The sequence below is a fragment of the Neofelis nebulosa genome, chromosome 3 (assembly GCF_028018385.1).
Source record: "Neofelis nebulosa isolate mNeoNeb1 chromosome 3, mNeoNeb1.pri, whole genome shotgun sequence".
In the NCBI taxonomy this organism is placed as follows: Eukaryota; Metazoa; Chordata; class Mammalia; order Carnivora; family Felidae; genus Neofelis; species Neofelis nebulosa.
Window position 1 is genome coordinate 55,326,155 of NC_080784.1, and position 72,089 is coordinate 55,398,243.

The following is a 72,089-nucleotide window of genomic DNA, read 5'->3' on the forward strand; positions in this document are numbered from 1 at the left end:
CTGCTTTGGATTCTGTGTCTCCCTCTCTCTCTGACCCTCCCATGCTCATGCTCTGTCTGTCTCTGTCTCAAAAATACACAAACATTAAGAAGAGGAAATTTGAATAGGCAGGGAGACACCAGGGGCATGTGCACAGAGCAAAGATCAGGTGAGGCCACAGGGAGAAGGCAGCCATCTGGGAGCCAAGGGAGAGGTCTCAGGAGAAACCAGACCTTCCAACACCTTGATCTTGGACTTCCAGCTTCCAGAACCGTGAAAAATAAATTTCTGTTGTTTAAGCCACAGCGTCTGTGGTATTTTGTTATGGTGGCCCCAGCAGATGGATACACTGTGAAAGTTTGAAATTAATTACCTGTATTCTGGAGCTGAAAACCTATGCTTCTCATCACGGTTTTTCCATTTTTAACAAAGTCTTTATATCTAAATCCAGGAAGAAATATGAACATTAAGGAAGAACTTAATACTAATAATTCATGGGTCACCAAATATGTGCCAGGCACTGTTCTAGGTGCTTCATGGTATGTCAACCTATTCTGCACTGAACAGCTCAGGAAGCAGGACTACAGAGGTTGAGCGATCAGCTCCAGATCGTACAATTAGCAGAGAGGAAAAGACCGCATTTGAATGTACACCTGCCTGAGACAGCAGAGTCGTAAAGAGAGCAAAGGCTCTGGAGCTCCATGGCTCGGTTTGAACCCAGGTTTGCTGCTAAAAGTCAGAGTGTGAACTTTGGGACAGGTCACTTGTCCTCCACGAGCCTCAGTTTCTTCATCTGTAAAACGGCGATAATAACATTGATCTTGTAGGCTTGGCAAAAGGATGAAATGAGAGAACACACAAAAGAACAAGAACATAGTATATATTCAAAGCTCCCCTCTTCTAGCTCGTGCAGGCGGAGTCAAAATGAGAATCCTTGACCCTAATCTTTGCAGAAACTGCCTTATTTCAGCAGTGCTTTTTGGTTTTAGTAAAGAAAAGAATCTACTTCTATATTGATTTATATGTGAGCATTTAAAAATTACTAAGCTGATACCTATCAGGTGACTGATTTGCCTCTCTCTTTAAGCTGGGCCTGTGACTAGTTGTATCTTGGGATGTCTGCGTTCACCCCAGGCAGGGGATGTAGGAAAATCAAGTTAAGACTGGCTTGTCTTAACAGGTCAGAACTGAACCAACAAAGACTAGTGTGTGTATGAAAATATATATATTTGATTGGGAATTCTGACTTGAATTTAAATCTATTTTTAACTTGTATTTCTTAAATCACGATTTAATCACGGCTAAAACTACTGCTCTGCTGTGATTACCTCGAAAGGAAAAATTTAATTAAAAACCAAAAGGGACGCCTGGGTGGCTCAGTCAGTTAAGCATCGACTTCGGCTCAGGTCATGATCTCACAGTTCGTGAGTTCAGGACCCTCGTTGGGCTCTGTGCTGACAGCTCAGCCTGGAGCCTGCTTCAGATTCTGTGCCTCCCTCAATCGTTCTCTGCCCCTCCCCCCCTCATGCTCTGTCTCTCTCTCTCTCAAGAAGAAATAAAACATTAAAAAATGCTTTAAAATAATAAATAAATAAATAAATAAATAAAAGCAAAAAGAAAAAAGAAAAAAGTACCACTCAGTACCACGTCTTGACTCAAAAACACTTCCTTCAATTTTCTAGGTAGATGACCTTGGCCAAATTCCCTAATGTCCTTAAACTCATTTTCCTCATCTGTAAAATGGCCGCAATGATTCACTGTTTGTTCGTAAATGATAAATGCAGTGATACACACACACACACACACACAAACACACACACACATATATGTGTGCTTCGAGAAAAAGGCATTTTCACAGCATTTGCTATGTGCCAGTCACTGGCCTGAGCACTCTACCTGAATTTATTTAACTCAGTTTAGTCTTTACAACAACCTTATGAAGTAGGTATTATTTCATCCTCATTTAACGGATGAAGAAGCTGAGATTCAGAGAGTGAAGTAACTTATTCAAGGTCACAAAGCTAGTAGGTAGTACTGAGAAAAGCCACCCCTTTTAATTTGACTGTTATTGAATTTCATTTTATCTGTTTTCATTTAAACAGAACTTTGTTCAAAATTACTAAATAAGGGGCGCCTGGGTGGCTCAGTCAGTTAAGCATCCGACTTCGGGTCGGGTCATGATCTCGCGGTTCACAAGTTCAAGCCCCACGTCGGGCTCTGCAGCTAGCTCAGAGCCTGGATCCTGCTTCGGATTCTGTGACTCCCTGTCTCTCTCTGCCCCTCCCCTGCTTATGCTCTGTCTCTCTCTGTCTCTCAAAAAATAAATAAATAAACTTAGGGGCGCCTGGGTGGCTCAGTCGGTTAAGCGTCCGACTTCGGCTCAGGTCATGATCTCGCGGTCCGTGAGTTCGAGCCCCACGTCGGGCTCTGGGCTGACAGCTCAGAGCCTGGAGCCTGTTTCGGATTCTGTGTCTCCCTCTCTCTGACCCTCCCCCGTTCATGCTCTGTCTCTCTGTCTCTCAAAAAATAAATAAACTTAAAAAAGTATTAAATAAAATATAACCTATTAATAAGAATACTTCACAAAATTATGTGATGGTTTGTTTCAGATTTAACTTAGTTTTACCTAGGAATTATTTTCTTAAGTGTACAAACTATATTGATGATAAAATTGTATAGCTAATGTAAATGAAACTAAATACTGCTATCACATAGAAGCTGAGAAATATATATTAGAAACCACAGGGGTGTGCTTACTGGGTATAGAATATACTATATATAATGTCCTGTAGACATATTTTTTAAAGTTTATTTGTTTATTTTGAAGGGGGGTGGAGAAAGTGAGTGGGGGAAGGGCAGAGAGAAAGGGAGAGAGAGAGAGAGAGAGAGAGAGAGAGAGAAAACCTCAAGCAGGCTCTGCACTGTCAGCGCAGAGTCCGATGCAGGGCTCGAACTCACAAACCATGAGCTCGTGAACCAAGCTGAAATCAAGAGTTGGACACTTAACCAACTGAGCCACCTGGGCACCCCTCCTGTAGATAGTTTTAAGTCAAAATGTACATTTAATATAAAATATCAAAACACTCCGCTTCAAAAATTACCATACCAATGTACTTTTTTCCATTCTTACTTTTACGTTATACAAAAAGGTAATCATAATATACAGGAAATCTCACCATCTAGTTCAAATTTTCCATCTTCTGTCAAACACATCTTTCATATTTATCTGTACTTTTCTTCACCCCACATGTGCAAGCACACACTTTGGGTGGCCTTGTACTGGATGCTGGAGATATCCAGAGAAAAGGACCCTGAGCTGGACACATAGATGGTAAGCTCATCAGAAGGATATGATTGGTGTTTCCACTGTAGAGTTTTCATAGATGAATTGGAAGACAAGAAAAGAAAGTGGGTGGGGAAGTATCCTCAGGCAAGCAGACAGAGAATGGCAAAGACCTGGGGCTTGGAAAGTGGAGTAGGTTTGAAATGATTTTGCTTCCTAGACTATAAAGAGGAACTCCAAGAAAGATGTGGGCGTGGAATGCCCCACCTCCTATGCAGTGTCCTAGAGTCTGGATATTTTAAGGACATTAAAAGCAAGAATGTCCAAACGTGACTGGATCTATATTTTAGAACTTTTACTGGGAAGAGTGTGGAAACTGAATTGGATTTAAGAAATTTGTGGGCAAAGTAATTCAGGATGTTAACAGCTACTGTGATCACAGGAGAAAGTATAAGAAAGTATGTGATCACTGAACAAAGACAGTGACAATGGAAACTGAGAAGAAAGGTAGTTAAAGGTGCTAACTTTGCTCTAGATCCCAGTCCTTCCTATGTGCTATAAACAAACAAAAAACTGTTTCTCACATTTTTTTCTATCTCTTGTATATTATTTATTAACAATCCAGAAGTAATTAGTTAAAACAGATATTTATTGTATTACTGTGTACCAGGCATTAGAATAGTGCTTTATAAGTAATACCTAATTTAATTTTCACCAAAGTCTTATAGGAACTGCTACTTTACTAAGAAAAAGTCTGAGGCACAGAAGGTAAAGCAACGTGCCCACGGTCACCCTGCTGGTCAGTAGCAGAGGCAAGATCCAAACCCATTTTGTCTGAACCCAAAGCTGACACTCTTATGTCTCACCCACCCACCTCCAGGCTGTTTCCGGTTCCTCGTACTCTCATGGACTCCTCGCCTCATAAGCTGAATCAGTCCTCCTGTCCCTCCTTAAAGGACAAACTTATTTTCCCTCTAATCTTTCCAACTGCTGTCCAATCTATTTCTTTCCATGTAATGTCTTGAACTCCTGCAATACCTATCTTCTTGCCAGCCATTTTCTTCTTAAATCTCAGCCCTTTGGTTTCTGTGCCTTGTAAATTTACTCACACTAATTATTGTTTTGAAAAATTCAAAGCATTTCTCCATCCTCCTTTTCATTGTGCTCTTTAGGATACTTTGTGTAATTAACTGCTCCTTTCTTCTTGAAGCTCTTTTCCCCCATATGTGCTGGCCTTCCCAACATGGTCCAATGTCACTGTTGCAGTTCCTTCTCTGTTTCTTTTGTCAGTTCTTTTCTGTTGAAGAACTTGTTCTTCTATCCTCTGTGCATGCTACTTGAGGTTTTTATTTCCTTTTTTTTTTTTTTTTGTCCTCTGCTGTTCTCTCTCAGTATGATCTCTCAACTTACTCTTCATATTATGACTCTTTTAATTATTGTGATGGAATGTAAGTCTCTCTCTCCCTTCATTTCTCAATATTTTTTGAAGATCTAATTTCAAACTAACTTGGAGGTCTTTCTTCCGAGGCTTACTGATATGTATTTTACAGGGCCTCCCCAGCTTCCCTAAACACCTTCACTGCTGACCGGGTCACCTTCCCCCATATCTCCTGTAAGCAGCAAAGTACACAAAGGATTCATTCTGCTCTTAGTTTAAAACCTTTTTCCTGACTTTCATCTCCCTGGTGCTTAGATTTCTTTGTTCATAAAGACAAACGCCAACCTGGTATTATGCTTACAGGATTAAAACTGAAGGGGCGCCTGGGTGGCTCAGTCATTAAGTGTCCAACTTCAGCTGAGGTCATGATCTCGCAGTTTGTGGGTTTGAGCCCTGCTTCGGGCTCTGTGCTGACAGCTCAGAGCCTGGAACCTGCTTTGGATTCTGTGTCTCCCTCTCTCTCTGTTCCTCCCTGGCTTGTGCTCTGTCTCCTTCTCTCTCTCTCAAAAATAAATAAACATTACAAAAATAATTTTAAATAAAATTGAAACCTGTAGGTGATAACAAGGGGGGGAAAAAGTGACTAGGTCAGAAGAATAGCCATGGCGAAAAATAGCCATGGCTGAATCCATCTTGGATACACAGCCGGCACTCAGGCTCCTGAAAGAAAACTTTCTGTCCCATACTTGCAACTCAGAGCCTCCACAGCTAGTATGATTCAACGAGTAAGCATTCCATTGAACCAACAGTTCACCAGGCTAAAAGCGACTCTGGAAGTCCTGGGCAAGTAAATGATTACCATTCTGTGGAGCCCTCTCAAGATGACACACGGTTGACACTGATCTGAAACAGAAGTGCCAAACCTTAAAGTCCCAGCCTTGAAGTGATATGATTTAGGGGTCTTCGGTCAGAGCGCAGTTCGATTATCTCTAATGTCTGTACAAGACTGTCAACCGCACAACTAAGTTAAAAAAAGAAAGAAAGAAAGAGAGAGATAGAGAAAGAAAGAAAGAAAGAAAGAAAGAAAGAAAGAAAACAATGGTGCTAGTTACCTCTGCACCCCACCCCCATCCGCACCCCAATCGCCATGAGATGGGAATTCAGACATAAACTTGGATACAAACAGCAACACCCCTAAAATTTCGCTTCGTTTGCTTGTTTTTGTTTCTGATTCGGGGGAGTGGGGGGGTAGCAGACAGAGGAGGCCCTGAGGGTTGGAGGGGGACACCAAGCTCCCAAACCCCTCCCTCCTCCGCTCTCCTTTTATCCGGGGGGGTGGGGGGGGGTCTTCGGCGCACTGAATGAAGGTAATCTTTTTTAGAAACAACTTCTCTGTTTTCCCTGTCAGCGCCCTGCCAGCCACAGGCTCTGACCCGGGCAGCGAGTCAGGAAGGCAAAGATCGCGAAGCCTGGCGCCCCGGAGCGCTCAGCGCCAGGTGACACAGCCGTGGGCTCCCCGGCGCGGGCTTGACAGTTTCATCCCCGCCCACTCGCAGGAGAGCGCCCCGCCGGGCTGCACGCGCGCGCGCAGGGGGCCATAAAAGCTGCGGCGGCGCGGAGACGCCGAGCTCGCCCACCGCCCGGAGCAGCGGCCGCGTCATGCATGTGAACGGCAAAGTGGCGCTGGTGACCGGCGCGGCGCAGGGCATCGGCAGGGCCTTTGCGGAGGCGCTCCTGCACAAGGGCGCCAAGGTAAGCGTTGGCGCCCGCCCCCCCCCCCCCCCCCCCCCGGGAAACGTGTCTTCCCACCCGGAGACTCGCCCACCGGTCAGAGGACTCCTGGCGAGCTCGGGGCGGGAGGGGCGGGGGGTTGCTGCGCCCCAGGTTGCCCACCTTTGCCACTTTCAAAAGCTGCTGAGGCTGACGGTCTGGAGCAGACCTCGAAGGCGGTGGGGAGAGACCCCGAATTTTAATTGCGGAGTTTGAGGTCCAAGAAGGGGGAGCGTCCCGGTGTGTATTTACTGTTCGTCCGGCTGTTTGTTTCACAAGCTGCGCAGAACCTCGATTCCTCTGCTCTTTATAGGTAGCGCTGGTCGACTGGAACCTTGAAGCAGGTGTAAAGTGTAAAGCTGCCCTGGATGAGCAGTTTGAACCGCAGAAGACTCTGTTCATCCAGTGCGATGTGGCTGACCAGGAACAATTGAGAGGTAAGAGAGGGGAATCAGTCCATCAGCACGGAACATGCCTTGAACAAGCAACAACCTGAAGGCAGCCCGGGCCGGAGCGCCAGCTTGGGTGCAGGCATATGCAAGGCTACCTCCTGGAGAGCAGCTATTTAATAAGCTCCAAGGCTACCTCCTGGAGAGCAGCTATTTAATAAGCTCCGAAAGATAGCTTGGACTGTTATGTTTCCTGCCGACATCCCCATAGCCATGAAAACTAAGAGGGGGAAAACCAAGACTGTTTGAGAAATCTTTTATTTTATTTTTTTTTTAATTTTGGCAGCACGTAATGTAATCAAAATTCCTTTGTGTATTCAAAGACCGTGCTGCTACAGGGATTATTAAATGATTGAAATTGCAGATGGAACTTGGAAAGCTGAAGTAGGCTAAGGGACTGTGGCAAACAACTTCTTCCAGAATGCTGGAAGATGCAGAGTTCAATGACAACCAAATGTGGCAATGTTTCCTTTTAAACATACTAGAATGCAAGATCAAGGATCATCATCGCAGACGTGCTAGATGCAATCAACTAAATGTTCTCTCTGGGTTTTCCCCTATGAAATGGTACTTTAAAAATAATAATAGTTCTACTGCAGTGTTAGAATCACAGAAGAAAAGTTTCTATCAGACTTTCCTCAATGCTTTCCTGTTTCCGTCTACTCCCTTAAAATAGACCCATCTACTTGTGAGAGATCAAGGACAGTATTGGCACGGAGACTAAACAGGATTGGTCATATGGAGGTTTGGTAGATCTGCATGGAAAATATACATTTTTTTTTTCTGGAAAAAAAAAACCCAGAAAAATAAAATATACATATTTCACAAAGTTTTATTGGAAGACTCAGTAAATGCGGGGCACATCTTTAATGAAGGGGCCAGAAATTTTCCATAAAAGTCATGCTAGTACTCCTGTTCTTAAAGAACACTGGATATGTGAATTTCTTTGAAAGTGTTGGGCTATTCTGTAGGAGAGTAAAGGTGGAGTGGTACATTAGAGGCAGGTTTTCCCCTGCTGTTAAAGGAAATTGTTTTATAGGAAATTATGTAATTAAATCTGAAAATGCTAAGACTTACAATATGACTTACAAGCTTAAGTAGAAGAGATCTGTGAACACAGTGCAATTGAACATATTTTGCAAGAGGGTAAAGTTTTGTTGATTGTGCATGATATTTTGGATCAAGGATAAAGTCATGCCAGACCCCAACATCCATGCTGATGAAATAGGAAACAGTATAGATCATCTGAAAGCTGTTTCTGCCTGAATTTATGTAGTTTCACATGTGACATTTAACCTTAATTGTTTTGCTTCCCAGTATTTAAAATTAGTATCTTGGCTGTAAACACATTCCTTAAGGATTGTGGAGGAAGAAATTCAGATACAGGAGTGACCAGGAGAAAGCATGTTGATCATGAGAAATCCACACATTGTCTGGACATCAGCATTTATTTGCATTTAAGGAAGACATGGCCTTGACTCTTCCAATTTCAGGATTTAATTCTGTGTACGAGTTTTGAAACTGTTTAGGTGGCGGCCGAGGGAGACTTCATTAAAATCATAAAAATACAGAGGTGAAAACTGTCTTAGAGATGATCTAGACAGAATTCATTTTGCAAATGAAAAAAATAGTGTGGAGAATTTAGGTAAATTACAGAGTGCCTCAGCTTATAAATGTCAGCAAGAGCTTAATCGTAAGCCCCGTGAGCCCCAAATTCAGTGGTAGATCGGAAAGAGAATGATGTATTATCTACTGATATGGGCAGAGTGTAAGGTATGCAGTAGAGACCAGGAGGAGGGAAGAAAAATTAAAGAAGCAGTTAGACTTACATACTTAACAACCGAAATCCTATAAGATGAATGTGGGGTTTTGAATTTTTTTTTCCTAACGTTTATTTATTTTTGAGACAGAGAGAGACAGAGCATGAACGGGGGAGGGTCAGAGAGAGGGAGACACAGAATCTGAAACAGGCTCCAGGCTCTGAGCTGTCAGCACAGAGCCCGACGCGGGGCTCGAACTCACGGACCGCGAGATCATGACCTGAGCCGAAATTGGCCGCCCAACAGACCGAGCCACCCAGGTGCCCCGAATGTGGGATTTTGAAGAGTAGAACATGCTTAGGATAGATGCAAAAATAGATAGATAGATAGATAGATAGATAGATAGATAGATAGATATTCCTTAGATGTTTTCTGCTGGAGGACCTTTTCCAGAATCAATTTGACATTTTAAGCAATTTAAAAATTCCATGAAAAAGTAAACAGCTTTTATTTTGTTGTTTTCTATTCCAGTATGGTAAAGTACTGTAAATAATGGCCTTTGTGATATTTCTGGCAATTAGCTTGCATAGTGATTTACCCACTTGGGAACTGATGAGCCCGTGTCCCCCTCAGTATGTCTCACGGTTGTTAGTAATTCTAGATTTCATTTCAATCAAAATAAAGTTTCTGTGACTTTACTTTTTTCAAGGAACCCATATACTGACCTCAAGACCAGAGAAGACATTTCTGTCCTATGGAAGAACAACCCCAATTGTTATCTGTAGTCTCAAGTAATAGAACTAGAACCAATGGTAAAAGGCCCAAGGAATCAGTTTAAATCTATAGAAGTATGTCAAAAACTGCTTTGATGATAAAGCCAAGTATGAACTGGCTAAGGAGGGTTTGCAAGGACTGGATATGTGGTTTGACAATGCCATGAATGACTTTCATGCCTTAGCATCTATGTGGGCTTTTACCCTGGTTGAACATAGCTTTTATACAAACTAGGAATACAAAACAGCAATAATAGTGAGAAAGAGAAAAGAATGAATGGTACATAATTCAAGTTGCAGTACCCAAATCAACTGAATGAAGTATATACACTTTTACTTCCTGGGCTATTAAAACTCCCTGAAATGGCCATAATGGATCTGAATACACAAGAAGACTTATGTTTAATATTACACTTTATAAAGATAATACAGCTTATTGAGAAAGGATGTTTGTCATAGTCTAAGCCAGAAAGCTTCAATAATGTCTTAAAGACAGACTGATACTGGCTGCCCAGATGGATTTGTAAGAGCTCTTAGTTTAGGATGCTCAGTTGTCTAAAATTTACTTCATTAAATTAAGAACTTCAGTGTACGTACAGGTCATCTACAGACCTTATTAAAGTTAAGATTCCGATTCAGTAGGTCTGTGGTGGTCACAGATTGTGGATTTATAACAAGTTCCCAGGTAATGCTGATTGATGTTCCTGGCTCACAAACCGTACTTCGAGAAGCAAGGCATTAAGTCACTATCTAAGAGTGTAATTTTCGTTATAAGAGTGAATACATGAAAATTGATTTCAGGGCACAGGGTAGGACTGAAATGTATATATGGAAAACAAGAACATATCTATATAATGTCTTCTTTTTTGGAGGTGCCTGGGTGGCTCAGTCAGTTGAGCGTCTGACTTCAGCTCAGGTCACGATCTCACAGTCTGTGAGTTCGAGCCCCGCGTCGGGCTCTGGGCTGATGGCTCAGAGCCTGGAGCCTGCTTCTGATTCTGTGTCTCCCTCTCTCTCTGCCCCTTCCCCGTTCATGCTCTGTCTCTCTCTGTCTCAAAAATAAATAAATGTTAAAAAAAAAATTTATAATGTCTTTTTTTTAATTAGATACTTTCAGAAAAGTTGTAGACCACTTTGGAAGATTGGACATTTTGGTCAATAACGCTGGAGTGAATAATGAGAAAAACTGGGAAAAAACTGTGCAAATTAATTTGGTAAGCTATCTTAGCCATGTTTTTACTGCCTGAACTTATTTTTAAAAAATGATGCTTTTAAAGGAAAAAAAGGTTCTTACATTCATGAAATCAATACAAAAACCTACAACGTAGAAAAAGGGAAGTTACAGAAAGCTAGGAAAAAAAGCATTTCCTTTTACAAATAGGAAGATATTTGAGACTTCTAATTATGCAGATAAATCTGTCTTAAAATCTTCAAAGGAAATATAAGAAAAAAAAACCCCACATAGTTTATTGCGTAACTTAGTAGTTGGCAAACTATGACCCACAGGCTCACCTAGCCTGTCACCTGTTTTTGTATGACCTGCAAGCTAAAAATGAGTCTTATATTTTTTAATGGTTGAAAAAATGTAAAAAGAAGAATATGAAGTACATAAATATACGAAATTCAGATATCAGTATCTATATAGTTTTATTTGAACACAGCTACAGTCATCCATCTGCATATTGGCTGTGGCTACTTTTTGCTACAACAGCAGAGTTGAATAGTGTGACAATGACCTTGTGGTGCACATTGACTAAACTATTTACCATCTGGCCCATTACAGAAAAAAAAAAATCTGTTAACCGTGGCTTAACTTACTTAAAAACTAAATCATTTTTAAAAATGTTTTATGTTTATTTATTTTTTAAAGAGAGAGAGAGAGAGAAAGTGCAAGCAGGGGAGGGGCCCAGAGAGAGGGAGACACAGAATTGGGAGCAGGCTCCAGGCCCTGAGCTGTCAGCACAGAGCTGACGTAGGGCTCGAACCCACAAACTGGGAGATCATGACCTGAGCCGAGGTTGGAGGCCCAACCGACTGAGCCACCAGGGTGCCCCTGAAAACTAAATCTTAATTTAATTCCAGAAATTTAACAGAAAATAAGGCTAAAGGGACAGTGAGACTTTGTAATTATTAAGATTTTTATCTTGAAAGTCGGTATGTGTGTACGTGTGCGTGTAATTTCTACAATGTTTGATGATCGTTTAGGTCTTGCTTAAATTACAAAAACGTCGAATAAAGAAATAAGATTTGTTTTATCCACTGTATTACAAGGTTGTTGGGTATCTCATTTTATAAACACACTTGACATAAGGTATTGGGATTTAGTAAAACTTAAACCTTAGGCAAACAAGTTGTCGGAGCTAAGCTGTAGGGGGGGGGTCATCCCGCCCTTGGTAAGGCCATTCGACTAGTTTTGCAAAGCAAGGATGTGTAAAGTACAGAGAGGCCACTAAGTGTGTTTAAGCATACAAGGAGTGGCCCCCTCCTTCATGATACCCTCCCGGGAGATGATAAACACCTTAAAAACAGGAACTGAGTTATGTTTTTGCTTTCTCTCTTTCCTTTCCTTCTTTCTTTCTTAGTAATCAACACAATATCTTGAAGATAGTGCTTAGTCAGTAAATGTTTGACTTGAATCTACATTCCCAGGAATGATTGCTTAACAGTAGTAACGTGGTGGGAGTAATGAGAATTATACTACCTCACAAAAGAGAGGAATGCATGAACACTCTGATAAGGATACAGAGTTGTTCCCCAAACTTGACAGATGCCTAAAGTCCTTTAACCAAGAGTGAGAGGTACTGTTTTAAAATACAAACAGGGGTGCCTACGTGGCTCAGTCGGTTGAATGTCAGACTCATGACTTCAGCGTAGGTCATGATCTCATGGTCTCAAGATCGAGACCCTCCTCCCCAAGCTGGGTGTGGAGCCTACTTAAGATTCTCTCTCTCTCTCTCTCTCTCTCTCTCTCTCTGTCTCTCTCTCTCTCTGCCCCTCCCCCATACTCTTTCTCTCAATCTCTCTCTCTGCCCCTCCCCCATATACTTTCTCTCAATCTCTCTCTCTCTCTAAAAAAAGAAAACTAAAGTACAAACACTCTCCTAATTCTTTTTAAAATTTGTCACAGGTGTTCCTAGATATCATGAGATTTCAAAAGAACTTTAAAATGTTATTTGTCAAGTTTCCCCCATATCTTTCTGGGATATATGTGTATGTTTAGAGACCTGTCAACTTTTATGTTATATTTGTCTCTTGCTGACAATATACTGTGAGCTCTTATTTTTAAAGCCATATGTGAGCATATCTGCATTGTATATTTGTGAATTTAAGCCACTTTTATTTTTTATCCTTCTTTTGGAACTTATTTCTTACATTTTAGTTCATATTTTAAATTTACTAAGTTTTCTTTTTGTTTTTGATCTTTTTCCATTCCTTTCTTAAATTCCACTGGATACCTCTAATTTTTTTTTTTCGCTGTTAAGAATATTTTATTAATCTTTGGTGGTTGCCCCTGACTTATTATGAACCATACTTCATTATATACTTTGGTTGCCAGATTTAAAAAAAAAAAAAAAATGAATGTACAACCATTTGAGAACTGCAGGAATAGTTAAGAATACATTTTTATAAACTTGATGGCACTTTCCAAAACCACATAACGTGGCAAGAATTTCTTTGAACTGAGTTCTGCTGGTGAAAAAGCACAAATCCCACAGCCATTTTCTCCCTGAAGCATCACTACTGATATTTTTAATAATTTCATCAGTGCTGTCTACAGATATTTTATAGATAAAGTTCACTAGGGTATAAAATTCCATATTGGTTGTATTCATAATGGACAGCTACTGTGTCTCTTCTCTGAGAAATCAGCTGTCAGAAAGCAGTGTGCAATGATTAGAGCCAATATAAAGAACATGAAAATAGTGAAGAGATTATCTTAAATAATAGGATTCAAATTGTCTATCTTCATCTGACTGAGAGGGAGTGTTTGCTCTAATGTAGCCTGGGTGAATAAACACTTGCTGCATGCTAGAAAGTTCTTACATTATCTGCAAATAGAAAATTCTGGAAGACCAGGAGAATTTTATTTGGCTCCTTTGTCTACAACTCACTCTCCTGGATCCTTGCTCATTGAAATTATCTGGCGTTTATTTTTCGTTGGCCTCTGCTGACATAGGCCACTCCTTAGCTTAACTCCAGGAACTAATATTTGTTTAATTTTACATCGAGAGAGCAAGATATAACCTTTGTTACCTATATATAACTCGAAAACATGTTACTTCCCTTCCTACCTTCAACACCCATTTCAAGAGTAGATTAGAATCTGACCAATCATTATCCTTCCAACTTGATTATCTCTGTTAGTATAATGCAAATATTTGTGTTAGGTTTACATAACATATATTTTTTTTAGACTCTGAATGTAATTTGCCTCCTTTTACAAGATCCCGTGTGTGCTTTTGCATTTTTCTGTGCTCCTGTCCCTGTCAAGAGAAGAACCCTTTAGTTAAAGAACCTTACCACATATCACTCCCTCTTCTGGAATCTTGTACAACATTATTATACCATTCTTCGAAAGGCTTACAAATTTAAAATTTTTATTAGAATTATTTTTTATACCCATGCACTATATGCCAGTATACTCTGAGCTCTTTCAGGGCACAAAATTTGTGTTTTGTGTACAGAGTAGGGGTTCAGTGAATGCTTATTGGATAAATAAACTGTCATTCGATGACATTTTGCATACAGGGGTATTCATTTTTGTGTTTTAATACACTGTTGGGATTATTTCCTGATATATTAGCGTTGCCAGGCTGTATCATCTGTCCTCCCACTTTTCACTCCTTACCACTTACCCCTTCCTTATCCCTAACTCCACAGATCTCACCACTCTCCCCACACAAGAGGTACATTAAACCTCTTCCCAGTCGTTTGTTCCCACAAGGCTAGTCTGTGCCTCCTCCGTCATCTGGAGCCAACTGTGCTGTCTTTATTTCGAACTGCTCAGAGCTAAGAATGTTCAGGAAAGAATGAATCTTTTCATAACTATCAAAGGTTACTCTGGCAATTGGGTGGAAGTAGACTTGACTTTGAGAACTGGTAAAGCCATGCTGTGATGTATTCCTTTTACTCTTTGACCCTTTAATACACCTGACTAACTTCTTCCCGTTCAGGTGGGATTTCATAACCTAATTTGGACACGTGACTAATGTATATTGAATCCCTTAGTGTACTCAAATAAAAACTAAACAAAATAGATAGCTTATTGCTATTGATTATTTTTGTCAGACGTACACGGGTTGACTAAAGATTTGCACTGGAAAGGTCAGTCAAGACTGGATTCAGTCAAAAGTAGATTCCAGCCCTGAATTTAGAATGCATGAGCTTTTATTTCATTTCTGCGGTCTTGGGTTTCACGGTTGTAAGAGGATGGGGATAATTTCCTTGCCACGAAGGATGGTTAAACTTAAATAAACCAGAACTTGCACGAAGTATCCAGCACAGTGCCTGAACATAGTATTCACTCACTAAATCATATTTCTCTTCCAGATTGTAAAAACTTACATTGTTTTCATTGGCACAGTCTGATTTCTATATGAGGTTGATTTCTCTGCCCTTCTCTACCTCTAAGGAAGAGTTGAGGAGGTAGATAGGAATGTTGTCAAATGTACTCCCTTTTCTTGGTTCCCAAGGATGTTAATTACAAATTAAATTAGTAACTTCTTTCTGTTATTGCTACTCAATAATATCTAAAGGTCTAGTTGAGCTCTAATGGTTAGGCAAAACTTGCTAAATTTTAAGTAGTTCTACAAGGGGAAATATAATATTTACTGCATAAATGAGTAAAAATGGGAAAAGACTGGACACAGAAACAAAAGATAAAAAAAGGATTTCAGGAAAAAAAATGGTCATCTATTTTAGTATTTCTTGAGAATTGGGCTGGTGAAAAGACAAGAAACCTGAAAGGCAATGTTTCATGATTTAGATGACAGAATTTTTAAAATTAGAGGTAGAATGTAGCACAAGAACCGTAAACTAAAAGGGACCCCAGATCGGAGGAAGGGAAGGGAAATGATAGATTCGGAAATTTCAGTAGCGAATGCACAGGCACACTTGTATTATGTATATGTTATAGAAATATATATGTAATACATAACATTGTATGTTATATATAATACATTATGTATCTATAAACTAAGAAGACATAATGTCTGATAAGAAGAGTTAAACAAGTAAGCTACTACCATTTATCCATTTATCTTTGTTACAGGGGAATTTACGAGTGGTTTTAACTTATAGAGTGCTTTAATCTGTGGAAAAAACTAATTTAAGATCTGGAATACAGTGCAATTATAATTTTGGTTTTACATACAAAAATTGCTCGTAACCAAAACTATGGAGTAAGCATGTGTTAATTAGGTCATTTGGTCACTAATTGAATTTTTATTCATATTATGTGAAATTAGACACAAGATATACTTTCTTTCTTTCCTTTTTTTTTTTTTTTTTGTTTTTTAGAGTCAAGTACAAAATGTTTTGAAGGTCAAGTACAAAATTGAGGGTACCTTGGGGCGCCTGGGTGGCTCAGTTGGTTAAGCGTCCAACTTCGGCTCAGGTCACGATATCACATTTTGTGGGTTTGAGCCCCCATCAGGCTCTGTGCTGACAGCTCAGAGCCTGGAACTCACTTCAGATTCTGTGTCTCCCTCTCTCTGCCCCTCCCCTGCTTGCGCTGTCTTTCTCTGTCTCTCAAAAATGAATAAACGTTAAAACAAATTTTTTTTAAAATTGTACCTTTATATAATGGACTGAAATCATACTATAGACTCCAGCTACTTTGTGTTTGTAGCTAGAGCATGTCTGTAGTTTTCATTTTCTTATTTTCCCCTAGATGCTTGGTATTATAATGACCAGATCTATGTGGTATATAAACATTGCCAAGGGACAAGAAAGATATTTAGAATTTAACAACAACAACAACAACAAAAAAAAAAACATTTTGTTCTGTGGTTTCCTAATATTTCATTTAATATATTATCTGTATAAGGCAGAGATTGTTATAGGAAAAGAGGTAAAATATCCTATATGCCCCAGCCAGAGCACATCAGACCCTGTTTTGTAGATTTATTCTGAGAACACTTTCATTTGAAAAGTTACTCAGTTTTTAACCTGATACTGGACGGGAAAATAATCCTTTGTCCTCCACCACCAAAGACCTGGAAATAAATCTTCCTTCTTTAAAAAATTAAAGCTTAAATATTCCCAAACTGTCTAACTGGCTGCATCTTGTAGATGTTGAAAACACAAAAGCAGGGTGTCAGCAAAGCTGTAAATACCTGAGAATAAAAGCATAGCGCCAATACGCATAAATAGAAATTCTGTCCAGACATGCTAGAGACTTAGGCAGAAACTACCAGAATCTGACTGACTTCAGTAATTTCAGCCATATACATTTTTTCCTTCTTATATAAACCATCAATGTTTTGGGTTTTTTTTTTTTCTTTTTAAAGGGAATCCTGGGGAGATTTTTACTTATTCTCCCTAAGCCTACTTAATATCAAACTGACATGTGGCTTAAGTGAATAGAATCTTCAATTTACTTTTTTGTTCTAGGACTACTGTTAGGTAGAGAGGCAAGAAATCTTGTTAAGAAAACTCTAAAAGGACTTTAAAGAAAAAAAAAAGGGTAAACACCAATGTATGCCCTCAGTTTCAGGCTCATTACCTATTTCATCATTATCTTTACAGTCTCGTAAAGAATGAAAAAAGTAGGAATAAAGATGTCAAAAGAAAATATCCACCTTCTAAAAGTCTAAGTTGGAAAGGAGAGCAGTTCTGACATCTAAAAGGGAAAATAAGGTTTCAAATATAAGTTTTGTATCACAAGTTACTCTGGGTAGTGGTGAATTCTTAAATGTCAGACTCCTGCAACAGAAGAGTTGCCTACGCGTGGAGATAGGTAACAAATCAGAGTAAACTCTCAGAAAGACGGTGCGAGAGTGAGGAGCAAACTTACGTGACAGACATGACTGAAGATCCTATGTCCAGCTAACGGAAAAGTCGGGGTGCTGAAATTGGGTAAAAGAGTTATATGATCTCACACCACACAGGCTTCAGGATTGCTTTATACTGCAACACACTGTTATTAGAGCCTAGTTTCTTTTCATCTCTCTGCTCTGTCTTCCTTCATGGAGGTTTCATCTTCAAGACACTGGTAATGTAATGATTTAACCCAGCCATCACACCGTTATGAAATGATGCAAAAGGAAAAATGGAATCATTTCTTTCTGGTTTTCTTAAAAGCAAAAATTTTTTCGGTGACCTCCTCTCCCACCACCCCATCACCTACCTGGACCCCCCGCCCCCTTTTAGCTGACTGCTCTTCAGATCTCACCACCTAGAAGTGGGTCACCTACAGGCTCCTAAGCCAGTCACTGGCATAGAGAATGGGCTTTCTGTGACTGAATTAATCAGTATCTACCCTAAACCTGGGGAGATCACCTTCCTCTGCATTACATGGGGAAAGAAGTGGATACAAATGCAAAATAGACTTTTTATTAGGAAAAAAAAAGATGAAAACTGTGTAGGAAATCAAGGGTTTCCACTATTATAGATTCCCAAATCCAAAAGAGTTAAACACAGCAGCTGAATATAAAATACCTGAATCTGAAAACCTTACGCTAAGAAGGGTAAATACATTTTGTGTCCAATATTTAGAAAAGAAAAAGAATACTATACACAGTACGGTACACACGAAAGAATGCTGTAAACTGTGTACTGGAAGGTGCTGCGAATTGAGGTCAAGTGACAAAACACCACGGGTATACAACTTTATTCATAAAATATCAGGCGGGGCAGTAAGTGAAGATTTGCAGAGATGTGACGGGCTCCACAACAGTAGGCAAACAAAGGAGAATGCAGTCAACGACTAGCTTTAAAAAAAGGCAAGCAGTCACTTGAAAAAGCTTTCAGGGGTAGTATTTGCGGAAATCTCCCTGGGTATCTGCAAGAGCAATAAAAACTTTGCTGTGTGACTGTGCAATGAAGTATAATGAATAGCTTTTCCCATTTATGCCTCTGGATTAGGTTTCTGTTATCAGTGGAACATATCTTGGCTTGGATTACATGAGTAAGCAAAATGGAGGTGAAGGCGGCATCATTATCAATATGTCATCTTTAGCAGGTAAGGACAGTTACTACATTAATAATAATTTCCTCTTGGTAATTTGGGCCACAAAAGTGAATCTTCAGAGGGTATTCATTATCAGTTCAGGTTTGGAATTGAAAATGTGCTTAATAGTTTTGTTGTTACCGGCTCTATGGGATTTTCTATTGCATTATGTCAGAAGTTTGAAGTAAATGTTTATTTCTTTTAATTAATTAATTAATTAATTAGAGGGTGCAAGTGAGTGAGGAACAGAGAGCTAAAGAGAGGGAAAGAAAATCCCACTAGAGGGAGGGAGGGAGAGAGTGAGTGAGAAGTGGGACTCACCTGACTCGAGGCTCATGTTATACCCGACATGGGACTCGAACTCACGAACTGTGAGATCATGACGTGAGCCGAAGTCAGATGCTTAACAACTGAGCCACCCAGGCGCCTTATGTCTATGATTTTAAACTGTGACTTTTCAAGTTCCCTTACTGTGGCACTAAGCAATAAGGCACGTGACAGCATCTTTGACAGAGTCAAAAATGCTAAAACACCATTAAGGTATCTCTACTCCCCTGTGACTTTAGAAAGAGAATAGAACTTAAAAACACGGCACATACAGTTGTTGGGATCTGTTGTGGGGGAAGCCAGATTTTACTTGTAGTTTCTCAGGGTCTCTGGCTGGGCCTGAGAATTAAATTGACCTAAGACAGATTTGCAGGAAAAAAGCTTGTGGATTTTTATATGTCCACGAGAACCCCTATGGGAAAACAGAGACCAAGGATAGCTAGGCCTAAGCATTTATGAACAAGGTTGAAGGTTGAACGAAGAAAGGTAATTGTGGGAAAGTGACTAAAATATATGGGGGGGCCTAAAGGAAGAGAAGAGTTATTTTAACAAGGTCTGTACGGATTTCCGTTGGCCTCAACTCCCCATCTCTGGTGATAAGCATGTTTCTTTGCCACATGCTCTTGCCTAGGAAGGCCCTATTTTACATGGGAGTTGTAGCACCTGCTTTCAGGAGGAGAGGTCAGAGTACCCTTCTCGTACCTGCTGATTTTTCAAGTGCCCTTAGGTCAAAATAACCCTTATGCCAAAGTGCCCCATTTGGGGTGAACTGTTCCGCCACCCATCAATGCTAAACTGCTATAGTAAATAGACCCAAACATGTAATGGCTTAAATATAGTATAATCTTATTCCTCACTTGTATATCAGCCCAGGGCAAGATCGTTGTTGCCAGGAACCTCTTCTATATGCAATCACTTGGAAAGTCAGGCTGGCAGAAACCCTTTGGCATGGAGCTTCCACAGTTAGGCTGGCAGTGGGGTGGGGGGGGGGGGGTGGGGGGACTCCTTTCTCTGCAGCAGAAAAAAAGAGAACACCGAGGAGGCAAAGCTTCTTTTCTAAAACCCCAGCCCAGTAACGGCACACCTCATCTCTGTTCATGGCCCGGTACAGGATTTGATCTCCTGGGTCACCTAACTCCAGGGGAGTCTGAGCATGTGGTCTAGCCATGTGCCTAAGAATGGATTTCAGTAGACTGCTAATCATCTTTGCCACAACGTACAATCCCAAGCTACGTTTTATTCAGAGCAGGAGGCTCTAATACCATCTGATACCATATTACTCAACAGTAGCTAGAATATTTGGCAGCAGCTTTTTGAGCCACTTAACCAGATGACTTTACTTTTAAAATTCTAGGGGACAAAATCATCAATGGTTCTTGAGTAGTTCAAATGAAATGACGAAGTCTTAGAAGTCTGGCCGTTATTGAGAGCAAGTCTCAATTATTCGTGTCCAGGAGTAGTGAGACTGTCTTAAATTATCTGGTTGGTTTCAGTGAGTGTGGTAATTGTAGGGGTTCCCCATCTCTCCCCCTTCTGCCCCACCTGCCAGTTCCGGTTGTATTTCAGGAATCCGTTTTGGCGATGCCTGTGATCACACCGGAGTCTGACTCTCTTCATCTTTACCTTCTCCTTCCTCTGAGAATCATTGTCAGATGGCCCTTAAGCTGCGGCAACCGTGCCCCCAGTGGAGACCTAGAAACCTCCTTCCTTACAACTTCTCCAAAGCAGACCAGCATCTCATTTTCTGGGTTGCCGAAAGACAAAATGACATCCCTAAAGTTATTGTAGAACTGATGCTATAAATTTTTCAGGGTAACTGGGTTATTTTTCCTAATGCAACATCTCCTTATAAATGATAACACTGCAACTCTGAGGATACAGTAAAAGGTGACAGCACAGACCACACTTACAAGAGATATTTGGCCTAAGGGAAGGCCACGTTTTAGATTCTGGGAGGCCGAAACCCTGGAGTCAAATTGTCAAGGCCACATACGCACTATTTTAAAATGAAATTATAAGGAAAAAATACACAAATGACTGGAGAAGTAACAAGAAGTATTTAATATTTTATTAAAAACAGAAACTTAGAGGGGGGCACCTGGGTGGCTCAGTCGGTTGAGCGACTTCGGATCAGGTCATGATCTCACAGTTTGTGGGTTCGAGCCCCGTGTTGGTCTCCGTGCTGACCGCTTGCTCAGAGCCTGGAGCCTGCTTCAGATGCTGTGTCTCCTTCTCTCTCTGCCCCTCCCCCGCTCACGCTTTGTCTCAAAAATAAAATAATGTAAAATAAATAATAAATAAATAAAATGTAAATAAATGTGAAATTCTCAAAAATAAATGTAAAAAAATTTTTTTTTTTTTTTTTTAGTTAAAAAAGAATCGAAACTTAGGGGCCCCAGGGTGGCTCAGTCAGTTAAGCGCCTGACTTCGGCTCAGGTCATGATGTCACAGTTCATGAGTTCAAGCCCCACATAGGGCTCTGTGCTGACAGCCTAAAGCCTGCTTTGGATTCTGTGTCTCCCTCTCTCTGTGCCCCCTCCCCCACTTGCACGCGTGCTCTCCCTCTCCGTCTCTCTCTCTCTCTCTCAAAAATAAATAAACATTTAAAAAAAATTTTTTAGGGGCGCCTGGGTGGCGCAGTTGGTTAAGCGTCCGACTTCAGCCAGGTCACGATCTCGAGGTCCGTGAGTTCGAGCCCCGCATCAGGCTCTGGGCTGATGGCTCGGAGCCTGGAGCCTGTTTCCCATTCTGTGTCTCCCTCTCTCTCTGCCCCTCCCCCGTTCATGCTCTGTCTCTCTCTGTCCCAAAAATAAAAAAAAAATAAAAAAAAAATTTTTTAGGGGCGCCTGGGTGGCGCAGTCGGTTAAGCGTCCGACTTCAGCCAGGTCACGATCTCGAGGTCCGTGAGTTCGAGCCCCGCGTCAGGCTCTGGGCTGATGGCTCGGAGCCTGGAGCCTGTTTCCGATTCTGTGTCTCCCTCTCTCTCTGCCCCTCCCCCGTTCATGCTCTGTCTCTCTCTGTCCCAAAAATAAAAAAAAAAATAAAAAAAAAAATTTTTAAATAAAAATAGAAATGTAAAAAAAAAAAAAAAAAAACAACAACAACAAAAAAAACACGTGGGCTTTTTTTTCACCACCCGGGGTGGTGATCAAGAGATAATTCCATGGATTGGGTCTTAAAGCCAACAGGCTAGAAAAGCTTGTTGAGCCCCAAGCACTGTACAGGGAGCCCCTCGCCCTTCTGCCACTAGAGGTACTTATTTCATTCCCAGGAAGCCTGCAAGGCTCCAGGGCTGGATCAATTTAGGATTCTGTGGGAGACATTCCATACCATAAGGGGAGGCTTGCTTGCATCAAAGTAAGTATGAATAGCAAAATGCAATGTAGCACTGTCTTTTATCCAATAAAGCCATTTAAATGTGTTAACACTTCACATTCATCGAGCACTTGCTGTGTATGTGATACTATTTTAAACACTGCGTGAGCATTACCTCATTGAATACAACAGACATGAAGTAGATTCCGTAATCCCCATTTAGTAGATGAGGAAATCAAGGTAGGAGAATTTTGCACAAGTGTATATGGCAAGGAAGCAGGGAAGCTGGAATTCACATGCAATCAACCTGCTACGAGACCTCTTCTTTTTTAACCACTAGATTATCTATCTCTTCTCTCTGTGAGTTTGTTAATTTGTCTCTCCATCCACCGCCATTTTGGCCTCACTGTGAAGTAAAAGAAACAGAATTCCTATAACTCAATTAAGCCAGGGAAACTTCTTGAGGCCTGGGCACTGCTCTAATCTAAAGACGACAAGACTAAACCCCAGTGATATCTTAAGCTTTTGCCCATTTGACACACATAGTAAAGCCCTGAAAACATTTGAGAAGCTTACCAAAGTCGCAAGTCAAAACACGTCACTGAGAAGAACAATTTAAGGATTATAATTAGACGTCCACTTGGCTCTCTTGTCTAAGAGCTTGCTCTATCACACTACCCACCCCAGGGTATTCTTTCTCTCCTTCCCTATTTCAGGGTCAACATTTGGAACCATGTGTGGGTCTTTCTCTAATTATGCAGATAAGACAGTGATTAGATCCCAAAATCAGTGATAAGATCATTTGTGTTTTAAATTGTCTTTCTGGCACTCTTATAATTTAAAGAATATCCTAACCTTCCTAACTGCATCTCTGCCTAATATTCCTCCCAGCCAGCAGGGTAACTCTATTTATAATGGTTAAGTAGTTTATCTTTGTCCATTCTGTATGACTCGGTGCCTCCATCCTTGTGAAGAAAGGTTCATAATGCCTGACCACCATACCTGTTGCCTTTCTACTATTTGTCGCTGGCCAGTCTGGACAGCCCTGGACCAGGCCCTGCCACCTCTCCTCCCACCTGGGCTTTGTCATTAAGGTACTTTCATCTGACAAACAGTATTAAGATGTACTATCTTGTATTTTGTCCACTCACCAAGCGCTTCTATTCTTCCCATAATGAGTTCGATAAACATTCAGGATTTTGTAATGGTAGAAAAACAGAACCTCTCAGGTGTCACACTTTCCTCAGAAATGTGATAAAAAATTGTCTACCCTTGAAGTCACAGCATGATGGGAGAGGCCAGATGACCAAAAGAGTCTTTGAGGAGTTACCAGAGTCAAAGTAGTTTTTTTTTCCAGTTTTATTGAGGTATAGTAAACAAAATGTAGAAAAAAGCATTTCTAATGCTTGCTTCCTCTGTGTTTTCCAAAAGTGCTTTCCAAACTTTCTCTCCTCACAGATTTTTCCTCTTTTTCCCCTTACTGCTCACTCTATGAAGGGAATAGCTTTGGGTCCTGTTGAACTCAACCAGTCTTTCCTCATAGACTCTTACATAGATTCGGTGGAGTCCTTCACTGTCAGTAAAACCTTAAGTTGAAACACTGGTTTGGGCAGAGAAGTTAATGAGTAATGACCACTGACGCAGCCCAAGTATCAAATGCAATTAATTAGTTTAACAAACAGGAGTAAAGCGGAGAGTGATCCCTCAGCGTACTGAGGGAAGGGTGTGCTCCATCTGGAAGCTCCACAAGCTGTTCTGATCACTGTTAACCACATAGACTCTTCCGTAGGAGTTTTTGTCTATAAACGTAATATATACAGCTGAGCTCATTTTGCCACATTCATCATTAACTATTAAAAATTTTTTTTTTGAGAACAGGGTGACGTCTGGTGTCATGCAGGTAATTAACCAGCTGTGCTCTGAGCCTAGGACATCCTGTAAGAGTCAAGTTTGCCCCTTACATAGTTGCTTCAAACAGGGAAGGACAAAGCGGTTGTCAGAGGAAAAGCAGTCCCCTTGCGAATCCTGCTTCCACCTGCCTGCACACTCAGCTGCTGAGGTCTTTCACTGGGGGCATTCTCTGTGCCTCTGACAGTCACTCAGTAGCATTTTGTGAGAGATCCTATTAGGGTCTTTTTTTTTTTTTTTTTTTTTTTTTTTTTTTCTAAGATTGAAAACAATAAATAAGAAAACTTATTTTCTGAAAACATTTAGAGTCTCAAGGAAATATGTGAGCATGTCTTAAATACCAGCCCAGTAACATACTTATTTGAGGCATACATTTCACCTAAAGGAGTGTAATTAGCTTGCCATTTGTGTTAAGGTGGATGTGCCAAAGTTACCACTTTAAGTAACAAATTCAACTTAATCGTACATACCTTGGGCACGTACAGAGAGGCAAATAGGGATGTGAAAGTAACGAGGCAAAATTTCTGCCTGAAGAGCCGCATATCGGTATCTCTCATCAACATGGCAGAAGTAAATAGAATGACATAGACTTTTTAAGCAGAAACATGATACCGAATTGCAAGGCGCTGGGATTCCCATGGCCTGAAGAGTGGTAGTTGGACTGGAATGTCGCAACAGACCAGAAACATTGGGTGACTTAGACTACTGATCACCTTCTTTCATCTCCGAGCCAACAGTAAAAAGAATCAGGTGGTACCACCCTCTGCAGTATTCTTTTTTTTTTTTTTTTTGAATAAGTGTTTATTTATTTTGAGAGACAGGCATATATAGAATGAGCAGGGGAGGGGCAGAGAGAGAGGCAGAGAGAGAATCCCAGGCAGGCTCCCTGCTGCCAGTGCAGAGCTTGACGCAGGCTTGAACTCACACACCAGAAGATCATGACCAGAGCTGAAACCAGTAATCGGACACTTAACCAACGGGGCCATCCAGGCACCCCAGAACTAATAAAATTGATTCTTAACAAACAAAATTACCTTTCCGGAAAGATTTTCATTACAGAAGATGCAGTAGTTTTATGAATGCTTACGCCACTTTTCACGTCCTGTCACACTTGCAAACGTGACTTGTTAATGGCGCACATGATACTGATGGAAAAAAGCAGCACCAGATAAGGTGTTCTGTTATGTGGAAGATCGCGTGTAACGAGGAGGTGCACCGACTACTTGGGTCAGCTGTCTCCACCAACCTAGATAAGCAGATTCTCATCACTTCTTCCTTCTCCCTCCTCTTAGAAGAGCGATGGTTGAAAACAGAAAGATGGGTAGATGTTTTCTTTTTTGACCGTAAAACAAACGTGAGGGGTTCACATTCCTGCTTTTTGGCTGAGCTGCTGAGCTACAGTTTTGCATGCGAGGATTGGTGTCCTTGGATTCTCAGTTTGTTTTCCTAAGTGGAATTTCTTCAGCACTTCTGTGTAATCTATTTGACATGGCTTCTGTCCCTTTGAAAGGAAGTATGTTTTTTTTTTTTTTTTTTTAACATTTTTTTTAATTTATTTTTGGGACAGAGAGAGACAGAGCATGAACGGGGGAGGGGCAGAGAGAGAGGGAGACACAGAATCAGAAACAGGCTCCAGGCTCCGAGCCATCAGCCCAGAGCCTGACGCGGGGCTCGAACTCACGGACCGCGAGATCGTGACCTGACTGAAGTCGGACGCTTAACCGACTGCGCCACCCAGGCGCCCCAGAAAGGAAGTATGTTTGGTGATTCAGTACAATTGCCTTGTCTGAGCAGATTTGCAGTTTTTTACCTTCTATGAGATGTAAAGGTTACAGCTATCTGTTGTAAATATGGGCAGAAAGAATATTAAAGATAGAAGAACTAATGTGGAAATGGAAAATGTATTTTTCTAAATGACTTCCTTCTATGTTCTGTAATTGCATATGTAATTTTCAGGTATTTAAAATTTTTTTTGTAATTATCTCATCCAGTCATTCGCTATTTGGTGTTATTATCCTGAGTGTTTATAGAAAGCATTTATTTTGTGGGTAGAATTTCTCCTTCCATTGATTTTTTTTTAACTTTTTTAATGTTTATTTATTTTTGAGAGAGAGAGAGAGAGCGAGCAGGGGAGGGGCAGAGAGAGAGGGAGACACAGAATCTGAGGCAGGCACCAGGCTCTGAGCTGTCAGCACAGAGCCTGATGTGGGGCTGAAACTTACGAACTGTGAGATCATGACCTGAGCTGAAGTCGGACGCTTAACCGACTAAGCCACCCAGGCGTCCCTATTGAATCTTTTTCCCAAATGAATCTATACTTAGGGTGGACATAAACCTGTAAGTAATTAGACCTATTATGTTTTGGAGAGACTCATTTTGCAATTCTGTAAGTCAGCTTGCATCATGCTGGGTCTAGACTAAGGATTAAAAAAACTATTCTTTTTAAATAAAGTTTATTCTGAGAGAGCGAGAGAAAGAGAGAGAGAGCGAGAGAGGGAGGGGCAAAGAGAGAGGGAGAGAGAGAATCTCAAGCAGGTTCCACACTGTCAGTGCAGAGCCCAGTGTAGGGCTCGAACTCATGAACTGTGAGATCATGACTTGAGCCAAAATCACAAGTTGGACGTTTAACCGACTGAGCCACCTAGGTGCCCGAGTATAAAGTAACCATTTTTAAGCACAAATAATAGCTTTCTCTCTCACAACATTAAACAAAACGTCATTTCTTTAGAGACTGCTATCTCGTTGTCATAATCCTTTGTTTTGTTGTTGTTCTTAAATCCTTTAACATGAATACCCTGTGCATATCGGTATTAATTTGCAAGATGTTAAAAACCCACATTAATTCCAGCCGCTGGCCAGCTAGTTACATACTGGCAATATTTCCTTGAAGTTGGATGACTGGCAGTGATCTAGCCTTTCAGCACTGGAGGGACTCATTTCAATAGAGTATATTTTAAATATGCTTCCCTGTGCCTTGTACTTGAAACAGACTAAACACATAGATCTCAAACGAATGTACTTCTGTAAATCCTCTTGAATTAGGATTAGCAGCAGCCCACGGTTCACCAGGTTCAGAAACCCAACCAAGTTAGGACATTGTACCAGATTTGTGGCATTGTAGTTCAAAAGTATACATTTTCAGAAAAAGATACAATGTGGAAAAATAAGTCTGTAAAATGAGATTTGGGGATACAGATCTCTAACCCACCCTTCCTGTTCGGAACATGAGAAGTAACAGTTAAGATCTATATATGCTGGGAAGATTGAAAAAAAAAAAAAGTCTCCAAATTAACTGTGGCTTGCCTAAGTAACTGAAAAATAGAATTCTCTTAACTTGTAATACCCCCAAACTGGAAACAATCCAGATATCTATCAACAGGTGAAAGTATATGCAATTGATGGGTATATTCTTACAGTGGAATAGTATTCAGAAAAAAAAGAAAAGAAAAGAAATTAGCTATTGATACACACTATGATGTAGGTAAAGCTCTTGATTATCCTGGGTGAAAGAAGTCAGACTGAAAGAGTTTACAATATGTGATTACGTTTATATAAACTTCAAGAAAAGGAGGACTGTAGTGACACAAAGCAGATCAGCGGTTGCCTAGAGCAGGGAAAGGGGGGCAGGAAGCAGAAGGAAGGGGTGACAAAGGCACAAGAGGAGACTTTTAATTGATGGATGTGTTCACTATCTTGATTGTGGTCATGGTTTCATGGGTGTTTACATATGTTGGAACTTCTTGAACTGTGCACTTTATGTAGTTTATTGTGTGTCATTTATGCCTTCATAAAGTTATAAAAAAAAAAGGACAATTTCTGAGTGTCTGCTATTGATTTATACAGCCTTTGATCTGATATCAAAAAGCAAAAGCAAAGTACAAGTCAACATTTTGCAGGATCGCAGTGAAAATGTCATTATAATGGTACAAGATTCATAAAACCAAGTGCCGCTTTAAAAATGGAAGCAAATTTTTCCCATTCTGGTTGCATTTACAGTTGTGCCTTTAAAGAGAAGTGTATGTTTTGTGCTTGCCTGTTTAAATGGAACCCACCTAACAGTACTTGATTTATTTCACTTCTGTGATACTTTGAACCAGCTTGGGTTCAGAAGTTCAGTACCTTCACAGAAGTTACAAAAGTCCATTTCAAGTTCATCTTTGACAACATTTATGAACAGCGCCCTTGTGCTTTTTGTTTCTGTGGCTGTGTCAGCTTTTCTCTGCCTACAGCTCCTTCTGCACTTCCTACAGTCCGTGGACACGGTCCTACCACCAACTGCCTTTATCTCTTAGACCTTTAAGGAGGGGCAAAGCCACGACTAACTCAGAAGAACAAGATGCAGCAATGCCTGGCTGCACCTGCTTATTCCCTTTATCCCAAAGTCCTGATACACGGTGATACACAGTCCTGTGTACACGGTGGAGCCATCATGAATTCTTGGTGGCTGACCTTAATGAACTTAATTAACTGACACATTTTACTAAACCTAAAAACAAAAAACAAGAAGAGAACCACATGTTATAATACTTTGAGGTCACTGGGTGGACGCACTACGTGTGATCTACCATCAGGGATTTAAAGTGCTCTTGAGCAAACATACTTTATAAATTGAGACCTGGCAGGCACCCAGGGAGTGGTTAAGGTCTGCATTTAGTGCTGAACTTTGGCACAACACACTCGACTGATTGGTGGTGCTCTGGGACTAGTTAGCTGGGTGGAGATGAACATGTCTCAGCAGAATAATTTAGTATTATTAACATGACATTTGATATTAATAACATTATAATAATCAGAGATCGCTGTCCCTTGACTCAGAGAAGTCACAATGTTAAAAATGTTAAAATGAGTTAATGGAAGAAATTTGTTAAAAACTGAAATATACAAATGGCTCTAGTTGAAAGCTTCACTATTGATTAGAAAATTGACAATTCTGAGAAATAAACTTGGTAGTAGTAGAACTAGAAATAGAATTTGATTGTTCAGGAAAAGGTTTTTCCTGTTGTTTTGTTTCTTTTGGGGGGTTGTGCCAAGAGGTAGGGGGACAAAAGATGCTGTGCGTGCTACAATACTATTTCTGCAGGCCATGAATTTAATCATGCATTCGAATAGTTACTACTATGCATATGTGGAAAATTAAGCCAATTCTAAAATTGCTTGAATTGTGTTAGAATGCATAATTATGAAACGAAATAAAATGGAATCATACATTTTTAGTTGTGGCTTGCTTTCTTTTTCCTTTCTTTCTTTCTTTCTTTCTTTCTTTCTTTCTTTCTTTCTTTCTTTCTTTCTTCTGGTTTTCTTTCTTTTCTTTTCTTTCTTCTGGTTTTCTTTTCCTAAGTCATGGGCAAGAAGATCTAGGCATCTACTACAGATATAAATCAAATGAAGTTACTTTGAATTTTCTTAAACACTTACAGGCATCATTCAGTACAAGTGGTGATGGGGAAATACATACTAATTTATAGCAAGGACAGCTAATCTCCATATCTCGCTTAAGAAATTTAAACTTCCTCAGCCATTTGCAAGTCTTACAAATATAGAATATATACTTTTTAAGATCCAGCCTTAAAAACTGAAAATCGATGGTAACTTACTGGAATTTAAAGATGATTCCGTTTGTGATTTGTTTGTTTATTATTTTTGAGAGAGCGAGAGAGAGAGAGAGAGAGAGAGAGAGAGAGAGAGAGAGAGAGAGAACGTGAGCAGGGGAGGGGCAGAAAGAGAGGGAGGTACACATTCCGAAGCAGGCTCCAGGCTCTAAGCTGTCAGCACAGAGCCTGGCGTGGGGCTCAAACTCAAACCATGAGATCATGACCTGAGCTAAAGTCTGACGCTTAACTGACTGAGCCACCCAGGCGCTCCTGTTTGTGTTTTAGATAACACTGACTTCTCTTGACAGAAGGTCAGGGAGACAGAAGGGCTTACATATCACTCTTGACTTCATTCCTAGGCTGTCACTTATATAGCATAAATTCTGCACAGTATAATAGAGATCGTGGAAGGAAAGTTGTCCAATAATGATTTTAGTGTATTTTGTAGAATAAGCTTAAAATAGACACAAATTATCCATTTGCATAGCAACTATTTCTTGGTTTTTGTCTGCTTATTTTTTAGTTAAGTTGTTGAAATTTTTTGTTTGTTTCAGGACTCATGCCTGTTGCACAACAGCCTGTTTATTGTGCTTCAAAGCATGGCATAATTGGATTCACACGCTCAGCAGCGGTGAGGATGTGACAACTACAATGTCTCCTTTTCTCTTTCTGTACCTGCATGAAACATGAATTCTAGAAAGTAGACGGGAATAAAATCAGAATTCGATACATCTGGATTAAAAATAGAAAAATAAACTATCCTTTAATCTTTATTATAAAAAAGAAAATGGTTCTCAAGTCACATCAAGGGGCAAATGAAGACTAGATCCTTTTAAAATGAAGTCAGTCCTAAACACAGATGTGGTATTGAAAAATCTCCTAAGGGCAAAAAATGGGAAGATACTCTTTATTTTTAAAATTGGCTCCAAATTTAAAAATTATTAACTTTAGCCCTCCTTGAGTAGAATATGCAGTGTGCCCCAGATATTACTTATCACTGGAAATACGACAAAAAGAGCACGGGGGGTGGGGGGTGGCGGGGGGAATAGGCATTTACCAGAGAGAGTAGTCAAGGGGGATGTCTCCATGGGGGCCTAGGGTAAGAGGTGCACAGAGCTTAGAAGAATATTTTAGGCCTAACTGACCACATGCATTGATGGCATGAAGTGAGAATGCTTGCCTTTTTATAATAACTGTAAAAAGGCCATTTGAATGGAACCTGAGGAGGAAGGGGAGAGTCGGAAGTAGGAGCCAGATGAAAAGCGGCTTGTGCCCCACAGTAACGAGCTTAGATTTATTCTAAATGCAGCTCCCAGGGGGTCTTTTATGCAGAGGAGGGACAAGATCAGGTTTCCATTTTCTGAAGACCATTCTGGCTACTGTTTAGAGAATGTATTAGGACAAGTATAGAAGAGAATAGGACAGTTGGGAAAGTCTCTGCAGTGGGCAGACGAGGTGAGACAAAGAGAGGAGGCAGACAAATAGAGAAAAGATGGCGAGAGAGGAAATAGATGCATGAACAGTAGATGTGCAATCAAAAGGGAAGGCAGGCGGCTCTCCTCCTCTTAATTCAAATTGATTGGAAATTTTTATTTACTTTGCAAAGTCTTACTCTGTAATTCAACTTTCAGTGAACGCATAAAGCTATTACAAACAAAGCAAATCTGAAATACCAGAAACTCCCTTTTTACAATGACAAGAATGGACAAGAATGGACACCTGTACAGTCAGTTCACTCGCAAACGCTGAATTAGAGAATACTGAACTGTTGCTCCTAGGAGAAATACAGGGTTACATTCTTTCGAGCCTCTGGTCACAGCATTTTTGATCAACCATCCATAGCCTAGTTTAAATGTATTTGTATTTAAACACATCTTATTTAATGCGTATTGTGTTCAATATGTATTATAGTAACATGACCAACAGCATTTATGCCTCATGCCTGCATCAGGCTTATCTAACACATGTAGTTTCTCTATAAGGCACATCACAGCCTTCCCACACTTAGGAACACCAAACGGCACTTCACCACTAGGGTTGGGAGTCATTTCAAATAGCCAAGTCACCAACAAAAGGCACAGAAGTGAGAAAAACATGGACTAAATATATCACAAAAGGACCTTTGTTTATAAGAGCTGAAAAAGAAAGAAGTGCATCTTTTTTTATCTTAGCTGAAACATTTGTGTATAGCAACTCAAATTTCCCACTGCTCTGTGCCTGTCCATAAATGACCCCAAAAGCTCTATGACTGTTGATTTTGGAGGTTACAAGAAAGCAAACGGAATGGAAAAATAATCGACTGCATTTTGTTCTACAGATACTTTAAGTAAAATCAGTGGGTGCAAAATTAAGCCAAAGAATGCTACTCTGAAAATACTTAAATTACTTTCCAGATAGTACATATTATCAAGAGTATCTTTAGAATCCATCAAAGTTGCAAACTTTCCACTAACAGTATTTTTTAAGGAAATGTTCTTTGTTCTACAACCCTGATCTTTGAAAGCAAACCTGAGATATTAATTCTGAGCGTTAGCTTTTTACATTTGGGTTCCTTCAGAATTCAGTAGATAAGATCAGCTTAAATAATCAAGTATTTTCAGGAGTTTCCCAGTAAAACTAATTTTTGAAGAATTAATTGAGGCTTTCAGGAATTCATTCAGCATTTTAGGTATGTATTCTTTTGCTTTCTGCTACCAGTCAACCTTACCACTGTCATTGTCCTATAGCTAGAAGGATATCTGACTAGCATTTTTCACTTCAGACTCTTTGAAATGGTTTTAATTATCAGTGTGCCCCATGGTATACATTTACAAAGCTTGAAACCTGCAACCTTCTACTTCTCATCAACAGATGGCAGCTAATCTCATGAACAGCGGTGTTAGACTGAATGCCATTTGCCCAGGCTTTGTTAATACACCCATCCTCGAATCCATTGAAAAAGAAGAAAACATGGGACAATATATAGAATATAAAGATCACATCAAGGATATGATGAAATTCTATGGAATTTTGGAGTAAGTACTTATTTTCCTTTGTACTGTGGTTAAAGTACCATCTAGTCTTAAGTGATAAAGAGGGGAAAAATAACCTTTTAAATTTGAGAAGCTAACGCCAGCTTTGACGTGTTGGTTCAGCAAACTCTCAAAAGAGAAATTTTTTTTTTCTGGGCTCCTAATGTGTATGTTTACACATTATGAATTTTGAGATACAGTCAGTGCATCGTAATTGCCTTCAGCCATGATGAGATTTTTTTTTTTTTTTTAATGTGAGTCTTTTGCAACTAATGATACCTTTATCTGACTAAATACCAAGAAATATTCACATTTGCCTCCTGTGACATCTCACATGGCCCCTTAACTCCAACCATTTTCATAAGAATCAACACACATGGTTGGTGAATAGTGTCTGTGTTTGAGCAGTTGGGTTTCACAGCGTGGAGTCGTAACTATCAGGTTGAAGGAATCCCCCCCCCCCCCCCCATCAAATCCTGGTTCTATCTCTGACCAGAAACGTTATCTCTCAACCTCTGGGTACCTCAATTTTCTCACCTATAAAATCGAGACAACACGAAAACAAACAGGGGACTTTTGAAAGGCCGTGAATACATTGATACATGGAAGGTACTTAAAATAGCACCAGATAAATAAGAGATGTTCAAGAAGCGTTATCTCTGATTCTTCGTGATTCGATTTTAAGACCCTTTCATCTGATTAAGTCTAAGATCTGTAAGCTCGAGGGGAGAAAATAATCATTGTCTCAATGTAAACAATAAGCCCCTGAGTTCTTCCTGTCAAAATGACAGGGTAGGCAAGGAAATGTATGACTAAGGTTGTCATATAATTTAGTTCATATCAAATTGAATCAAATAATGGAGGTAGCAATAGCTTCATGACGTGCATTTCCCTAATACTTGTTAAAGCTAGTAGATTCTCCAAAAACAATTCAAAATGTAGTGATAGTTATGCCTCATACTGAAATTTAAAAAAAACAATGTTTCCTCTCTTTTTAGCCCATCAATGATTGCGAATGGATTAATAACGCTCATTGAAGATGATGCTTTAAATGGAGCTATTATGAAGATCACAACTTCTAAGGGAATCCATTTTCAAGACTATGAAACAACTCCATTTCATGCAAAAACTCAGTGAACATCTTCTAGATCAGCCATAGCTGAAAATAAGAGCTAATGACTTCTATTAGAACATATCTTCATTTGAATATAGCTTTTTAAAGGAAATGTCATTGTCTGAAGCTTTCCTTCGCGTATTTGATACTAATTTTATTTCTAAATGATTAGTGGAGTATTTGAATAAAAAAATTCAGGAACTGGAGTGCCTGGGTGGCTCAGTCGGTTGAGCAACCGACTTCGGCTCCGGTCATGCGGTGTGTGAGTTCGAGCCCCGCGTCAGGCTCTGTGCTGACAGCTCAGAGCCTGGAGCCTGCTTCTAATCCTGTGTTTCCTTCTCTCTCTGTCCCTCCCCCACTCATGCTCTGTCTCTCTCTGTCTCAGAAATAAATAAACATTAAAAAAAATTTTTTTAAAAATCAGGAACTATCAGAAATACGACGTGAACCAAAGCTAACTTTTGATCTTTATAGTCTGAGTAATGATTAAAACAAAGGATATTCAGGGAATATTCTACCTTTCAGAAAATGTATTTAAATTTGTGGTACATAAATATTAATGTTTTTCAGAATATCAGTTCAAAGGAGATACTTGAATTGTTATTTAAATCAAACCAGATGTAAAAATCTCATTTTGTTTTTATGTTCTCACTTCAAAAGAGAGAAGCTACCTACAATGGCAAATTTTTAGGAACAATAACTTACATACCACATTTCAGCTGAACATTTCAGCTCTTTAAAGACGTGGCATATTTGGGGGCCAGATAAGGAATAAATTACTGTGTGAATATATCCCAAATGAAAAATCTGATGTATGGGAAAGTGACAGAAAGTAACTGGCTGAGATGTTGACCCACAGTTCGGCCTCCCATCTAGGAAAACCATTTCTTTCCTATTTGCTAGTTTTAAGAAATTTAATTTGGGGGGCATGTGGGTGGCTCAGTCAGTTAAGCAGCTGACTCTTGATTTCAACTCAGGTTATGACCTCACGGTTCGGTTCGTGAGTTTGAGTCCCACATCAGGCTCTGCACTTCATGGAGCCTGCCTCGATTCTGTCTGTCTGTCTGTCTGTCTCTCTCTCTCTCCCTGCCCCTCCCCCCGCAAAATAAATAAGCTTTAAAAAAATTATATAAACAATGTAAAAACAAATAAAAAAATATAATTTTCTCCAGAAATCTCAGGAATAAACTTGTACAGTTACAGCAAAAAGGATAGTTAATGCTCTTTAAATATTTTACTTAAGATAGCCTCATTAAGAAAAAAAAAATACAAATACAATATTTTTCAGATAACTTCTTTATCTGTACCAATTTCAAAAGTGCCTACTTTTCAAAATAACTTTTTTTTCTAATCTCCAGAAGTTACTTCGTGTTCTATGTATAGCTGTTGAAGAAACTAATTTTGTCACAGCTTCAATTGTAAATGTTTTTGTGTGCTCAAAGTCATATTAACAAGAGGTAAAGATAGCTGTGATATTTTGCTATTTTCCCTGTCAGGTGGTTTAAGATCAGATCAGTAAGTGCAGCTGCGTTGGGTAACATTATTTGCAAGTAATAATTCATGCTAATAATAGTGAAAGCACAAGATTTCCAAATCAATTTTTTTTTTTTTTCCCCATAGAGTATTGTATGAGTGATTCACTCTGCCTGTGAAGTCCAAAGCTCCCTGCTTGGAGCAAATTCCATCCATTTGAGATTGATGAATATTTTCTAGAGACACTGGAGTGTTTTCCTATCTTGTTCTGTTTTAATTCTACCATAGAGAACTATTGCCTTCATTTTTAAGGAGTAATTTGAATATGAATAACTTATCTAGAGGTTCATATAATGTATTTGAAAAACAACAAGAAATAAACATCAGTGAATGTCTGATAGAGAAAAGTTGTAATAATGCAAAAACTTGTTCATACATTGTGGCAGGAAGCCGTCAATAATAATATAGGGATGTGGAACGTCACTTAACAGATTTTCCTACTGTAATGTTCAATGCTATAGCTAAAACTTTTCATTTATGGATAATTTTCTGTACTGGCAGCCCTCAATATACTTTGTGCTTTGAATTGGAAATTTTTTCTCAAATCAGTGAACTCTGCAGACATTGGAAATCAAATACTGAGTAGAACTGAAAAAAATGAGTTATCTGTTTTAAAAGTTTATTTTACATTAAAATATATCTGCTATAAATACCTTTAAATAAACCTATAATGTTATATGATATCTCTGTATACTAATTGGGAAAAAAATATTAAATTTGGGGGAGGGGAAGCGTTAGTTTCTTTAATTATATTTTTTTCAATGAAAATCCTAATGTAAATAATATGCATTTTTTTTGAAATGTATTTGCCTTAATAAATAGGGCAGGGCTCCCAGAACAACAAAACTAAAAGTATGTGGACGCTGGAAAAAGATTAAGACTTGAAAACGGCATTGAAATGTCCAACAAACTTAATTTTCCCATATCAAAATAATTTGATACTTGTGCCATTTACAATACAAGTGATTATGTGAAGATTTCTGTCTTTTTTTTCCCCCTATCTTCATAAGTTTAGGACATTGAAGAGGTCTGAAAGTGTAAATTTTTAATAAAATTCAAGTTGTTTTGCATACTAAATATCATTTGAAGGGTAGCTTCTTTTTTATATTTGAATTTCAGTAGGCAAATTTACTAGTGCCCGGTGCATGGGACGAGGTAACTGGCCCCAGGGTCACAAATGGTGGCATCAATCAGTCTTCATCTATTTTCCTCTTTTTTTCTTTACTGAATGAGAGAGGGAGGGGGGACAGGCAGAAGGAGAGAGAGACTCTTAAGCAGGCTCCACACAGGGCTCAATCTCATGATTGCGAGATCATGTGAAGGGAACAAGAGACAGATACTTAACCGACTGAGCCACCCAGGTGCCCCTCTTTCCTCTTGTTAGCTTCCCTCCTAGGCAGCAATGTCCATAGGATGGCTTCACGATCTGTAGCCTGATTCTCACCAGCTTCCAGTCTGGCGAAAGAATCGACAACAGAGCTCATTGGCCTTGCTTAGGTTATGTACCAAGTACTGAGACAGCCCTCGTGGGCAGAGAGATGATCATTCTGCTCAGCCAGAGCCAGATGACATGCCTCTCCCAAAGGTGGTAGAGAAAGGGTGGTGGGGGGACAGGAGAGGCGGGCAGGAAGTTGACCTGAACCCAATAGATGAAGACAAGGAGAGGGATCATTTCCAATTTGCTGACATTACCAGAAAGGGGGTGATCATGCTGAGCTAACAAAAGCAACTGTCACTACAGAGGAAGAGAATGAACAAGGATTAGTTACATCTTAATTGCTTGGATAAATTTGCAAAGACTATTATGGTTCCTATAACATATGTAGAACCGTGTTTTCACAACTCTGAGTATCACATTGGAGAAGATATGATGAAAGAGAAGAAAATGAATAGAAAATACAGCAGTTTCCTCATGCATATGTAATTGTACTCAACATATGATCTCACTGTGAAGCACAGTAAGGTTCAAAAAGTTTCAACAACTACTTGCTTTAATATTGACTGTAATCATTACCTCTCGACTTTGTTTTTGAATTTCTAACTATTTTAACTACCATTTTAATCCTATGGGTCCATTCAAATGTTTTAGCACCACTTCTAATTCTTGGTACTAAAATTTCATCATCAATGTACAGTTACACTAAATTTCAGTAGGTTCTTTTAATGCTTTTTTAAAGTTGATTTATTTTTGAGAGAGAGAGACAGAGAGAGAGAGAGAGAGAGGGACAGAGAGTATCCCAATCAGGCTCCATGCTGTCAGCACTGAGCTGGACATAGGGCTTGAGCTCGTGGACCATGAGACCATGACCTGTGCCAAATCAAGAGTCAAACGCTCAACTGACTGATCCACACAGACACCCTTTAACAGAGTTTTTAAGTTTAACTTTGAGCCATTAAAATATCTTTTTTCTTCCAGTTTTTTTTTTTTTTTTTGGTTTTTAGATACATGTGCTTTTTTTTTTTTTTAATGTTTATTTACTTTTGAGAGAGAGACAGAGTGTGAGCAGGGAGACGGGCAGAGAGAGAGGGAGACACAGAAGCCGAGGCAGGCTCCAGGCTCTGAGCTGTCAGCACAGAGCCTGACATGGGGCTCAAACTCACGAACTGTGAGATCATGACCTGAGCCGAAGTCGGACGCTTAACCAACTGAGCCACCCAGGCGCCGCTCTCCCAGTTTTTAAGTAACACTTTCACCCATAAATTCACTCATTCAACAAATAATTCTTGAACGGTTATTTTGTTGGTAAATTTATATATCCAGGTTTCAATATATTACGTTCTATACAAACATTACTGCATACGTACATTGATTAAGGTGTGGTCTGGGAAACAGCATTCAAGTCTAAAGGAATCGAATATGGGGAGCTAGTTACAAAGGTATTAGAAGAACTGAGGAGCCAAAGAAAAAGGATGGGATGATAAAGCAACCAGCAACAGCAGGAAAGCACTACCTGAGTTGGAATGCTGGGGGAAGGCAGCCACTGCCAGAAATGTCACTAAGAGAGGGTACAAGGAGGAAATAACTCTGAAATCTCCTATTGGCCTTCCCTTCAGTATTCTGTCAGTGTCTCCCAGTTCAGGAGGAAGTTGGGAAAAGGCAGCTCGCAGGGTCTGCCCCTTGTGATACAGGGCTGAGCAGTAAGATGGAAAGGAATGGATTTGAAAATAAATAGTCAAGTGACAGTCACAACATACATTTGAGATTTTCCTACTGTAATCATAGATTTGAGCTTGCTCCTTAGCACACACTAAAGCTTATTTTTAAGATTCATGAGTAAAGATAACTCTAACTCCATAAAAATAAAATGGTGCAACGGTCTGGGGTCTAGTTGCACAATAGCTAATGACCCTGCAGACACCTTGCATATACGTAACAGCCTATGCACTTGAGTATAGAGATGAATGGATTTTTACCAATTCCTATCACTAATCATTAAGATCGTTAGTCTTTGTTTTTTTTTTAACGTTTATTTATTTTGAGACAGAGAGAGATAGAGCATGAACGGGGGAGGGTCAGAGAGAGAGGGAGATACAGAATCCGAAGCAGGCTCCAGGCTCTGAGCCATCAGCCCAGAGCCCGATGCGGGGCTCGAACCCACGAACTGGGGGATCGTGACCTGAGCTGAAGTCGGACGCTTAGCTGACTGAGCCACCCAGGCGCCCCAAGATTGTTAGTCTTATTTGTCTTATGCTGGTACTTAACATTTTTTTTTCTTAACGTTTATTCATTTTCGAGAGAGAGAGAGAGAGAGAGAGAGAGAGAGAGAGACGGAGCTCAAGCAGGGGTGGGTAGAGAAAGAGGGAGACAGAATCCAAAGCAGCCTCCAGGCTCTGAGCAAGCTGTCAGCACAGAGCCTGACACGGGGCTCAAACCCACTAATTGCGAGATCATGACCTGAGGTGAAGGCAGACACGTAAGCGACTGAGCCACCCAGGCGCCCCATTATGCTGTGACTTTAGATATGTACTTAAGAAATACTGTCCCACCATCACTGTATACATTCTAAAAAGGATTCATTGATACTAAAACATGTTTCCTGTCTTACTAAATCCTATCAGATTTTTGGATTCAACCTGCTGAGTTTAAATTGTAATGAAGTGGTAAATTCCTGGATTTAGGTTGCCCTAAAGTAGTTGCATGTTAATCAGACACTATTATCTACAATCTAAATGTATAAATATAATTTTTTTTATTTATCTGCACTTAAATTCATGTATATATATATATATATATATATGTGTGTGTGTGTGTGTGTATAAATTACACATATATATGAAGTGAAGATGATAGATAGATAGATAAGATATATGGATGGATGGATGGATGGATGGATAGATGATAGATAAGAAAGAAAGAAAGAAAGAAAAGAAAAGAAAAAGAGAGGAAGGAAGGAAGGAAGGAAGGAAGGAAGGAAGGGGGAGGAAGGAAAAGGAAGGGAGGGGAAAGGAAGGGAAGGGAAGGGAAGGGAAGGGAAGGGAAGGGAAGGGAAGGGAAGGGGAGGGAAGTAACTGGAATAGATCAGTGGCTTTCAAATGTTTTGCTCCTGTGCTCATAAGGGAATTTTTAGAACTATGTATACTTGTAATCATTAAGAGTAGCAGAGGATTCAGATAAGCCTCGAAATTCATGACTTAAAGTAATAGAACTTTTTTCTTTGCTCACACAGGAATCCAATCCTTGTATTCAGCGAGCAGCTTTCTATGAGGTGATTCAGGATCCTTCTGCCTTGTAGCTCCACTGTCTAGGTCTTTGGGGTCATTCACTTTCAGCCAGTAGACTGGAGAAGAAAAATGGATAAGGTATACCTGCTTCTTAAACATGTCAGCCTACAAATAACATAAATTATTTTTACACATAGCCCATTGGGGAAAACTAGTCCCATGACCCTATTGAAATGCAAACAATGCTGGGAAATATAGAACCTGTAGACACAAGCCTCCCCAAACCAACTCTATACAGTAGAAAGGGAGCATGCATTTTTGATGGGCAAATACATCTTTTATGTTTTTGCCACACCAAATATCTCTATAAATACTGAATATACACACTGTCCCCCACACTGAATACACACACCCCCACTCAAGGGAAACATCCAAAATTCCCATGCAGTTACTACATGGAACTCAAATCTAGATCCCGGTAGATGCACAGTCCTCTCCACTAGTACATGTGGCCTTTCATGATCTAGTGACCTATGAACTCAAAAGATAATTTGACCTGTGCGCACACACACTGCATAATGATGACCAAAGGGAGAAAATCTACAATAAATTCTTTCACGTGGAAAAGGAAAGAACAGGATCACTGGTCAATAGCAGCGATAACAATCCTACAAGTAGGCATTGGAAGTCTCTGCTTTGGAAGTGAGGATCTCCTTGTCCACTATCCACGTAGACTCTGGGACTCTGAATGGTTGGGGGGAGGGGAATGTAGGATGGAAGGAGCCTGAATCCTTAAATCACCCTCTTGGAATGCTGCCCACTCTACATCTGCATTGAATTCTTGTGTCTGAGAGGGGTAAATTCTATTTTGTTAAGCTCCTGCTATTTGGGGATTTCTTTCCTACAGCACTGAATATTACCTTAGCTAATACAGGTGACACAGAAGTATAATGTTGCCAAACAACAACCAAATCCAACATAAGTACATTGGCTTACTAGGTGGGGAGCAGGTGGTGAGGCTAGAAAAATGAAGGACCACGTTAAGCAAGGATAAAACATTTGATCACTATATTGTCTTCTATGCCTACTGAGGCTGATTTCTAGGTGAAGAGGTTGCAAGACAGAATGATGGTGGTGTGGTTTTGTACTTTTTGTTACATTTAGCAAGGTATAGAACCCAGAGGTAAGCTCAGGCTGGAATTGGCTGGTTGCCATTTGTAACCATGTGGATGGAGCTAGGAGAATACTATGCTAAGTGAAATACATCTGTCAGAGAAAGTCAAATACCATATGATTGACTCATAGGTGGAATTTAAGAAACAAAACAAATGTGCAAGGAGACCAAAAAACGGAGAGAGAGACAAACTAAGAAACAGATTCTTAACTATTGAGAATAAACTGGTGGTTACCACAGGGGAGGTGGGCGGGGGGATGGATTAAACAGATGATGGGGACGAAGGAGGGTACTTGTGATGAGGGTACATATGGAACTGTTGCATCACTAGATTGTACACCTGAAACCAATATTACACTGTATGTTAACTAACTGGAATTTGAATAAAAATGTAAAAAATAATAATAATAAAGTATAGGTCTGTCACAAATCGCAAGTGTAGAGTTCCATCCAAGCCTGCCTATCTCAACATAGCTGCCATCATGTTGGAGGAAGAGAAGAATGGGGGGAGGAGGTGCAAAGAAACATATCAAAGCTTGATCATTGTGACTATTATGACAAAGATTGTTTCCAGGCAAACAAAACTGACTAGAGCAAATAATAAGTCTACTAATTTTTTTTAAGGAATTGTCCACCTAAAAACAATTACACACCAGACTGAAAAAGCCTTTAACTGTTTAGATTTAAACCTTGGGTTTTGAAACTTGCATTGATAGTGCAGAACATGTAAAAATGGCATAACTTCCCCAAAGATTTGGTACCCCAATCCCCCCCAAAATGGAATATAATAGACCAAGAAGAAACTTTTTTTGCCCAGATGGCTTCACACTGGTTAATTCTCCCAAAGATTTAAGGAAGAAACAATTCAAACTTTACATAAACTATCCCAGAGTACAGAAAAAGAAGCCAATTCCCAACTTACAACCTTGATTTGAAAACCTGCTAAAGACATTATAAAAAAAAAAAAAATTATAGGCCAATCACACTTTTCCTATAGTGAACATATGTCTAAAAATCCTAAAAGTTAACACACAAAAAAATTCTTCCATGTCAAAAAATAACGGAAAGCAAGGTGGGTTATTATGGTAATTGAATCTGGTCCAACATCCAAATTTATTCAGTGAGAATTATCATATTAACCAAATTAAAAGAAAATCATATAATTGTCTTAATATATGCAAAAATTTGATGAAATTTAACCTCTTAATTGTAACAAAATGTAGAAAAATGATGATAACAGTGTGATTTCTTAGCCTTACAAAAAGTATCCACCAAAAAAGTACAGCGTATTAACAGTGAAATGTTTAATCTAGGGCACCTGGGTGGCTCAGTTGTTTGAGTGTCTCTCAGTTTTAGCTCACATCATGATCTCATTCGTGGGTTTGAGCCCCACATGGGGCTCTGCAATGACAGTTGCAGAGCCTGCTTCAGATTCTGTGTCTCCCTCTCTCCGCCCCTCTCCCACTCACTCTGTCTCTGTCTCTCTCTAAATAAATAAAGTTAAAAAAAATTTCCCTCTGTAATTGGGAACGAATCAAGAATGTCCACTATCTCAGCTTTTATTTGAAATCAAATGATCTATCCAGTGCAATCAGACAATGAAAAGGCAATATAAAAATTGAAAAGAAAAAAAAAAACTATCGTTATTTGCTTTGGATGTGACTATCAATCTACAAAACTCCAAGAAACTTAAATTATTAGAATTAATGATGTATCAAGCATGTGGACTGTAAAAAAAAAAAAAGAAAAAGAAAGAAAGGGCTGCAATTGTTTCAGCTTCCTTCAACAACAAATGGGGTCTGTTTCTGCACCCCTTGAGTATGGGCTGGCCTCGTGACTTCCATCGTCAAAACAATGCAGGAAAATCAATACAGTATGATGTCCAACATGAGGTTTTTGCTTGCTTCTACTTTCACGCGTGGAATCCTGCCTCTTCACGAACAGGCTGATGCTAACCTGCTGGTGGATGAGAGACCACGTGGAAGAACACCAAAACATGCTAATTGGCCAGTTCCCAGCCACTCCAGGAGGCAGCAGCAGCTACATGAGTGAGCCCCATTCGAGATTAGACAAGCCTAACTCATGCAGCAGAACCATTCAGCTGAGCCCAGACCAAAGTGCCAACCCACAGAATTTAAGAGATAAATAGTTTTAATCCACTAATATAAGAACAAAGGCGTTCTTTGTTATGTGGCAAATGCTACCTGATGTAAGAAGGCTTTGAAAACAAAGATGGTATAAAAAATATATATATATGTGAAAATCTTAAAAAAAAAAAAAAAAGACTATTTAAAATACAGAATGCTCCATAACGTAAAAATTACAAGTAGCCTCTGGCCTTGATGGGCTGCAAGGAAGAAAGAAGAGAGGGAGGGAGAGAGAGACAAAGAAAGAGAAAGAAAAAGGGGGAGGAAGGGAGAAGAGAAGAAAGAAGGAAGAAAGGAGAGATAAAGAAAAAGAAAACTGAAAAAGCTTGATTGAATAATAATAATAATAATAATAATAATAAAACACATCTGATTGATGGCAAAGGAAAGCTACCCAGTCAATCAGAATTTTGAGGGATCAAGATGCTGGAGAGAAGAGAAACTCAGTGAAATGAGCTTGGTGTTTTTCCTACTAATCCTTGGAGACACTGGCTGAGTTTTAAATGCTCAGAGATGCTGACAACAGTAGAAGATGGCTAATGGCTACCAAGTTGCAGAGAAGCAGAATAGACCAGAATTAAAATGTCAGACGGCACAGCGTGCCTGGGTGGCTCACTCTGTTACGCATCAGACATTGGCTCAGGTCATGATCTCACAGTCTGTGAGTTCGAGCCCCACATTGGGCTCCACACTGTCAGTTTGGGACTGGGATTCCGTCTCCCTCTCGTTCTCTGTCCCTTCCCCACTTGTGCGCGTGCCTGTGTGTGTGCGCACGCTCTCTCTCTCTCTCTCTCTCTCAAAATAAACAAGTAAACTTTAACATGTTACATGGTTGGAAGAAAACTACTGGACTTTAGGATTACCAAGGAGCCAGAGGGAAAGATTATAAAGAAAGAAGTACAGAGAAGAAAGCCTAAAGCTCTGGAAGCCAGTTTCAACACAAGCCAGTCAACAAGTCACAAACAGCTGGGTTTGAGAGGCACACAAGCTCATATAAAGTGGCTGCTAAGAGACTGAAAAACTAAGCATAGTTCTCATCAGCATCACATGTCGGAGAGAAAACAGTAAGAGTCCCAATTTTGGTGAGGAGGTAATAGAAAGTAGCCTCATGTGGGGCCCCTAAGGCCATACTCTACAAATAAGGGCAAACCAGAAATAGAGACCAGGCTCTACACAGACGAAAATCCAGACTCGAGCCATCTGAGTCCCTTTTAGATTTAACTGATACACGACTATTCTACTCATCTACCTTTAGCTAATGAAAACCTTCTCTGGCAAAAAGTAATCAGCCACAGCTTCTATAATTGTTCATATATGATTCCTAGCAATTAAAAAGTAGCAGAGATACAGAGAAACAGTAGAAAAGTATTTTGTTTGAAAAAAGACAGCCTCAAGGGACTAGATATTGGCGTTATCAGGAGTGGACTTTAAAATCTAATTTGGGGCACCTGGGTAGCTCAGTTGGTTAAGCGTCTGACTTTAGCTCTGGTCACGATCTCGCAGTCTGTGAGTTTGAGCCCCGGATCGGGCTCTGTGCTGACGGCTCAGAGCCTGGAGCCTGCTTCGGATTCAGTGTCTCCCGCTCTCTCTGCCCCTCCCCCACTCATGCTCTGTCTCTGTCTCTCAAAAATGAATAAACATTAAAAAAAATTTAAAAAAAATAATAATTCTAATTTATACGTTCAAAAATTAGATGACCAAGATTGGGAATTTTGCTGAAAAACCAGAAACAAATAAAAGAAGACTTTTAGAACTGAAAATACAATTACTGAAATTAAGAAAACAATAGATGAAATAAAAGATTAGAGAAAACTGAAGAGATTTGTGAATTTGATCTGTGAATCAGAAATTAGGCCAGCAGAAAATCTCTAGGCTGAAACCAAAGATAAAGAGGGATGGCAAATACAGACATAGGGGTGAAAGAAGTGTGGACTTGCCATGCCTGGGTGGTTGAGTCGATTAAGTATCTGACTTCTGGTTCAGGTCATGATCTCTCAGTTTGTGAGTTCAATCCCTGTGTGGAGCTCTGTGCTGACAGCTTGGAGCCTGGAGACTGTTTCAGATTCTGTGTCTCCCTCTCTCTGCTCCTCCCCTGCTCATGCTCTGTTTCTCTCTCTCTCTCTCTCTGAAAAATAAATAAAAATTAAAAAAAAAAAGAAAGAAATGTGGACTTAAAATTATCTAACATAAGGGGGCACCTGGGTGGCTCGGTGGGTTAAGCACCCAACAGTTGATTTCGGCTCCCATGGTTCACGGGTTAAGGCCGCGCATCCCAGATGTACTAGAAAAGAGTCCTAGAAAAGAAGAAAAGAGAAACTGAGGCAGGAGCAATATTTGAAACTAATTTTCAAGAATTTTTCCAAAGTAATTCAAGCTGCTGATTCGAGAAACAATACAAATGACAAAACAAAAGCACACTTTGCTAAATGATAGTAAAAAACCACTGAAAACCAATGACCAGAGGAAATCTTAAAACCAGCCAGAGGGGTGAAAAAGTCGCATTATTTTCAAAGGAGAAAAAAAATTGGCAACTGACTTCTTACAGAAACTATGTAAGTCAGAAAACAATGAAATGATATTTCAAAGTCCTAAAGCAAACAAAAATCCTAGAATTCTACAGGCAATAAAAAAATCTTTGGGTCACCTGGGTGGCTCAGTTGGTTGAGTGTCAGACTTCGGCTCAGGTCATGACCTCACCGTTGGTGAGTTCAAGCCTCGTGTCAGGCTCTGTGCTTACAGCTCAGAGCCTAGAGCCTGCTCCGGATTCTGTGTCTCCCTCTCTCTCTCTGCCCCTCCCCTGCTCTCTCTGTCTCTTTCTCTCTCTCAAAAATAAATACACATTAAACAAATTTTTAAAAACATCTTTCAAAATTGGGGGCACCTTGGGTGGCTCAGTTGGTTAAGCGGCCAACTCTTGATTTCGCCCCAGGTCATGATCTCACGGTTTGTGAATCCGAGCCCTGCATCGGGCTCTGTGCTGACAGTGTGGAGCCTGCTTGGGATTCTCTCAGTCCCTCTCTCTCTGCCCCTCCCCTACTAGCATGCATGCACACTCTCTCTCTGTCAAAAATAAATAAAACATTTAAAAAATCTTTCAAAATTGAAGGCACAATAATATTCTGGGGGGTGGGAACCTGAGAGAATTTTTCACAGCATATCCCCATTCAAAGAAATAAAAGCAAGGAGGCTTTAAGCCACCAGAAAGGATCCCCAGATAGAGGAAGAAAAATTCAGGAAAGTATGAAAAGTAATAGAAAAAAAAAGTTGTGATAGATAAAAAAAAAATATTTATTTCACTAAGCAACAAAAATAATGACTTACGGAATTTAAAATATATGAAAGTGTAGACATCAAGAGGGAGTAAATAGAGTTAGGGTTTATGGGTATTTATATTTTCTAGGATTTGGTAAAAACCACAAATTAATATTAGGTATTAATAAATTCATCATGATAAATAATGTTCACCAAATTCTACACATGAAACTAATATTACACTGTATGTTAATCAACTGGAATTTAAATAAAATATGGGAAAAAGATAAATAATATATAACTAATAAGCTAATTGAGAATTTCTTCTATAGATAAAAAAGGAGAATTTCTATATTTTTATTTTTTATTTATTTCTTTTTTTTTTTTAATTTTTTTTTTTCAACGTTTTTTATTTATTTTTGGGACAGAGAGAGACAGAGCATGAACGGGGGAGGGGCAGAGAGAGAGGGAGACACAGAATCGGAAACAGGCTCCAGGCTCCGAGCCATCAGCCCAGAGCCTGACGCGGGGCTCGAACTCATGGACCGCGAGATCGTGACCTGGCTGAAGTCGGACGCTTAACCGACTGCGCCACCCAGGCGCCCCTATTTATTTCTTTATTTTAGAGAGAGAGGGCACATGAGTGGGGGAGAGAGAGAGAGAGAGAGAGAGAGAGAGAGAGAGAGAGAATCTTAAGCAGACTCTGCCCTCGGCATGGAGCCTGTTGTGGGGCTCAATCCCAAGACCCTGGGGTCATGACCTGAGCCAAAATCAAGAGTCAGATGCTCAACTGACTGAGTCACCCAGGCACCCCAATTGTAATAATAATTAGCTGATGAGTCCAAAGAGAGAAAGAACAGTGCATATAATGGCAGACCCAACAGAAAACAAGTAAGCGCATGACTGATGAAACTGTAAACTAAATCATCCCACACTTCTCTTTACAAACCCCAGGACTTCCCCTTGCTGTTAAGATAAAATCCTCTTTCTGGGATCTCACCTGTTCTCACTTCCTTTGTTTCTGACTTCCCTCTAGACTTATGGCTTCTCTGACCTTTGAATGGGTCAAACTTTCCCCTTGGGGCCTTGCACTCACTCTGCAGCCTTAAGGGCCCTCTTCCCATATATTTCCAAGACTGGCTGGGCTCTAATGTTCCCTCCTCAGTACAGTCCCCCATGACTCCCATTCTAATCCAACCATATAGTGCTCCTACCCGAGGCTATCACATCACAGTTGTTTTAGTTTTTGCCTTCATAGCATTGATTCTCTGTGAATTTATCTTGGTCATTTATTTTTTCACTGCATGATGGTTTTTCTACTCTAATACAACCTCTCTAGAAACAAGGACTTTATCTGTGTCTGGTCTCCATCTAATCCCAGCATATAAAACCGTGCAGGGAACGTGATGTGCATCAAGTAAAGATTGTTGATTCGATGAGTGAAATGTCTGTTAAGTGGCTAAAGCATCCCAGACTGTCTTTAAAAATATAAGTTCCCCAAACCCCAGAAGTTACTATTCCACTGTTCTTTGTATTCATCATATGACTTCTAGGATATTGGGTCGGAGCCTAAGTAGCACATTTTAAGAAGACTTTGGAAATCTGGAGTTTGGATTTTTATCTTAAGTGCAATGGGAGAAATATACAAAACTTCAAATACTTGGAGTTGTTTTCAGGAAGAATAGACATAGTTTTCTCCAGGGAACAGAACTGTGAATAAGTAGAGGCACAAGGGATGTGGTTTAAGCTACCATGAGAATGAGGCACTCCTGGGGCGCCTGGGTGGCTCAGTCGGTTAAGCGTGGGACTTCGGCTCAGGTCATGATCTCGCGGCTCGTGAGTTTGAGCCCCACATCAGGCTCTGTGCTGACAGCCTGGAGCCTGCTTCGGATTCTGTGTCTCCCTCTCTCTCAGCTCCTCCTCTGCTCACGCTGTCTCTCTCTGTCTCTCAAAAATAAATAAATGTTAAAAAAAAAATTAAAAAAAAAAAAAAGAACGAGGATACTCCAAATGAAATATGCTGGTCCTGGAGGCACAAATTTTGTTGATCGTTGAGATGATTGAAGCTAATACTAGCACCTATTAGGGATGCTGTACCCAGCATTTCTGCACAAGTGAGAAGTTGGCCAAAAGAGCTTTAAATCTCTTTTAACTCCGTTTCCATTCTACAGTACTACATAATGGTCTTTGCCATTAAGTTTATACAAAGTAAAAACGATTTGTGGCAACACTTTCCTTAATTGTAAAGGGTCACTATGGTATTTGTGCATTATTCTGCTTCCTTTCAAACTTCCCTTGATGTCTGACTCTATGCATCGTGGTAGGAGGCTTTCCAGAACTGTGTGGTCCTACTTTGCTGCTTGTGTAGCTGCAATCTGGCTGCCTTCTTCTAGGCTCTGGCAAGGACCTTTTTAAATGAGTCACAGTGGCCACCTAATTTTGTATAATTCCAATGCTTACTTTATTCAATTTTGTGGTAAAAGACTTACAAAATGTTAGTTAACGACCGGCTCCATTCTTTCTGCCCACGGAGGTGGGGGTGAGGAAGTTTCTTGGGTAAGGAGGATGATTTCAGCATCGCTTTTCTTAAATTCATCATCCTTATCTGATGGCTGCTAAAGTGATATGATAAAATTTATCTTTTTGTTGTTGTTTCCTCTTCCCATATCTTAGGAGGGAAAAGATGTTATAAATTTATGGGATTCCACAAGTGGACACCCAGGATTTCATGGTGGTGAACATGCTACCTCTTATAAAACTGAGACAGAAAGTTGGATCTTTCTAGCCTGGGGCCTCTTGTTTTTCCTATGTCTTTTCTTTTTCTCTGACCCACATCCACTGCCTAAGATCAGATTCACATAATATCTTACAGGTGCTAATATAGTTTGATTTTCCTCATAATTACTCTCAAGCCTCCTGTGTCTGTCCTGGTCAATTAACCCTAACTATTGTGTTGGTGTAATCTAATCAGGTCACTCCCCTGCTCAAAACTTCCTGCCTCCTGTTTCCAGAGGCATGAAGTCCAGGAGCTCTGGCCAGACATGCCAGGTCTTTCACAATCAGACCACAATTTGCCAGGCCTGCCTTATCTGGGGCTAATCCTTATCAAGTTACAGGCTTTCCCAAATCCCACCTCTGGCTTTTGCTTATTGGATTTCCCTTTGATCCTCATCTCTAAGTCTTTCTCATGTTGAAGGGAACAGGAGAATGTGCAAAGGGGGATGGTTAGAATTCCTGCAAATGGCAGAAAACTAAAACTGAGGGGGTGGGTGTTGGGGGTGAAGGGAGTTTTAGGCTTAAGATACTAGGAAGAGATTTAGATAAACTTCAGAGGAATATGTTTTTCAGATTTAGCCTGGCATAAAAGCATAAGGAATAGATTTCTGAATTTAATTGTCTGTATACAGATGTTTGTAATCAGTGTTGATTCAGATTCAATTGAGCAATGAATACGTTTTTCATATTATAATCATAGCACCTAAGACAGAAAAGCAGGCCTTTCACAGTTCCCAAAACCTCACTGGTCCAAGGAAGTGCCTGTTACTTGCTAGTTGATTTGAACCCTTTAATGGCCGGAGTTATCAGTTGTAATCCAAAATGGACCCACCCATCACAGGACTTTATCCCAAACATTTTTTTTGTGTCCTGAAAGTGGCCAGGCTTGCTGGGTTGCTGCCTCTCAGTATCTCTTCACGCACGATACAACAGAGCAGTGACTGATCTCTGCTTTCCACTCTCTTTTTTCATCTTATTACAAGTTACGGTGAGTGAGTAATGAGGAATGCTGCACTCCAAACAATCCTGTTTCCTGTCATTGCTATAAAACATTCAAAATTTAAAAAAATAAATAAATAAGTGGAATAACACTTTTTGGAGAGCTCTTTACACACACACACACACACACACACACACACACACACACACAGAACTTGATGAGTAGAAAGCCAGGAAGGATAGAAATGGCAACCTCCAATAAGACTTTCTCTTTCATAAAATTTTTTTTAATGTTTATTTATTTTTGAGAGAGAGAGAGAGAGAGGGAGAGGGAGAGACAGAGTGCAAGCAGGGGAAGGGCAGAGAGAGAGGGAGACACAGAATCCAAAGCAGGCTCCAGGCTCTGGGCTGTCAGCACAGAGCCCCATGTGGGGCTCGAACTCACGAATCTTGAGATCACAACCTGAGCCAAAGTTGGAGGCTTAACCGACTGAGCCACCCAGACACCCCTAAAACCTTCTCTTTTAAAAGGCTGCTTATTTTGGGGGGTGCTTGGGTGGTTCAATCGGTTGGGCATCTGACTCTTGATTTCAGCTCAGGTCATGATCTCATGGCTCTGCACCGACAGCAGACCCTGCTTGGGATTCTCTCTCCCTCTTTCTGACCTTCCCTTGCTTGTGCTCTCTCTCTCTCTCTCTCTCAAAATAAATAAACTAAAAAAAAAGTCTGCTTATTTTTAAAGGTTTCTAAGGCAAATGCTTGTTTCTTTTTTCATTTACCTTGTCTTGGCTGCGTAAGCATTTTATAGTAGAGAGAAAAGACTGAGTATCCCCATACTATTTCTCAACCACAAGCTTCTCTGATTCATCAGTTTTGGTGTTCTCACCCTTAACATGGACACAAAAAGTAAATAAATAGCTAGTTCTTCTTAAAACTCCCAATACAACAACTCTGTTGTATTGCAGTTTATCTGTGACAAATCCTACTTTAACGATGTTTTAACCTACATGCAGAAAGCAAGTAATGGGAAAAGTTTTTCTGTTCTTCCCCATCTCACTATCTAAAGAGACAAACTTGCTTTACTTTAATTTAGTGTTCCGTAGTCTAAAGTAGTCCTTTTCCCCAAGAGAAGAGAAATTTGTAAGGCAAGTTAAATTTATTGAGTTTTTTCATTTAATTTACTTTAATTTTAAATTACATTTAATACTGTCCATTCCAAGAATAGCAATAGATCAACCTTTCAGTTTTACATACGTTTATTGAATCACCACCTTGCTTCAAGAACAGTACTAGACATCAAGGAGCCAAGGATGAGTAAGTCAGTCACATGCCTGCCTTCAATTGTGTTTGGGAAACAAACGTATAAAGGACAAAGTCCATGTTTTAAAGATTTTAGTGGCTTTATGGTTGATGGGAAGATTGTAATGGAAACTTTGCTTGAGTGAGTCAGGGAAGAAGCTTCACAAACAGGGAGATATTGAGCGGAGCCTGAAAGATTTTTTTTTTTTTTAAGTACAATTGTCATGTGAAATTTATTTCTTTTTAAGTTTATTCATTGCGGGGGGGAGGGGCAGAGAGAGCGGGAGAGAGAGAATCCCAAGCAGGCTCCGCACTGTCATCATGAAGCCTGATGTGGGGCTAGAACTCATGAACCGTGATCTCATGATCTGAGCCCAAGTCAGAAGCTTCACCCCCTGAGCCACCCAGGTGCCCCCAGCCTGAAAGATTTTTAAGACTTTGGGAGAAAGATGTTCCAGGTAGAGGCGAACCGCATAATTAGTTTAGCAAACGAGAATCAGGTTTCTATAAGTTTAGCATCACATGTAGACTTGGAAGCTGCCGTAAAGCATCCTGTGTGCCATCCTAAGAGGTTTGCACTTTGTGTTGGCCGTAGGAAACCTTTTGTGGGTGTTATGAAAGGGGTTGTGTTTGAGAAGATAATCGTGGGGTGTGGTCAGAATGGAACCGATAAAAGCTGTCCTGAAAGTCCAGATAACTAAGTGGGAAAATATTGCAAAATCCCATAAGAGGGATGATAGAGGCCTTAATACGTGCAATTAACGGAGGGAGGCAAAAAGAGGTAAGCACAGACAGAAGCACGATAGGATCAGAATCAGCAGTGCTACTTGGGAAATGATCAGTGAAAAGGACGGAGAGCCCTGGGACAACTGTCAGGTTTTCTCTGTGCCACACACAAAGATTAAAAACAGATCAGCATCCTCAATGGCATTTATCGAGGGCTTACTCTGTGCCAGACGCCTTGTCAAGCACTTTGCTTCAAATCTTGTTAACAATCTTCTAAGACAGATAACCATTATTATCCCAATGCTACAAAATAGATGCAGTTTAAACTACCCTTGGGAGGGGCATTGAAATGTAAACTGGAATATCAGTAACCTTGAATATTCTTTTCAATACATGTTGAAGTTTATTATTTATTTTCTCCATATCCTCAGGAGGCAGGGGTCAAATATTAAATTCACTTTGCTTTCATAAATGGGAGGGGTGCCTGGGTGACTCAGTCGGTTAAGTGTCGGACTTCAGCTCAGGTCAGGATCTCACGGTTGGTGAGTTCAAGTCTCACATTGGGCTCTGTGCTGTCAGTGCAGAGCCTGCTTCAGATCCTCTGCCCCCCTCTCACTCTGACCCTCCCCGACTCAGGCTCACTCACTCTCTCAAAATAAACATTGCTCTCTCTCAAAGATAAACATTGAGAAAAATAAATGGAAAATTGGTCTGAAAAAAACAATGGCAACTCAAGAGAGAACTCTGGATCTCATCGTCCCCATGCTGGAGGGCTTTTCTGGACCTCACAGAGTTACTATTATTAGAGAAGGTACTATCTCTAGTTTGTATTTCACAAATTACATTTCTGCAGAAGAGATTCTAGGAAACAACATCTTTGAGTTCAGGCTGTTAGTTTCAAGTGAAAAAAATTCTAAGCACACCAGGGAGTCTTTCAGAACTCAAGGACAGGGATTCAGCCAGTGGCAGAAACAGCTAGAAGGGAAGATCTCCAAGGTATCAGTACTGTCCTTTTCTTCCTACTATTTGAATTTTCCCTTTCTCTTCCCACAGACTGGCTTTTGCCAATGTAAGATTTTATTTTTGGATGAGGATCTTTTTTTGTTTTGTTGTGTTTGTTTCATTTTGTTTTGTTTTCATTTTGCCTACAAAGGACAAATCTCAGCTACTGGGACTTTTAAAAATTAATATTCAATTTATTAAAGTAAAGGAATTCTAAAATTTAGTTTCCCTTAGACTTTTAATTTTCTTTTGTATATATCACAGAATTCTATTTACAGATTTAGTAAAACTTAACAATCACTTTCAGGTTGGTCTTTGCTATCTGAGTAACTCATGATGCAGAAATCACTAAACAACCAGGCCTCTTACAAATTAGTTAATCTAATTGCCTTTAAAATTTTAGACAACATTTAAAATTAACACATTTGTTGCCTGATCTGACCTGACCCAACAAGTGAAATTTTCTCAGGTACTTTCTTAGATATTTAAACAGCTCTAGTAAACCTAATAAATTCATAAACATGGTCAATCTGAAGTTCTCTCGAGCATCTCAGCAGTGTTTACGATCTTAGAAAAAAAAATGTCTCCTGATCTTCAACTAAATTACAGGTCAATCAGTTATTCAACTATACTTTTAAATTGAAATAAAAATCCTCAACTGTCAGATTTTCCAATAAGCTGAATAGAGTAGACAACCTCCAAGAAAGCCCCAGTGATTCTTAACCTCTTCATAGTCACTGTCTTATGTAACACCTTCCCCTTGGAGGGTTGGTGTGTATGTAGTGACTTTCGGTGAATTTCCAAAGAAATGACACTATCTTATTTCCAAGATCTGGTTATAAATAACAACAACAACAACAACAACAACAACAACAAATGACTTTCGTCTTTGGTGACCTCTCTTCCTCCCTTGATTGTTTGCTCTAATGTAGCCAGCTTCCATGTTGTGAGCTGCCCCTATGGAGGATCCATGTAGCAGGGAACCGAGGGAGGCCCTCAGGTAACAGCCAGTGAGGAAATGGGGCATTCACTTCAACAAACCTTGTGGAACTGGATCTTGCCAATAATCAGGTGAATGAATTTAGAAGCAGGTTGGGCATTGAGAGGAGACTACAGTTCCAAGAGACATTAAGGCACAACCATTCAGCAAAACAAAATATTTTTGTTGCCTTAAGTCACTGAATTTTGGAGTCAATTGTCAGAAATATGTATTAGACAGGATTCTCCAGAAAAATAAACCAATGTCTGTATGTGTGTGTGTTGCGGGGGGAGGGGGCAGGGTGTGTATAGAAGGAGAGAGCGTGGGAACTGGCGAGTCCAAAATCTGCTGAGCAAGCTGGAAGGCTGTCAATTTCAGCAAGAGTTGATGCTACAACCCTGAGTCCAAAGGCATTCTGGGCCAGTGGTGGTATGGTGGCAGAACTCGTTTGTCTTTGAGGGACCTCTATCTTTTTTCTTAAGGTCTTCACCTGCTTGGATAAGGCCCATGAACTTTACAGAAGGTAAATCTACTGGTAAATACTAATCACATCTAAAAATTACCTTCACAGCAACATCTGGACTGTATTTGACCAAACAACTGGTCACCATAGCCTAGCCAAGTTGACACAAATCAACCGCCATAGTGTCAATAGATAATAAATAAATATATATAACATTATAAATATTTCATACCAAATATGAATATATCATTCTTATCCTAATACCTAAGTGTTAACTTGATGTACTGAACATTCTCTATTTTTCATTTTAAACTTGCACAAGAGGACGATTTTATTATTCAAAGAATTGGTATTGCCATTTCCGTGTGTTAAAATTGCTAATGACCTTGGGGCTTGCCTTGGGGCTAGAATGAAAGACCTGGGACAGGTAGACATACAGACTGACATCAATCCTGCCGCTGACAACAGGGTTCAAGACATTCTTTTATTGAATATTTCCACCTGAGTTGAATAAATGGAATTCTGTTGCCTGAGACTCTAGCTAACTTGTTTTTTAACCACTTAATTAGATTTTGCACTCTTTTTTTATGTTTCTTGTTAGACTTACATAACATCTATTGGAGCTTGCATATTTTTCATAACTTTGTTTGACTCACATATCACACTAGTGAGTGCACCCTGACTTCACCTACCCACAGAATAGAAAACATGGCTACTAATTGCTTCCACACTTCCACCTTTATACCTACATTCCTCGAGTACTAAAAGATATTGATTTCCATTTCTTAGTTTCCATATCTAAAATCCCTGTAAGGATTCCAGTTGATCCAGTTCAGATACGGTGTCTGTCTCTAGACAGAGCAGTGATACAAGGGAGGGATTATAGAGAAGGTCCTATAGCACTCATGAGAATAAGGGATGCTGGACAGACAATCCCCCAGATTTTGTAATGCATAGGCATGAAAACTCATGGTATTAAGTTTATATTGCCTTAATTCAAGTTGGCGAACAAAAAATATTTGCATGCTCAGCTCTAAACATGAAAGATTTCGTAGTAACACTCTTCCCAGTTCCTTACCTGCTGGACTTCTACTCAAGGGCCAGTCTTAGATCTTCATATCCCCATTTTACCCACAATGTCTCAGCCATGCCTGTCCTTTGGAGGCAGCAAGAAGAGCTTCACATCTATTCTCCTCTTTCAAAACTGGAATTCTGCAGCGTGTAGGTGAAAAAAACCCCACACAGCCAGGGCCAGAAAGGCAAGGGCCAATTATCTCACATTTCAACTTCACACAAAGGTTCGATCTGCGTATTAGCAGTGCGTTCTTATACGCAAGCCATTTTAAGCATTCCAAAAACCAACCTTCTGGGACAATGTCTAAAAGCAAATAAGGCATGATTCTATAGGAAGAATTCTAGGCATCAGACGCAGGTAAAGAGATATTTTTGCATATAGAGACTCTGAGAGCAGCGGAGGTTGGAGCAGGCCTGCTACAGTCCCGTATGTCAATACCAAGCAAAAAACTAGTGATTCTCTGCTTTCTGCCACTTGGGTTGTCCCTAAATATTTAAACATAATGAGCTGAAAGTGAAAACATTGAAAACGCCTAAAGAAAACCACTGTACTGAAGCAGGAGCTATAAAAGAACATCAGATTAAAATTCTTAATTATTGCTTATTAGAAAACATGGTAGCAATAGAACCAAGAATAGAGATGAAAACAAAGGAAACTGAACCCTGGATAACTCTTCAAGCAGCAAGTTGGTTCTTTCCTCAGAATTCTGTGGGTGTTTTTTTTTTTTAATTTGGATATTTAGGGTCGCCTGGGTGGCTCAGTCGGTTAAGCGTCCGACTTCAGCCAGGTCACGATCTCGCGGTCCGTGAGTTCGAGCCCCGCGTCAGGCTCTGGGCTGATGGCTCGGAGCCTGGAGCCTGCTTCCGATTCTGTGGCTCCCTCTCTCTGTGCCCCTCCCCCGTTCATGCTCTGTCTCTCTCTGTCTCAAAAATAAATAAACGTTAAAAAAAAATTAATTTGGATATTTATACACACTTCTCTTCAGTCTCAAGTTAAGCCCTATAACCCTTACACCAAACCACATGGAATGTGTAACTTTGGCTAGGTATCGTCTTAGTCCTTTTCCTCTTAAATCAGTTGTCTGTGGTATCTCAGAACTTCCTTACATGGCTGGGGGCTGGACGTGTTATTTAATTATTTGGTACTTAGAATCTCTCACATGGCTAACTGTGTATATCCAGTTCTAAGAAACGAGTATAGTTTGCTTACTATAGAGTAAAAAGAAACTGCCAAACTAGATATGAGTCATATACAATTTTTCTGTTTGGCAATGAGGTCTCTGCCTCTGTTTTTCTGTACATTTTTCAAAGGTTGAAAGAATATACTTCACTTAAAAGGAACTTGGTGAATAACATTTAGTTATGTACTTAGAATTTATTCCACCTTATTAACTGCACTCAGATTTTTCTTTCGAAATGGCCTGCCCTCATTTTGCTATAGCCATGAACTTTGGATGGATTAACACCATCGCAGCTCCAAGCTATATTAATTTGTCTGAATTAAAACAAAGATTGTTTCAGCAGGGAAGCCCCGATTGACCAGCATTTGATTTCTTCCTGGGCACAGTGATTGGCTCAATCAGAGTAAATCTCCAGACTTTTGTTAAATGATTATAGTGATAGTCTCTCTCACCTTGGATATGAATCAAATAACATGTTGCCCTGGTTGCTATTGGCAGCCATTTTGTGGCTATGATGGAAGCCAATCTGAGTATGTAGCCAGAATACAGAGAAGGACACAGCCAAGAGAGTCGCAGAAAACTGAGAGACTGCCTTAATCAAAACATGTCTGGACTTTTCAGATATGAGAGCCAATAAATCTGGTTTATCATTTATGCTAATTTGAGTTGGAGTTCTGTCACTCACAACCCAAAACATCTCAACTAATATATAAAGCATCTAGGAAAGTAGACTTATCTAGAAAATGAATGCTAGGATATAGTAAAATTTAAATTAATGACTATGTATTCCTGTTCACTGAAGTATTTCGTGGATTCATGAATATCAGACAGAAAAAATTAAAAGTTAATCAGGACCAAACACTCTTTTAATAATGTATATATGTAGTAGTTGATTCAGTCTTGTTAGAAAAATATGCCCCAAAAGGTGAGTTAGCCGTTTGAAGTTTGCTTTGTATAAAATTTTTCTCTACCAAACAAATTTTTCTCTACTAATTATAAAAAATACCCCCAACTGGTCATTCTTACAAGAGAGGCTTTGAAAGATCTTAATATGCAAAATTATAATTTTAGTTGGGCCAGATAGGAGCAATCATTTATTATTAAACAACTCACCAGGCATTAGTTTATCAGATTAGTTCCAGCAGAAATAAGAACCCTCAGGAAATGGAATACACATTTTATTAGATGGAACAAAGACATGAACGCAAAGAGTTGCAGGGGCACCTAGGTGGCTCAGTCAGTTAAGCATCTGACTCTTGATTTCGGCTCAGGTCATAATCTCACAGTTAGTGAGTTCGAGCCCCGCATTGGGCTCTGTGCTGACAGCATACAGACTGCTTGGGATTCTCTCTCCCTCTCTCTCTGCCCCTTCACAGCTCATGTTCTCTCTCTCTCTCTCTCTCTCTCTCTCTCTGTGTGTGTGTGTGTGTGTGTGTCTCTGTCTCTCTCTCCCCCTCTCAAAAATAAATAGATAAACTTAAAAGAAAGGGAAGGAAGAAAGAAAAGAGTTCTGTCTACAGAAGAAGGACAGGTGTGGGTGAGGAAAGAGTAGTAAAGTGACAAAAATTATTCTAAAAACTAACCTCACTTACTTCAATTTCCTCCAGAACCAGTCTATGTAAAGAACGCTGATAAATTATATCTTAATGTTTGGACTACTTATTTATATGAGTATGAACCCTGACACCAACAATTGGCAAAGTTTTAAGAACACGTCCTAGAACTAGAAGTGGGTTCAAGCCAGAAACCTACAATAAACAAACTGAATGGACGCCACATTTCAAACTTGACAATTTGCCCTTCTACTCCGTTCCCTAGCCCCTCCACTCTCCCTGATCCTGCCAGTCAATGACTTTCTTGGCAATCTGTGCTTAGAAGATATTTGCATGGCTTCTCCACTCGACTTTCCATCCTGGAGAGGAACCAGTTTTGGAAAAAGTTCTACTTGTCTCAACAGAAAAAAAAAGGCAATGATTAACTACTAGAACTGCATCCACACATAACTGAAGTTGGTTCAGCTCTTATTTCACACACTCTGCTTTTCCAAAAGAACTGTGGTCCTTCTTCCTTCCATTCTATCTACTACATTAACTGCCTTTTCCCTAACACATTAAATATAACGTCGCTTGATTTGAGGGAGCTTTCCAAGTATTTATGGAGTAGCTTGAAAGAAAGTCTTTATAAAATCACTTCAGAAAAAATATTTTGTTCTTCCTGCAGGAAAAAAGACCTTAAAATGTGTTTTGATTCTTCCTAACTGAAAGAGAGAGAGAGAGACAGAGAGAAGGAGGGAGGGAGGGAGGTATTAAGGTATAAAACTACCACTTGACCATTTGGTTTCCGGCTAATATTTTATTACAAATTATAAAGGAAACTCTTTGGGGTATAAAATTCAAATGGTGAGAGAAACCAATGCTACGTACATTTTTTCAAAGCGAAAAAAATCTTGCTGTATATGTCTGGTTTATGGTTTTCTTTCAGGGAACAAGAATACCATCCAAGCCTCATTTAAATCCTGGTACCGTACCTATTTACCAGTAGATTAATGTCAAGTCCTGCTATTTTTGAGATTCTGACCTTTTGCTTTTATTTTGTTTAATCAGGAAATATTTAAAATTACACTGTTTAGGCTTCTAGGTTTCACATCAGCTCATTTGCCAGTAGCCTGTCCTCCTCCATAGGGGTGCTGGCACAAGCAGACCAGCCTGGTAGAATATCAAAGTTTATCAAGCCACAGGATCTACAAAGTCTTAATTGTCCTCATTACTCCGCCTCCCACACACCCAGCCCCACCCTAGAAAGTAGTAATGTGATCCAGGAAGAAACGTTGGAGTTAACTAAATCGAATAGAGTAGAGCCGAGAACCCTAGACTCTGAAGAAAGATTGATTTGAATCTGTTTACACATCACTAATGAACCATTTGTAAGTATGAAGCCAAAAAATTAAAGTTGAGAAAGTTTATTAGCACACCATCCTCACGATGGCCCCTGTGGCCAATTGATAATTATACTTCACTCTTAAAACCAAAGAATTTGAACCCAGCTTCTAGAAAATATGCGAAATAGTTATCAGAGAGAACTTTTTTCTCATCTCTCTCTGAAAATCTCTGCCTCAAAGACAGAAGCTATGATTATCTAAATGACAGTCTTAGTATATGATGCTTCCTAAAATCTTAAATTCCTCAATATGATTCCTAACCTTCAGTATCCTGGCGTATTCCAAGAGGCAAAACAAAACAAAATGGAATTACAGAAGCCACAAGACTCTCTATTCAAAAAATACTGAATATATTTTTGTAATATCAAGATTTTCAACATTAAAGGAGCCATCGTCGTTTTTTATTTGTGTCTTTCTTGCTCCCCAGATACCAGGAGACAACTTCTAAAAGAAATAACTTTTATGAATAATATAGGTAGTATGACTGCAAAATTTAGATTTTTGAATATAAAGGATAAGATAAATGAAGTAGACACATGATCTTTCATTTTCCTCCTTTTTATCGGGGCGGTTCTTCGGTGACCCATGGACTTACTTCTTTCTGTTTCTCCTCTGCCTCTCCCACACACTTTCAAGGAAATGGACCAAAACATTCATTGAACATTGGAAAAATTGAGCTCTAGAGGAAAAATCTTAGGACTATAGCAATGGGTTTTATTTTCTGATTATAGTAAAAATGATGATAATATCTTGAATTTAACATGTCTTTCTTTTAAAGCATTGAGCATATTGTTTTTGTTTTTATTGTTAATAGATTACCCAATGTTCCCATGACACACTTAAAACCACTTGACTCATTCGTAGAGCTAAGACTAGGAGCTAAGCCTCCCACTTATATGTCTAAACTTCATTCCACTAGGTTATATATTGGCCAATTCATAAAGTACCCACCTCAATAGTCCAAAGCCTCTGAATAACAGTTGAAAGTCACAGTAATTAAGGTGACTTTCCCTCTGGGTGTGAGCTCTTTTGCTTTGTGATAGAGCTAATTTTGATGTTTAAAATCAGCTCCTTGCTTTTTCCAGCACAATTGTTACCTGAGGAAGGAACTGTCTGAGCTGCTGCCTTTGGGTTTAACTTTTGGTCCAGTCATTTGCCTACATGGCCTTGAGCCTGCCACATGGGAGAACGTTCTCAAAATCTCAATCGGGAAGCCAGATCTGGATAGCAATGAATACATGGATTTCCATTTACAATAAGTAATGTACTTCTTTCTACCTCATTTTTTAATATAAAAAAGATTGAGATAATAAAATAGCAACCATCTCACAGGATTTCTGGGAGTTTTAAAGAGAACTTGTTACATGTGTGTGTAATATATTATACATAATATATTTTATATACATGATATATTACACATAACTATATTGCAATGTTATTTATAGAGCACGGTAAGAGGTGAGTAAGTACTCAAGCAATTTTATTTTATTCTTATTTTTTGGTTTGTAGCATTTTATTTTTATCTGTACTCTATTAGCAATTACCCCAACAGATCCAGCGTTGAGCTCAGAAATATCAACCTGCTGTGAGCACCTTACAGGTCCCTAGGCCAGTCTGTATAGGCCTTTAGTTCCACCTCCATTCCATCCCTTCCAAAAAAATGATTAGGGAAATGTAGCAGAACTACTTTGATCATCTTAGCACATCTACTCAAAGCTGAAAATATTTGAAGAGCCTGGTCATTTCTTAATCTAAATACGTATAAACTTTGTAAAACTCATTCATGAATTTGTCAATTGAATCTTCACAATATGCCCTGATGTTTAAAAATTATGTGTATATATATGCGTATATTCATATATATGTATATAAATATGTATTAAATATGTATAAATGAGGTGAATATAATATATATGTATACATATTCAATGAAAGATATGAAATAAGTCTTCATGTATTAAATTGTCAAGTTTCAAGAATGTTCAGTAATAATGTAAGGAATATGTTTAAATTACTGAATGCAGAAGATGATCATAAAAGGAAAGAGACATTTTTCCAAAAGTTAAATGGATTTCCTTTAAGTATTTCAGTTTTAAGTATACAGCTTCACATACAGGGACAGCTTACGATACTAAACTTTTTAGTTTATGGATTCTTCTCCAATCCATATCTTTAACATTTTCCGTTCCATTATTTTCTCTCAAAAGACTGGTTTGTTATTTTAAAATTGTTTATACAGACATGATGAAATTGCAAAATCTTTTTTTTTTAAGTTTATTATTTATTTTTGAGAGAGAGACAGAGAGAGTGAACGAGGGAGAGGAAGAGAGAGAGGGAGAGAGAGTCCCAAGCAGGCTCTGCACTATCAGCAGGGAACCTGATATGGGGCTCAAATTCACTAACTGTGAGATCATGACCGGAACCCAAACCAAGAGTTGGACACTTAACCAACTGAGTCACCCAGGTGCCCCTGGAATTGCAAAATCTTTAACTGGGAACTCTTTCAATTTTCTTTGTTTTTAAAATAAATATAAATATTTACAAATTTACAAACCTTGATAAATATTGTAAAACAAACAAGAAAGTCTATCAACTACTATACATGCTTTTGTTAGAAGATAAAGTGAAGGGGTGCCTGGGTGGCTCAGTCTGTTGAGCACCCAACTTCAGCTCACGTCATGATCTCATGGTTGGTGAGTTCTAGTCCCATGTCGGGCTCTACGCTGACATTGCGGAGCCTGCTTCGGATTCTCTGTCTCCCTTTTCTGTCTGCGTGTGTTCCCTCTCTAAAAAATAAATAAAAATTACTATTTTTTTAAGATAAAGTCGAGGCCTTAAACATACTAAACTTCATGTAGGAAGTAAAAGTTTTAATTTTTAGGGGTTGTGGAGTTTTATACACCTATAAATCAAATAGTCCACCAAATAGTCACATGTCTGGATGTTGATGAATGTCTCCCCTAGGTAAGCCTTCATCATCTTAACTTCCTTATTCATACTGTTTCTTTTTGATTTCAGTTTTAGCTTTAAGCATGTTGTATTGTATAGCAAAGACTCTAGGACATGGTTGTTTGCAAATATATTGGATTTGAGATTACCTCAGGAGCCAGAGCTACATATAATTCAACCTGTGATAAATCATAGAAACATTTCAGTCTTTGTTTAAAGAAGTAATTTTTATTGTATGCCTTCTTATTTTTTTTTTCCTGAACAAGGTGTCTTTACTTGCCCCATTTTCTTCTGTTTTATCAGTCTTCTTTATTTACATAACAGTTTCCTTCAACTTCCAACTTCCAAGTTGCCTTGACATGAAGCTGTTTCTTTCTGGAGCAGAAAAAGAAAATATGTCATGTACTATTATTCTTTTTTTTTCATTAAACCATATGGACATCTGGAAGCAGAGTCTAAACCTGTCAGCCTCTCATGATATAAGGCAAATATGCGTTATTCTATGGAGGAAACTAAAACAGAGGCTTTCTTTCCTCGTCTCTCCACCTCATGGAAAGAAACTTAATTTATGGGGATTTCTGTGAAGGGCAGTCTGCACCAGAGAGGAAGGGCTTAGCAATTACCTCAAAAAAACAAAAACAAAAACAAAAACAAAAAACCACTCAGAGTTCCATCAAACACCTCCCAGATCTTTGAAAATTTGCTTAGACTCCATTTTATTTTCAACAGAGCCTTCAGACACATAGGAAGTGAAGGATAACCTTCCAAGCCAAAATGTTCTTCACAGATGGCAACTGAGGGGGAAAACACTGGCGTGTTCTTTCCTCAGCCGTTCAGCCAAGTTTGTATTGTAAGACTTTATAAACAAGGAGTGTTTACAGCATCCTGTGGCTGTGAGATGTGCCAGGTAGCATGTAGAGTACCCTCAGATAGAACTAAGGTGTTCCATTTCCTAATTTACCCTCTCAAAATAACAGAGTTCCATGCCGGTATAGTGCCTCTGAACAATTCAGAGCAATAGGTAGACGCTGGGAAGGTCAGAGGATCTAACCCAGTTCAGTGTTTTCAGTCAGCTGAAAACAATTCATTCTCGGGTAATCTGAGACTTAAAGGGACATGATACGTATACATTAATTGTTTAGCCCACTAAATCCATGGCTCAGTTATCAAAGTATCAAAGAATTAGTAATAGGAGCTGAAATAGCAAGTGCCTTTCCTTCTCTATTCTCACATAGGATTATTCTCTATGAAATAATCACATACAATATTGAAAATAGCATTTTTATATAAAACTAACTTTTCCCACCTTTCACCTTGATTGAGAGACTGGCTTCTTCTGCCCTCTTCCCCTCACTACCATTTATAGGATTGAAGATGTGCTTAGGATTCTCTGTGGCCCATTCTAGAGATTCTATTCCATTCTACAGATTCTGTTCTACAGATTCTGTGTGGCCCATTTGTCACCTGTCACTGGTGATGGGTATCTAGGCCTGCAGTTCATGCTGGAAAAATAAGATTTGGGTTGATGAGAGACTATACACATGCTAAAAATTCTTTTACTAATATTTTACAACTCTTCTCATTGTCTATAGCTTTCCTTGATAACTGGGCCTCTGCCTGACTGGCAGCTTAAGTCTTGTAGGTTTCCGAGAGTTTAGACTACTTCAAGCTAGACTTCTAGAACTTGAAAGCAATTTTGAGAGAGCAATTTCAAATCTTTGCTCTAAGAAAGTACTAACAGAATTTCCTATTATAACTATTCTAACATGTACCTTTAAAGAACCAAAGCCAATGGATTTTCATCAGGCTCAAAGAAAATGCTGGTGCTCTTCAAAGTCCACCCCAGTTTCTTTACAACCCAGCTCTTCACTGGCAAAATTCTCTGGATTATATTTGGAAATTCTGTGGCATATTTTTAAATCACAAGTTGATGTGTTTTACTTTAAATGAAGACTTCCTGTATATGCTATAGAAGGAAATTTACCATCATCATTGGATCTTTGCACCTTAAAATAAACTTTATTTTAAACCACACCTTTCTGTGAGGTTTGACAAAAGAAGACAGCCAGATCTAGAAGGTTATGAGTTCTGTGATGGAACTTGATTCATGGTTTCTAATAAAGATATTTTAATGCTCCTGCCAAGTTCAGCAGCAAGGCTTGCCAGAACATAGACTCTCAAGTAAGCCTACCCCTTAATCTTGTGTGAGAAGAGAAAACAGGCCCAACAGCAATACAGGCTGGATATGAAAGTCCTTCTCTGCATTACTTTCCCCAGTAAAGGTCATCTGTACCACCAAGAAACAACACATCAGTAATATCTGGTAGTATTCAGAGCCATCAGCAAGAAGGGGGGCTTATGGTCAATTGAGTATTTATTTACATAAGAAAGCCCCTTTTGTGAATTACCCTTTTAGTACAGACATTTTTCCCCTTAAACAGAGACAGCTTTTGATTATTCAGGTTAGGTGGGATGGAAAGGAAGGGGGAAGGGACAAGACCACTCAACGTGACAGACAATGAAAAACTCAACTGTGGTTGGCTTTCAATTTTGTTTTTGTACTTTCATTGAAATATGGGTGTGTCTGGTATTCTGAGAATTTGCATTTCAGACAAAGTAATAACAGTAGACCATAGAGACCTGACTCAGAAAAGCTGGAAAGTCATTTTAGTTCTCTATCTGCTCAACTTTTGGTCACCCCATTCCTTATTGGGGGTGGACATCTCCACTTCTCCAATTATTACCTGACTTAATTAAGTGGAGTGGAGTATTTCTTGGTTTTCAGCCAGAAAATGGAAGCACAATTTCCCATGGCATGATGATATAAAACTTGAGAAATAGATATTTAACTGCTCCATAGGAAAATTAGTGGAATAAAATCAATTCACTACTTAAACTGTAGCTTGTCATACATTTCAGAGATACTTAGCCTAATACACTTGATAATTGCATACAATTCACAAAACAAGATTGCTTCTAGAATTTTTACCTGCCCCCCCCCCCAACACACACATACACTCATCCCACATCCCTCAGACTGAGACACGAAACAAATATCCAGGTAGTGGCACAGGAGGATGAAAAATCCAGTAAATACCAGAGAGAGATTTTTCATGTAGCCATGAAAATAGTGAGAGACAACCCAAGAACATCTTTCACCTGGAAGAGAATACCCTCCCCAATGCCGTGTGAGTGACATTACAAGGCAAAGAATATTTTAAATTTACTTAACCTACACATTCTTACATTTTCAAAGAGGTAAACATTGATAACATTTGGCAGGTGGGAAAAGCTAAATGTTCATTTGCAGAGATACTGCCATTTCTGTGGCTGCTTGGGGGGAAAAATGTTTTAGTACATGATTTAGAATCATTACCCTAATGCCAAATCCTTGGAGTCACTGTTTGTGATGAACCGAACAGGGTGCACAGATGCCTTAAAGCTTGGAAAATTGCTCACCAGAAAGTGTTTCATTTTAGTCAGAGTTGTCTCAGAAAGACAGATCTCTCTAAACAAAACTAATTCAGGGACTTGGCTAACATATTGGAAATGGAAAGTCATGCTCTCTTGCCAGGTTTTGGAGATGCTTGCATAATATCCAGATGATTGAATTATATACATGGCACATCAAAGTGACAAATATCAGTTGTACAAATCAAATTCGTAAAGGTAACTAATGATGGGACATTATCCCATCCTTTTTCTATTTTTTTTTTTGTTTGTTTATTTATTTAGTTTGAGAGAGAGCAAGCATGAGCGGGGAAGGAGCAGAAAGAGAGGGAGAAAGAGAGAATTTCAAGTAGGCTCAGCACTGCCAACGCAGAACCTGATGCAGGGCTTGAACTCATGAGCCATGAGACCACGACCTGAGCTGAAACTTAACCAACCGAGCTACCCAGGTGCCCATAGAAACTCATCCCTTTTCTAAAATAAAAGTGGGAAATTAACATCTTTTCTTCTTTTGTCTATCTATGCAGAAGCAAGTAATATAAGACGTTCAGGTGCTTGGGTGGCTCAGTCGGTTGGGTGATTGACTCTTGATTTTGGTTCAGGTCATGATCCCAAAGTCATGGGATTGAGCCTTACATTGGGCTCCATGCTGAGTGCAGAGCCTGCTTAAGATTTTCTCTCTCTCTCTCTCTCTCTCTCTCTTTCTTCCCTCTCCCTTGCCTGCACTCTCTCTCTCTCTCTCTTAAAAATAAAATAATAAAATAAAGTATTAAATTGGTAAACCTTATTAATTTTAAAATTGATGTTTTCAACTAACATCTTTACTATAGAAAGGGATAATATATGTTACTAAGCACTCGTAAGGTTATCAGTAAAACTAGCTGAATTCAACCTGGCATTTTTATTCAACATGAAAAAATTTTGCCCTAAAAAAAAAAAAAAAGTAAGAAAATTAACAACAGAAATAGGGAAATATAATTGCATACTCATAAGGCAACATTTGATAGGAAATACGCCAAAAGAAATTTAAATGGTCTTTGACTTCATTGGCATAAATGATTCCTGAAAGCATGAGTTAGTTATAAGAACAAAGTCAAAATAGATGAGATCGTTTGTATAGAAAAGGACAATATTTCTTCTGTAATGCATCTAGGACTGTCAAAGATATTGGAAAACATGTTATATGATAAAAAGGAATAAAATATTCATTTTTCAAAGGATTTGATCTTAATCATCTAAAAGTTTATACACAAACATCAGGACATATATCATCAATTTTTTTTTAGAAGATATCAATTTAGATGAGTTTTTCGTATATTCATCAGCATCATTACATTGGAATAGCTACACTTAAACTGCAAATCGCCACAGTAATAGAGCAATCGAAGCCACACATAATCTCAAATGACTTACTCTGGGCTTTGGAATGTGTGATAGGGCTTTCAGCTTTCACCATTAAATTTTATATATGCAAAAAAAGGTTGTCAGTGGAATAAGTCAAAGATTAGAAGCACAAAAAGGAGAGGCACTTGAGTGCCTCAGTCAGTTAAGTGTCCAACTCTTGATTCTGGCTCAGGTCATGATCGCAATGTTCATGGGTTTAAGCCCCGCATTAGGTTCTCTGCTGACAATGAGGGGCCTCCTCAGGATTCTCTCTCCCTCTGTCACTGCCCCTTGCCCCCACCTTTCTCTCTCAAAATGGAAAAAAAAAAAAAAAAAACTTAAGAAGCACAAGGATTCCAATGTTCTATTTCTGACTCGAAGATAGAGGAACTGTGTGTCAAAAAATGCAGGCAGTTTCTGAAGACACGGAGAAGTCCTTGACCAACACCTGGCAAGAGTCAGGGACCTCAGTCCCATAACCGCAAGGAATTGAATTATGCCAACACCAAAAATGAACTTAGAAGGAACTTAGAAGGCAGATTTTTTCCCAGAACCTGCAGATGACAACCCAGCCCAACATACACCTTGATGTCAATTTTGTGATACTCTCAGAAGAGAGCTTCGTAGTGCCATGCCGGACTGTTGACTTCAAGAACTGTGCTGGTTGAAGTCCGATCCTATTCTCTTATCGACCAGGGGACTTAACCGTTCGTTTACACATCCTGTCAATTCACAAACCTGGGCAGAAGAGAGTCCTTGTCATGTCGAGTTCAGACGAAGCAATGAGAGACGGGGGCCTACCTCTGAGGCTCTCCATTTTTTTTCTTCCAGATGTATAATAAAATGACACATTTGCATTAAGTTTGCAAGCTGACCCAGTGCTTCAAGTATTAAATTGAAGTTGGTAGGGAAGAAATGAAGTGAAACAAGATTGCATATGAGACCTAAGGAGGAAAAAACATATTGGAAATAAAAGACAAGGAGAAGCCTATGACTGAGCGTGACTACAAGAATCTGAGGGTTTTTTATAGTCTACAAAACCATGTATTTATAATTATAAGAAATTAGTCGTGCTACTTCCTTTTAAAGTCAGTAACGCTAGTATTGTACTATCATTAAAAGTTTAATGTCGAAAATGGTTTGCGGCATATTCAAACTGTAATTCTTCACTCACTAATATCCAGACTCTACCTCTAATTCTGGTATTTTCAAAGTCAGAGAAAGAAAATTTGAAAGATTAGGTTGAAGCATATGAAACTGTGAATACCACCATTGTGACCTATAAAAATAGCAGTTTCACATGATTCAACCTCACAGATTGCTAGGGGATATAAAAAACATTACATGGCTATAGCCACATCATCAATCTTGGTAAAGAGAAAGCTGAATCGTGATTGAACAGCTGGTAGACCCTTTTGTCATATAACATGTTTCTCTAGTATCTATCACAGTAAGTCCTAGATGCATTAAGGAGAAATGTTGATCTTTTCTATACAAACTGTCCACAAAGAACATTAAAGAAAAAATCAAGCTCAGCCTTTAAGATAAAGTGTCTTTACAATTTACTTTTACAATAAGGAGTATCTGAGAGTGAGGGATGCTATTTATTTTAATTGGCTACCTTTATTAAAGGTATTAAGCATGACTAAATATTTTAGTGTGGCAACAGAATATTCTAAAGTAAAGAATACTAATTCTTAGTTAAAAGAACAAGCTTATACGGTTGGAGCCTACATTAAATGACGGCAAGAAAATAAACCAGAACATCTTGCCTCACAGAAACAAGGTATTACATCTCAGAGAACTTCCTCTCTAAGCTCTTATGTGCCCTTTTGTATTTCAGTGCCATGTTTATTGTCCTAGCCTAGACTTTATGGTAAGTCGTTTCAGTGATGTCCATAAATCAATTTAGAATCCTTTGTTCCACTAACATTTTGTTGCATGGGCCAGGAAAATCCCCTATCTTTGGTTAATTCCATGGTTTCCATTATTCTCATACCCCCTACTGCTGATTATACTCATTCAAAGGGCACGCTGAGTAAACCCAACTAGGTTTGAACTCATAAGCAACTTTTCTTCTATTTACCCTAGAAGCTAGCTTAAATAATTCCCACATTCTTCAAGTGGAATCCTACATCCCACACTCAAACCCAGAGGCTATTTCACTGAAAAGATTCAAGCTATTAGCAGTAAATTTTATTGACTTCCTTCTTCTCTTATCTGAAAAATTTACCTTATTTCCTCCTATCCACTTCAATGTTGTCACAAAAAAAATACCCTGCTTCTATTTTCAAAAGTAACCCCTTTACTTGTCCTCAGAACCTCATTTTCACCAGATTCTTCTCCATCCTTATTTAATGAAACATCTCTTGAACGTCAAGTGTATCCTCTATTAGCTTGATTCCAAGCTACCACACTGTCCTAGTTTTATTCTCTCTGAATGTTATTCCTCAGTCTCCCCCACAAGCTTTTGTTTATCATTTCGACTCTTCACTGAAGGATTTCTGAGAGGATTTTGTTTGCATTATTATATCTCCACATTCTCTACCTTAGTGTCTTCATGTCTAGAGACTCTGTTTTATATATTTCTGCATAAATTGCTTTGGTCTTTGCATTGACTTTTGTTAAGGAAAGCCACCCTGCTACCTTAGTCAAAACATCCTGAACCAGGGGGAAACCTGAGTGGCTCAGCCGATCAAGCAGCAGACTCGATTTCAGCTCAGGTCATGATCTCGCGATTCATGAGATTGAGCCCCACATGGAGCTCTGCTCCTGATTTTCTCTCTCCCTCTCTCTGCCCCTCCCCCTCTCATGCTTGCTCTCTCTCAAAATAAATAAACTTAAAAATAATAATAATAATAATAAAAAGGAGTAACATCCTGAACCAGGAAGAATGGAAAGCCTAAAGTGCCATCTCAAGATGAGGTAGCTTCACAGCTATTCAGATTTTCTACTTCATCTTGTGTCAGTTTGGTCACGTGGAATTGTGTAAAACTTCTGGACGTGAGAGACTCTATTTTGAGAAAAGCTCCACTTTCCTTTCTAAAGCAAATGGCTAATGAACTCGAACTGGGCAAAAGGATCCTTGGCTGGGCCAAAGGAGGCAGTTGTTTTATAAGCATTTGTCTATAGGACATTTGTCTACAGAACAGCAGGCATCCTGATCATAAGACAGTTGGTTGTGGACATTCTGAAGACAGAGTAGTTAACTGATGCATACCAGAGTTGTTTCATTTGATTGACCAAGAGAAGAGTCAATCAATGTGTAACCGAAAGCAGTTCAGCCTCTTAGTACCAACTGGCAATTTTTTTTTCTTTTTTATCCAAGTCATATAACTTCCCTCCTTCCTCTTTCTCATAAAAATCCCTTGCTTTCACCCCGCAGGCAGAATACTTTTCTGGTTTCTGCTAGGACTTATGCTCCCTGAATTGTAATTCTGAGACCACAAATAGAAGTCTTTGTTCTTTTTCAAAAGCTTTATTTCCTCTCTTGGTTGATGGTAGTTTGTTCAAAGAATTTGTCCATTCACTTAAAGTTACCAAATATATTGGCATCACATTGTTCATATTCTCTTAATGCTCTTCACCTGTTAATAGGATTTAGAGTGATAACTTCTGTTTTATTCCTGATACTAGCAATTTGTGTCTTCTCTCTTCTTTATTGTCCTCCTTAATGAAGGCTTTCTACTCGAGTTATTGGGAATTTGAAAGCCTCTCAGTCCTGTGAGTTGTAGAAATTTATCAGCTCCCTGGCAGTTCTTTGCCTGGCCTCATGGAGTTTCGCCCTATTTATGCCCAGCTTAGGATCCCCAGCAGACTCAAAGGAACTGGTGTACGAGACTCTACAGCTCTTCTTCTCCTTCTTCATGAGTGCTCTGCCAGAGGAATTGAAGCCCCTCAACCTGTATGAATTCTGAATCTGTCTCCTCAGTGGAATCTGTGAAACCACTGCCTCTGCTTGGATGCCTCTTCCAGTGGAGCAATCCAGAAAGGCGAAAAAGATAAAGACAATTGCAGGGCTCACCTCTTTTGCTCTCTTTCTCAAAGATCAGTGTCCTGTCCTGCATTTTTCCAATGTGTATAAATAGTTGCTTAACATATTTTGCCAGCTGGAGGACAAAATCAAGGCCAATCACACAATCAGGGCAAATAGAATTCCTTTAACTTGGGGTGTCTTTTGGATGCACTCATTCTGTCACCTGTGGCCTTCTGGCCCAGCTTTGCTGGCATGTTCATTTCCTCTGCTGTCAGAATCTAGCATCTAGCTACAATTGTTCTCTGGACCTCTTTATTAACAGATTGTCTAAATAAGAAAGAGAAAGAAAGAAAGAAA

The 72,089-nt window shown here is 39.4% G+C and overlaps 1 protein-coding gene and 1 long non-coding RNA gene across 5 annotated transcripts in view; one reads left to right on the forward strand and one right to left on the reverse strand.

Moving 5' to 3' along the window:
• Nucleotides 1–6,070: 6,070 nt before the first annotated feature.
• HPGD (15-hydroxyprostaglandin dehydrogenase) lies at nucleotides 6,071–36,039 on the forward strand. 3 transcript variants are annotated; one of them, XM_058720868.1, is made up of 7 exons: nucleotides 6,073–6,392; nucleotides 6,724–6,847; nucleotides 10,500–10,606; nucleotides 18,480–18,576; nucleotides 30,260–30,336; nucleotides 32,556–32,719; nucleotides 33,715–36,039. In XM_058720868.1, the coding sequence occupies exons 1-7, from the start codon at nucleotides 6,300–6,302 to the stop codon at nucleotides 33,851–33,853; spliced, it is 801 nt and encodes a 266-aa protein (XP_058576851.1). In that variant the 5' UTR covers nucleotides 6,073–6,299; the 3' UTR covers nucleotides 33,854–36,039. The 3 variants fall into 3 exon arrangements, 2 of the variants coding, with proteins under 2 accessions (XP_058576851.1, XP_058576852.1); XR_009259171.1 differs by lacking the exons at nucleotides 30,260–30,336; nucleotides 32,556–32,719; nucleotides 33,715–36,039 and adding exons at nucleotides 22,163–25,611; nucleotides 25,853–29,321 and having other exon boundaries at nucleotides 6,071–6,392; XM_058720869.1 differs by lacking the exons at nucleotides 6,073–6,392; nucleotides 6,724–6,847; nucleotides 10,500–10,606 and adding an exon at nucleotides 11,034–12,190.
• Nucleotides 36,040–63,129: 27,090 nt separating this feature from the next.
• LOC131506843 (uncharacterized) overlaps nucleotides 63,130–72,089 on the reverse strand; it is a 12,976-nt gene continuing 4,016 nt past the window's right edge. The window contains exons 1-2 of one of the 2 annotated variants that reach the window (XR_009259172.1): nucleotides 68,495–68,908; nucleotides 63,130–63,298 (exon numbers count right to left, since the gene is read on the reverse strand). This is a non-coding gene — a long non-coding RNA (uncharacterized LOC131506843). Of the gene's footprint in view, nucleotides 63,299–68,494; nucleotides 68,909–72,089 lie in introns of those variants that run through there. The other variant, XR_009259173.1, reaches the window with a different exon arrangement.

What these genes read in the sequence shown, in the direction of transcription:
- HPGD (XM_058720868.1), top strand. Translation starts at nt 6,300, where the DNA reads ATGCATGTGAACGGCAAAGTGGCGCTGGTGACCGGCGCGGCGCAGGGC. An exon ending in TGACCAGGAACAATTGAGAG is followed by an intron (nt 6,848 to 10,499) that starts GTAAGAGAGGGG and finishes TTTTTTAATTAG; the next exon opens with ATACTTTCAGAAAAGTTGTA. An exon ending in AAACTGTGCAAATTAATTTG is followed by an intron (nt 10,607 to 18,479) that starts GTAAGCTATCTT and finishes CCTCTGGATTAG; the next exon opens with GTTTCTGTTATCAGTGGAAC.